The sequence below is a fragment of the Staurois parvus genome, unplaced genomic scaffold, assembly GCF_062004578.1.
Source record: "Staurois parvus isolate SC_StPar_1 unplaced genomic scaffold, SC_StPar_1.0 ptg000475l, whole genome shotgun sequence".
Classification (NCBI taxonomy): Eukaryota; Metazoa; Chordata; class Amphibia; order Anura; family Ranidae; genus Staurois; species Staurois parvus.
The window spans coordinates 5,762,075-5,834,163 of NW_028318271.1; the positions used below are offsets into that span (position 1 = coordinate 5,762,075).

The 72,089-nt window shown below is 44.2% G+C and overlaps 2 protein-coding genes and 1 non-coding gene across 4 annotated transcripts; 1 reads left to right on the forward strand and 2 right to left on the reverse strand.

Annotated features, from left to right (window-relative positions):
- Positions 1–24,783: 24,783 nt before the first annotated feature.
- On the reverse strand, positions 24,784–43,303 carry SUB1 (SUB1 regulator of transcription). Of its 2 annotated transcripts, none has more exons than XM_089689457.1 (5): positions 43,186–43,303; positions 33,829–33,904; positions 31,958–32,080; positions 28,348–28,456; positions 24,784–26,780 (listed from the first exon to the last, which is right to left on the reverse strand). In XM_089689457.1, exons 2-5 carry the CDS (start codon positions 33,898–33,900, stop codon positions 26,701–26,703), a joined length of 384 nt encoding a protein of 127 aa, XP_089545583.1. In that variant the 5' UTR covers positions 33,901–33,904; positions 43,186–43,303; the 3' UTR covers positions 24,784–26,700. The 2 variants fall into 2 exon arrangements, with proteins under 2 accessions (XP_089545583.1, XP_089545584.1); XM_089689458.1 differs by having other exon boundaries at positions 33,829–33,901; positions 43,186–43,295.
- On the reverse strand, positions 37,767–37,901 carry LOC149452401 (small nucleolar RNA SNORA66). The gene has a single exon (XR_016314882.1). It is a non-coding gene; the product is annotated as a small nucleolar RNA SNORA66 (small nucleolar RNA).
- A 7,926-nt stretch (positions 43,304–51,229) lies between the features above and the next one.
- Positions 51,230–52,581, forward strand: LOC149452402 (uncharacterized). The gene has a single exon (XM_089689420.1). It carries the CDS (start codon positions 51,230–51,232, stop codon positions 52,571–52,573), a length of 1,344 nt encoding a protein of 447 aa, XP_089545546.1. The 3' UTR covers positions 52,574–52,581.
- The last annotated feature ends 19,508 nt before the right edge of the window (positions 52,582–72,089 follow it).

Genomic DNA, 72,089 nt, shown 5'->3' on the forward strand with positions numbered 1-72,089 from the left:
CACAAGTCTTGCATCCATTGAACTTGTGAGTTTTTGGACAGTTTCAGCTTGAATTTGTTTGCAAGATGTCAGAATACCCTCCCAGAGCTGCTGTTTGGATGTAAACTGCCTCCCACCCTCATAGATCTTTTGCTTGAGGATGCTCCAAAGGTTCTCAATAGGATTGAGGTCAGGTGAGGATGGAGGCCACAACATGACTTTCTCTCTTTTTATCCCCATAGCACCCATTGATGCAGAGGTATTCTTTGCAGCATGAGATGATGCATTGTCATACATGAAGATGATTTTATTATGGAAAGCATAGTTCTTCCTTCTGTACCAGGAAAGAAAGTGGTCATTCATAAACTCCACAAACTTTGCAGAGGTCATCTTTACACCTTCGGGGACCCTAAAGGGGCCGACCAGCACTGTTCCCATGATTCCGGCCCAAAACATGACTCTACCACCGCCTTGCTGACGTCGCAGCCTTGTTGGAACAGGGTGGCCGTCCACCAACCATCCACTACTCCATCCATCTGGACCATCCAGGGTTGCACGGCACTCATCAGTGAACAGGACTGTTTGAAAATTAGTCTTCATGTATTTTTCTGCCCAATGCAGCCGTTTCTGCTTGTGAGCATTGGTTATTGGTGGCCGAATAGAAGGTTTATGCACAGTTGCAAGATTCTGGAGGACTCTACACCTTGATGTCTGTGGGACTCCAGAGGCACCAGCAGCTTCAAATATCTGTTTGCTGCTATGTAATGGTATTTTAGCAGCTGCTCTCTTGATCCGATGCATGGATCTGGCAGAAATCTTCCTCAATGTGCCTTTATCTGCACGAACCCATCTGTGCTCTGAATCTGCCACAAATCTCTTAATAGTGCGATGATCACGCTTAGGTTTTCGTGAAATATCTAATGTTTTCATACCTCGTCCAAGGCATTGAACTATTTCACTCTTTTCGGCATCAGAGAGATGCTTTTTCTTCACCATATTGCTTGAGAATGGTGCTCTGCTTAATAATGTGGAACACCCTCCTTTAGTAGTTTTTCCTTAAATTGGGCTCACCTGCCAATCTAATTATCACAGGTGTCCGAGATTGCTTTCAGTGATCAAAAGAGCCCTGACACACAATGCCATCCATGAGTTAAACTGAAAAAATAATATTTAATCTTTGTGACACTTAAATAGAATTTGCATAATAATTTGGAACAGGGTGTAAGTACCTATGAATTTATTGGCCAAAATGTCCAACAAAAGGTACACTAGTGAAGAAGCCTACAGGATTCTAAGTATGTCAGATGAAAGTGAAGGGGGAAACTCACTGACAAAATCAGGCTCAGAATACGAACCTGTAGTGAGCAGCGGCACCCTGACAGATAGCTCAGACGATGGATAAAAGGTCCCTGCTAAGGTCAGGCATACCCAACCCTGTTTCCCAGGTTGCTGAGGTGTTACAATTGCATGATGATTCTCATATGCAGCAGAGTGCCAGTACTAGTGCCGCGCTACCTTTTGGTTAACTGGAGAGCACCAGCAGCCTAGTACATCCTGGTCTTTTACATACTAGCACTGCAGTATCACTTGTTGACCTGGCGAGTCCCATAACTGCAGTACAAGCTGGTGTGGTGGCTAGCACAAGTGTCCCGCAGCCACCAAGAATTAAAACACAGGCCCGTAGAGCCCATAGTTTCCTTCTGGATGTGCTTTCAAATCCTGATTGGCAGCCCACAAATTCTGCAGCACCCGTACTTCCCTCATTCATTGCTCAACCCGGAATTCAGGTGGACACAGCAAACTCCCCTTGATTTTTTGGAGCTGCTTTGCACAGATCTGTATGGACTGATTGTGGATCAAATCAATTTATATGCACAACAATTTATCGCCAACAACCCAAATTCAAACTTTGACAAACCATTTCCATGGAAACCTATTACAGTTTCCGAATGTAACGCTTTACTAAAAAGGGGCATTCCTAAAAAGAATGAGTTGCAGTTGTATTGGTCCAGAGACCTGATTCATCATATACCCATATTCTGTGCTGCCATGGCCAGGCATAGATATGAGAATATAATGTGATTTATGCATTTCAATGACAATACACTCTGTTGTCCTCGGGTGACCTTGAATATGATTGGCTCCACAAAATTAGGCCCCTCATAAATCACCTTAACGAAAAATCTGCAGATGTCTATATTCCCCAGCAAAACATCTGCGTTGATGAGTCCCTCATTAATTTTTCTGGCCACCTTGAATTCAAACAATTTCTTCCCAGTAAGCGTGCCAGATATGGGGCCAAAATGTATAAGACCTGTGAGAGGGCAACAGCCTATACATGTCATTTTTGGATTTATGAGGGAAAAGATGTCCTGTCTTCCATTCACGCAGACACGACCATCCAAGCTTCCACGGCAGCTGGTGTTGCTGAGAAGCCCCTCTGTCGACGACTATAACCTGAACATAGGAGGGATGGACTTCACCAACTAGATGATGAAGCCATACAGCCAGATGCTGGTACAAAAAAGTGTCTGTTTATTTATTTCAATTGGCTATGTATAACGCTTTTGTGCTTTACAAAGCAACTGGACGAAATGGATCCTTCCTAAAATTCCAGGAAGAGATCATCACTGCCCTTTTGTATCCAGAAAGTGCTATGGCCCAAACCCCCAACCCAGATGCAGTAAGCCGGATGCATGAGGGGCATTTTCCTGATGCCATTCCTGGTACCCCAACCCAAAAGTCACTCCAAAAAAGAGAGTAACAGACACGGAATTAGGCGTGACAAGCACTTTTTTTGTCCCTCCTGTCCTGGCAAACCGGGTCTCTGCCTCAAGGACTGCTTCTGTCGCTACCACACACTAGTGTAGTATTAGTATAGGGTACAGCATGGCACAGTCTAGGGCACATATATACACAGGGTCTCGAAAGATGTTAGGTAGTCAGGAAACTGGCTATCGCATTTTGAAAGACCCTAACATCTGGAGTTTACAATTTACTGGGCACTTATACGCCCTTCCTGCCCAGGCCAATTTTCAGCTTTCAGCGCTGTCGCACTTTGAATGACAATTGCGCGGTCATGCAACATTGTACCCATGTGAAATTTTTATAATTATTTTTACACACATAGAGCTTTCTTTTGGTGGTATTTAATTACCGCTGGGTGTTTTATTTTTTTCACTATAAACAAAAAAATAGAAAAAAATTAGAAAAAAAAAAGGTTTTTCTTTTTTCTATTATAAAATTTTGCAAATAGGTAATTTTTCTACTTCACTTATGTGCGTTGTGCACTGAGAGGCAGCACTGATAGGCAGCACTGATGGGCACTGGTGATGTGGCACGGTTAGGCGGCACTGATAGACTGCACTGATGGGCACTGATAGGTGGAACTGATAAGCAGCACTGATGGGAGGCACTGACTGGTGGCACTGCTGGGCAGCACCGATGGGTGGCACTGCTGGACAGCACTGATGGGTGGCACTGCTGGGAAATGGAGGGTGGCACTGCTGGGCACAGGTGGGTGGCACTGCTGGGCACAGGTGGGTGGCACTGCTGGGTGGCACTGCTGGGCACTGATCATTCAGGGCACCGATCATCAGTGCTCTGATGATCAGTGCCGATCTGTTCTGTGACGATTGCCAGTTATCGGCAGTACTGTCCTCACGCTGTGATAGCGTGAGGAAAGTGCAGCCGATAACCAGCAACTGTATTTACCTGGTGATCTGCTGTGTCATTGGACACAGCTGATCACGTGGTAAAAGGCCATTGTGATTGGCCTTTTACTACATCACGTGATCAACTGTGTCCATAGGACACAGCAATCACAAAGATCGCCAGGTGCACGCTGCTGGGGGCGCGCGGGAGGATGCGTTCTGGGAGGATGTCATATGGCGCCCTCCCAGAACTGGACAACTGCGCTGTAGCTGTCATTCGGCTATAGCACGGTTGCCAAATGATTAAAAAAACAAAAATAGTTGTCGTTTGTGCTATTTTATTGTTGTTTTCTTTGACGGAACAAGGTGTGCTCTCAGAATATATGTCAGTGCGTGCAGCACTACTGGATGAGTATTTTCATCCGCACTTAAAAAAAAGAACATACAGTCAGGTCCATAAATATTGGGACATCGACACAATTCTAACATTTTTGGCTCTATACACCACCACAATGGATTTGAAATGAAACGAACAAGATGTGCTTTAACTGCAGACTGTCAGCTTTAATTTGAGGGTCTTTACATCCAAATCAGGTGAATGGTGTAGGAATTACAACAGTTTGCATATGTGCCTCCCACTTGTTAAGGGACCAAAAGTAATGGGACAGAATATTAATCATAAATCAAACTTTCACTTTGTATTACTTGGCTGCAAATCCTTTGCAGTCAATTACAGCCTGAAGTCTGGAATGCATAGACATCACCAGACGCTGGGTTTCATCCCTGGTGATGCTCTGCCAGGCCTCTACTGCAACTTTCTTCAGTTCCTGCTTGTTCTTGGGGCATTTTCCCTTCAGTTTTGTCTTCAGCAAGTGAAATGCATGCTCAATCGGATTCAGGTCAGGTGATTGACTTGGCCATTGCATAACATTCTACTTCTTTCCCTTAAAAAACTCTGTGGTTGCTTTTGCAGTATGCTTTGGGTCATTGTCCATCTGCACTGTGAAGCGGCGTCCAATGAGTTCTGAAGCATTTGGATGAATATGAGCAGATAATAATGCCCGAAACACTTCAGAATTCATCCTGCTGCTTTTGTCAGCAGTTACATCATCAATAAATACAAGAGAACCAGTTCCATTGGCAGCCATACATGCCCACGCCATGACACTACCACCACCACGCTTCACTGATGAGGTGGTATGCTTAGGATCATGAGCAGTTCCTTTCCTTCTCCATACTCTTCTCTTCCCATCACTCTGGTACAAGTTGATCTTGGTCTCATCTGTCCATAGGATGTTGTTCCAGAACTGTGAAGGCTTTTTTACATGTCGTTTGGCAAACTAATCTGGCCTTCCTGTTTTTGAGGCTCACCAATGGTTTACATCTTGTGGTGAACCCTCTGTATTCACTCTGGTGAAGTCTTCTCTTGATTGTTGACTTTGACACACATACACCTACCTCCCGGAGAGTGTTCTTGATCTGGCCAACTGTTGTGAAGGGTGTTTTCTTCACCAGGGAAAGAATTCTTTGGTCATCCACCACAGTTGTTTTCCGTGGTCTTCCGGGTCTTTTGGTGTTGCTGAGCTCACCAGTGCGTTCCTTCTTTTTAAGAATGTTCCAAACAGTTGTTTTGGCCACACCTAATGTTTTTGCTATCTCTCTGATGGGTTTGTTTTATTTTTTCAGCCTAATGATGGCTTGCTTCACTGATAGTGACAGCTCTTTGGATCTCATCTTGAGAGTTGACAGCAACAGATTCCAAATGCAAATAGCACACTTGAAATGAACTCTGGACCTTTTATCTGCTCATTGTAATTGGTATAATGAGGGAATAACACACACCTGACCATGGAACAGCTGAGAAGCTAATTGTCCCATTACTTTTGGTCCCTTAATTAGTGGGAGGCACATATGCAAACTGTTGTAATTCCTACACCGTTCACCTGATTTGGATGTAAATACCCTAAAATTAAAGCTGACAGTCTGCAGTTAAAGCACATCTTGTTCGTTTCATTTCAAATCCATTGTGGTGGTGTATAGAGCCAAAAATGTTAGAATTGTGTCGATGTCCCAATATTTATGGACCTGACTGTATATGCCCATGTATGGGGACCTAAGGTGGCCCAGTGGATGAATCTCTCCTGTGTTTTGGCATATATTTTTTTTTATATTTTTTGGCACAGGCTTCAATAAAAAAGTTTTATTGAGTTACTGTTTTACTGTTGTTGTTTTTTTCAGGAACGCCATTCAGCTGCAGCACCTTTCTGCTTATTCTGACAAAGGGTGTGCTCTCAGAATATACACCAGTGTGTGCAGCGCTGCTGTATGAGATTTATCATCCACAGTTTAAAAAAGAAGATATATGCCCAAGCATGGGGTCCTGGGGTTGTCAATGAGTGGATCCTATGCTTTGGCATATATTTAAAAAAAAAAAAATTGGCAGAGATTTCTTTATCACATCTACAATTGAGTACTGTCCGTGATACTTTTTTTATTTGCACTAACATACAATTTTGAGGACAAGCTTTCGGGGTATGTCCCCTTCTTCAAGGTCTAAGCAGTACTATTAAAAATCACAAAGTTTAAGCAGAATGTTAGAATGGATTGAGAGAAAAAAAAAAAAAAAAAAAAAAGGGTATCACATCTATGAATTTGAATAGAGGAATCTGTTAATGTACCAGCTACACTTACCGGTAATGGTGTTTCTGGGAAATCTTCTGGGACAGCACACCTGAGAGATGATTAGCTCCACCTGCAAGGAAACACAATCAACAATTGACAGAGTTTAAATTCCCCGCCCCTCCCTCTACTCCTCAGTTATATAAGAGTATTCCCGCACCCTGGTGCATGAAAGGTAATCTGTCTTGAAATAACCAACACAGATACAGGTGGGAAGTAGGCCTGCCGTCCTGGAAGATTTCCCAGAAATACCACTACCGGTAAGTGTAACTGGTACTTTTCTCTAGTCATCTTTGAGGACGGCACACCTGAGACAATAAGCAAGGAACTCAGGCCTATCTTAGGGCAGGACAACTGCCTGTAATACTTTCCTGCCAAATGCCAGGTCCTGAGGTGACAACAACTCTACCCTGTAGTGTCTAACGAAGGTGTCCTAGCTTGTCCATGTGACTGCTCGGCAGGTCTTCTCAATGGAAGCTCTGGCCCTCTCCGCCCAAGAGGTCGCTAGCGCTCTAGTAGAGTGAGCCCTTAGGTGTGAGGGAACTGAAACCCCTGATTGCTCATAAGCTAAGGGGATGGCTTGTCTGATCCATCTAGCTATTGTTGGCTTAGATGCCTGCTGTCCCTTCCTTGGGCCATTAAACAAAATCAGACGGTGACCCAACTTCCTGAAGTCACTTACACTATTCCAATATGTCAGTAAACACCGCCTGACATCTAACCCCCTGCTTGGAGAAAGTCTAGGATTACCAGAATCGTGGGAAGGGAAACCCCTTTTTTCTGACACCAACTAGAAAACACACTACACACCTTGGCGTATATTTTTTTTAGTGACCAGTTTCCTACTGAGGAGAAGAGTGTCCATCACTCTCTCAGAACACCCACTCTTTCTAAGGATCTCCCTTTCAAGAGCCAAGCCGTTAAACTAAAAATCTCCTGACTGGAAGACGCTGCAGGGAAGCCACGGCCCACCTCTTCAAGGTGGCGAACCAGGCTCTTCCTGGCCACCATGGGGCCAGCAAGATCAGTCTGCAGTCTGATCGACTTAGCACAGGAATGGAATATTGAGCTGGCATATGCATTTCCCCCTCTGCCATTGATCCCATAGATACTTCAGAAGCTAACGCATCCAGGCCTTCAGATCCCTGCTCCCGAGCTAGGGAGCAATACAGTCTCACCTTCCTGTTTATCCTGCATGCAAAAAGGTCTATCTCTGGGCTGCCACAGACCTGACTTACTTGAAAAAAGACCTCAGGATTGAGTTCCCACTCTCCCTGGTGAACTGTCGGCTGAGAAAATCTGTTTTCGTGTTGACTGACCCCTTCATGTGGACCGCCGACACCGAAAAAACTCTGCTCTCTGCCCATCCTAGAATCACCTGAGCTAGGTCCATGAGATTCTTTGATCTGGTGCCCCCGATGATTCAGGTATGCCACTGTCGACATATTGTCTAACAGAATTTGGACTTTTTTTCCTTCGATCCTGTCTGCAAAGGCCTTCAAAGCTTGACCTACTGCCAACAGCTCTCTGCAGTTGGAGGAAGTCCTCTTTTGGCATGGCTCTTACGGGTCTTGGGCTTGCTGGTCCTCTAGATGAGACCCCCAGCCCCATTCGCTTGCATACGTGGGGACCCCAACTGGGTCCCACTGTGCCCAAGGTCTCCCTTCCCCCAGATTCTGGGTGTGATGGGAATGTGGAAGTAGGCATCGCTGAGATCCTCAGTGGCCATAAAGACTCCCTTGAGTAGATGTTTCTGTACACTGTAGATACTTTCCATACCAAACGTCTTGTACCACTGGAAACCGTTCAACCTTCTTAGGTTTATGATCAAGTGGAATTTCCCTGAAGGCTTCGGGACCACAAAAACGTGAGAATAAAATCCCTGAAAAAGCTGGTCCGTTGGCATGGAAACAATTTCCTCCTGATCCGCTAAATCCCTGATCCCTCCCAAGAGACCCTCTGCCTTTGTCCTGTCTCTGGGGGATACGTCAGCACAAAGGTATGATGGAAGAGTGAGGAGAATTCCAACTAGCACTCCTCCCCTATCAACTGCAGGATGTTTGGGCTCTCCGGAATCTTTCCCCATTGCTGAAGCAATCTGGAAAGCCTTCCACCCACCCTAAGATCTATGTAATTTGGGGTCCTTACTGGTGGGTTTGGAGCCAGAAAAAAGGAAGCTTCCTTTCTGTTTCCCTTTGTTGGTACATTTCTTAGGGGAGTCCTTCCTAAACCTATGTTGACAATGATTAAGGGGGGCATGAAAAAATGTCTTCCTCTTAACCTTTTTGGCCTTGATAGGGAACTTATTCCCCTTTTTAGTGAACCTAGATAACACCTGGTCCAGCCCTGGGCAAAACAAAATGGAACCCTCAAAGGGTAAACCACAGAGACGAGCTATTGACGTCTGATAGCCCTCCCAGGTTTTAACCCATACTGCCTTCCGGGCTCAGTTAAGAAGAACCTGTGTCTTAGCCAATGTTCTGACTATGCTCACCGCAGTGTCTGCTAGGTAAGCAACTGCCTTACCAATTACCTCCAGGGTATCCAACACCTCTTCTGACTGTGAAAATGCTTGTGATAACGCTGCGTCTAATTTGGGAGTTTTGAGGAATTTCTCTTCCTCTTCTTCCCCAAAGGGGTACCACCTCTTCCAGGTCTTCAATTTTAGTACCTTTCACTCAGGATCCTTCCACTCTCTTAAAGCAATATCTTTGAGAGTTTGGTGAACAAGTAGCACCCTAGCTTGAGACCTCACCAACCCCCTACACATCTTGTCTTGGGCTGAGACCTGCGTTGGTAGCTCTGGAATGTCCTCTGAGTCAAAGATAGCCCTTAGGAACCCTTCCATATCTTCCACGGCAAAAAGGTGTCTACCCAGTCTAGATTTGGCACTAGTCAGACTAGCACCTTCCATATCTTCCCCCTCTTCCAGTGAGCTTTGGCCAGAAACCTCTTTTAAGTCTTCTTCCTCTGTGACCTGAGAGGATGCGGGACCCAAACCCCCCCACTGCTTCTGGGAAGACGACCCTTCACTAGAGGATCAGGCATCCAACGCCCTGGATGTCAGGGCTATCTAGAAGGATTGTATGGTGGCTAACATTTCTGTTTTCACCGACAAAAAAATCCTTCATAACAGCCGAGGTTGCTTCCCCTGACAACTTGTGGATACACTTGTAGCAAAAGGGTCTCTCATGGTCTTGCAGGACTTTATTGTTACAATAACCACACCATTTGCAGTGGGGGGGACGACTTTAGCTTTAGGCATCTTGTGGGCGCTCTCCTGGGGAGTTCCACATGGCTCTAAGGAGAGATAAACAAGGGCCCAGGTTAACATGTATTCCTTTCCCCCCCAAGTACACCTGTAGAGGAATGGAAAAGATCTCTACTCCTTTCCTCTCCCTCATCAGCTGAGTCAGACTCATCGCCCGTGGTCTTCTCATGGGCTGTAGCCACTGCCTTGCCTTCCATCTTAGCAGGGCCCTTCGGGACTGCATCACCTTCGCCGGGTTCCTGGGTCACCACTCCCAGGGGTAACTCCTGGGGGCTCCTCACCAGCCTCATTAGGGAGCAAATGCCAACCAGCACTGCCATCTTTAAGTGGAAGTCCCGCCCTCACCGGAAGTCCTATTGGGAGTGAGGCTTGGTCTGCAGTCTTGCTCCCACTTCTGATCCTGAACCCTGGCCTCTTTATTGGAGAAACCAGTAGCGGACTACACCGCGGCTGCCCCACTCACCCTACAGGGGCGCACTGTGGGATTCCATATGCCTCATACCCAAGAGAAGCATATCACGGCTCGGTCCTCTCTTGACATGCCTCCTCGCTGCTCTGGATGAAGGAGGGAAGGCACCTGTCTGTGGAACGCCAGGCACACCTCTCCTGTGCCTGGGAAGCTCCGCACAAGTGGGACCCCTGGAGTGGGTAAGTTAAAGCCTGCCATCCCAGGCTCAGCTGTTTACCCCCCAGGAGGGACCTCCAGCCCCAGGCCTTAGGTCCACAAAACAACAAATGTTTGCTGCCAGGAAAACACAATCAAAAACTGAGGAGTGGAAAAAGTGGAGTGGAATTTACACAGTAAAAGCTGTGTAAATTCCATTATCTATACCATAGTTTGTAGACGCTATGACTTTCGCACAAACCAATTAATATACACTTATTGGGATTTTGTTTCCCAAAGACATGTAGCAGAATACATTTTGGCCTAAATTTATGATGAAATTTGAGTTTATTGGATATTTTGTATAACAGAGATTAGGAAATACTGTTTTTTTTCAACATTTACTTTTTTTTGTTTATAGCGCAAAAAATGAAAAACCCAGAGGTGATCAAATACCACCAAAAGAAAGCTCTGTTTGTGGGGAAAAAAAGGACAAATTTCATTTATGTTCAGCATTGCATGACCGCACAATTGTCAGTTAAACTAGCGCAGTGCCGTATAGCAAAAAATGGCGTACATTCTAGTATCTATACCATAGTTTGTAGATGCTATAACTTTCACATAAACCAATTAATATACACTTATTGGGATTTTTTTTTTTACCAAAGACATGTAGCAAATAACATTTTGGCCTAAATTTATGATGAAATTTGAGTTTCTTGGATATAAAAGAAGCTGATACCCTCCTGCGCTTAAATGGGGACAATAAAATAAAAACTGATAGCTGCTATCACCTAACCTGATTCCAATATGTGCAATGTAATAGTGAAAAATGGTAAAACGCTAGCAATATGGCACAAATAACAGCAGATATAAAATGAGCATAAGCATAACAAATAAATAAAATTAATAAAGTGACAATACAAAGTGTTGATCCAATTAAATCAAATAAAGTGCTGCTGATAGTGAACAGGTGAAACCTGTACTGAAACAGGTGAACCCTTTCCCAATTTGGGAAAAAACAGCAAACCAGTCACCCCTAGTCCATTAAGGGACTGATGGTATAAATCATGTGACCCTTTTGGGGGTGAAGACACCGCAAAAGTGACCAATAAATAAATGAAAATATAATCACTCCTAATATTGTAAAATGCACATGTAACCATGAACGAAAGTCCAGAGCAAACTGTATATTAATCACACTAGTGCTGGGAATCAGTGTGAGTATCCAACATGCAGAGTAGCTGAAGATCAACAGCTGTGTGCTTGTGGTAAGTGATCTTCAAACAAGGTGAAGAAATCCTAAATGGCAGAAATGGCCCCTCACCTCCAAGCGGTGACCACAAGGGTCAACTCGCCTAATGAATATCAACACGAAGCCACGTCCAGACCAGGAAGTCGCATGGAATCCTCTGCCACTAGCAATCTCAGGTCACACTCCCCACATAGCGTCAAAGATATAAAAACAGAACATCCTCCATAGTGTAAAACCATTTATTAACATCAATAAGTGAATTAAAAATGCCCACTCACATGTAGGAAATGGTAAAATCGCATTGCCACCACTTAATATGGGTGTACTGCATGGATCAGATGATAGAGCCCAACCGTAAGTGGGTCACTCTCTCACGTGGCATTTAGGATTTCTTCCCACTGAAATCTGTCCGAACAAGAGTCTAGTAAACATCCCGGGTATGTTAAAATTTGAAACACGAAATCATAAATTATAATTTATTAAATAATCATAAATAATAATATAATAATAAATGTAATTCAATAATACAATCAAACCAAAAACACTGAAATTTGAAATAGAGCGCCAAGTTCGCACATCACTGAGCAAAGTCGCAGAATCGTTTTCAGTGTCTGATGACGAATTTCCTCACGAATCATTATCACTCAATTCTGCAAGTGGTTCTGATTTACTATCGCTGTTCTCTAGCCGGTCTAAAACCGCTTTTGACCTAAAGGGACGCTTTTTGGACGCCATGGACGTTTCTCAGTTTCCAGGCAGAAAGAACAGACAAATTGCAGGCAGGGCACAGGACAAAGCACTCGGGACAAAATGTATGTGAAATGGTTTGATACAGGAATGTTTTACTATGTGATTTTAGTGTATTTAGTGAATGTCACTTTTTCACATTTTTAAATTTCCCGCCAGTTCCGTCCCCCGTACGTCCTGACGTCGCAGGGAACGGAACTCAGAAGACAGATGCCAGCATCGGCCGGAGGACATTGCCGGGGACACTGCAGGGGGGACATCGCGGGAGCGAAGGATAAGGTAAGTGAAGAAGAGATCCCGGAGCAACGCTGCAGGGTATTCCCGAGTGTAGCTCAGAGTTACAGCTTGTGGTGCTGAAACTTTACCCTGAGCTACACTCGGGAATACCTCCAGGGAGGTTAAATAAATAAAAGCTGATCGCTGTAAGCACCCCGGTCAGTTGTAAATGGTTTGTCTCATCGCTCTAACGGTTACATCTGCAGGAGAACGTGTTCTGTTGAAAAACAACTCACTTACTGACTGGATCACAAGATGAAAATAAATTAAAGAAAGCCTAAAGGCCGGTTCACACCATGCCCAGAGCTGAATCGCACAGGAATGGGCTCAAATCGCACCACGCCAAAAGAAGTGCATGCACTACTTTTTAAAGCGCACTGTAACCAGTTCGCACAGTACAAAAGTGCCATTCGATCCAGTGTGGGTAGGTGTAGCCAAACGCACTGCATTTGTGACCTGCACTTGGGGTGTCGTTAAGATTTTATTGCCACCTGCTGCAGATCGCAAAAGCAGTGCTTTGTATGTGAGTTAAATCGCAAAGGAACGTACAGCGCATTCCTGTGCGATTCTAGTGCAGGCATGGTGTGAACAGGCACTCAAAAAACAAGTGTAGTCATCACACCTAAAGAATTGGTTAGCTGCAATAAATTAACTGTTTGCTTTTGGATTTAATACCACTTTAAATTCTTACAGTAAGTCTGATCCTACACCAACACCTGAGCTTCACACCTGAAAAACAGACTTCTTCAAAGGAATGCTCTTTTCCCCATGCATACAAATGTGAAACAGATGTATTAAATATTAACATTGATTCACAGACTAAACAACATGAGCTGCTCAGGCTAAACACACATTTAGACTCTCCTGGTAGAGCTTCAAAGACATTCTGCACATTGTTACCAAAAGTGGCAAGAGTTCAAAAGAAGCACAAAAATAAACTTTATCAAACTGTAAAAAATATCTACACCAAAACTAAAAATACCTAATGAAAAAAACAAATCCACCATTACAAAGCGGCTTGAGTTTACCATCTGAAAGCCCATCGCAGTCTTCACTGCTCAATAGTTCAGCTGTGCAGGAGTTAGTGATTTGACTGCATTCTCTGGAAAGTTCTAGAGGATTCCCAGTGATAGGGCTACAGTTTATTTTAGTTTCTACAGTATGTGTATATATAGTGAAGCACTGGTTGGTGGACAGTGTGTGCCACCTACGTTTCTCATCTACACATGGTGAAGAGCTCCAGCAGTGAAGTGGTCTTGGTTGGAACCCTGAGACTTTGTAGATACTGGGTGGGAATAGGCCACCATTCCAAAGCCTGCATCTTAGCTGGAAGTCAGACCTTGTTATTAGTTCTAGCTGATGCTCAGGGCTCTCCCTGCTGTAGGAGCTTGTTGCTCTGTGAAAAGGTTGAATGCTGAAAGAAGACTAAAAAGGTACATGTGCTGCCTGTTTGATTTGGGGACCCATTAGAGGGCACCCTATTAGTTAGGACTGACCTAAATTTAGTTGCACAGGCAAGCAGATGTTTTATGCTGTGGACTTGCTGTAGGAAAGCCCTCTTGGATTGAAATTATCTTTGTTTACTGCCTTGGACTGTTTCTGGGTGTCCCTGTCTTGCACATCATTTTCCACTGAAATTATCAGTTTGAGTCTGTCCCCTTTACAATTTATTACATGCCCGCTACTGATTAGTATCAGTATTCTTGACCTAATTTCCTATTGCACAGATGAGTTTTGGAAATTTCATGTTAACGTCCTGCAGACCTGTAGCTCCAAATCAGCTAAAAGATACATATACAGTATCTCACAGAAGTGAGTACAACCCTCACATTTTTGTAAATATTTTTTCTATTTTTTCTGTACACTCACTTTGCTACAATGTGACGTAGTGAGTGTACAGCTTGTATAACATGTAAATTTGCTTTCCCCCCCAAAATAACTCAACATACAGCCATTAATGTCTTTTCTGTACCGTGGCCTACTGGCTTGTCCCAGCTTCTGGGGATGAAATCCCCCCACCACCACCACGTTGAGCTTTTTCTTAAGGGGAAAGCCCTTTTTCTTTTCCTTTCAAGACCTGGGCCAAAAAGAAGATCCCTGTGAACAGGATGCCACAGAGTTTAACCTTGGAGGCAGTGTCCCCCTGCCATGTCTTAAGCCACAGGGCTCTGCGGGCAGAGTTAGTTAGGGCCGCTGACCTCTCCGTCATCCTTACTGACTCCACTGAGGCATCTGCAATATAGACCACCCCCTGTAGTAAGGTCTGGAAGGAGGATAATATTTTGTCCTTTGGGGATCCTGCCACAATATGGACCTGTAGCTGTGTGAGCCAAGATTCCATGTTCCGAGCCACCGCTGTAGTGACCGTGGCGGGAGTTAGGTTGGATAGTGTGGAATCCCAGCACTTTTTCAGAAGGGAATCCATCCTTCTGTCCATGGTGTCAGACAAGACCCCCTATGTCTTCAAAGGGCAAGATCCATTTTCCTGGCTGATAGAATGCAGCTTCCAGCTTGGGGCTTTTATTCCACACCGTGGACGAATCCTCTTCAAACGGGAACCTGCATTTGAGCAATTTAGCAAAAAAAAGCCTCTCATTCCTTTTATGAATTCTACCAGCACCTCGTGGATGAGGAAAACTCTATGCTTTTGTTCCTCTAGAACTTGATACATCTGATCATGCAATGTGAGGGGCTTTTTATGTTCCTTAATCTCCAAGGTAGCATAAATGGCTCCTATCAAGTCATCCACCTCCTCCAGGGACAACTTGTATCTAGAGGCGCCTCTGGACTCGCTAAAGGGAAGGAAGGGACCCTACCCTGGGAAACCGAGTCCAGGGATGGGTCCTCCTCCAACTTGGTTCTCAGACCCCCTGCCTCCCTACTGGTCGCCGGGGAAATCTCGATTTGTTGGGGGGGAGGGAGTGAGCTCTGTGTCTGAGGCAGAGATACAATTTCGACCAGAGACCTAAAGGAATCAGTTCCCTGACTTAACCAGATCCCCCTGGGAAGGAGCTTCCTCCCTGAGCAGGCCCTCAATACAAGACTCACACAGCACCTTCGTCCAGAAGTCTTTGAGGGTCATCTTGCATGAGCACTGCTTTTTAGCCCCGTGTTGTTGCTTGGGCTCCTCACCTGCAAACAGAGTACACAGAAACGGGGCTCCCATTAACCATAGAGAGGGCTGGCCTACCCCTACCCCCCCAGCAGGGTGTGGGAATCTCCTAAACTGAGACCCCGTGCTCTAGTCTCTCTGCCCACCAGGTGGGCCGAGGACATCCCCTGGAGCTAGGGGCCAATCGGGTAGGGGGAAAAAAAGCTTCTCTGAGTCACCTACCTGAAGCTGGCTGGTGCCGGAGTCACCGCTCCGGACATGGCCCAAGGTGGTGGTCTGCCCTGAGGTCCTGCGTCGCCCACCTCTGCAGAACGCAACCCTCCGCACCAACTGTACTCCTGTCCATGTTTCAAAGAACGCGGCCAGAAGCCTTGTCCCTGGAAAAAGTCCCATCCCTACACCAGAAGTGACGTCCTCCATCATCCGACCCGGCCTCCATTGTCCGGCACATCGTGGGGCAACACTACCTCTCCCTAGGTTCCTCTGGACAAAGAAAGGTGGACATCTGGCACCCCAAACCTCCTCTGGTGGGGGCCAGGCCAGAGAAAAAATGCAGGTGATACCCCGCCCATGCGCCAAGGAGCCCCAGTCCCTCCTTCTGCAAAGTGGAGGGGAACTCCCCCCTCCCCCCCATCTCCCAGGCACAGTGCGCTCCTCTGATCGCCCTGGAAGAGCTTCCAAGACAGTGTCTCCCCACCAGAGGAAACACCATTACTGAGGTCAGTGTGGGGAGGTGGCACTTTTATTCAGGGTGGAGGTGTTTTCTCAAGTGGGGAAAAGCCAAAAGCTCTCAAGGTGCTGTCCAGAAAGACAAAGAGGGGAAATAAAAAAAAAATCAAAATTCATTTTAAAAAAGTGCCAAAATGCATGCTAAGAAAAGTGCCAAAATGTGCATTATAACCCACACCAAAATGCATGTGCATTAAAGCACCTAAATGCATGTTTAGAAAAGAGCCAAAATGCACATTAACCACTTGTCCTCCAGAGGATTTACCCCCCTCCTGACCAGGCCATTTTTTTGCATTGTGGCGAAGCGTTACTTTAACTGGCAATTGCACGGTCATGCAACACTGCACCCAAATGAAATTTACTCCTGTTTTTCCCACGAATAGAGCTTTCTTTCAATGGTATTTGATTGCCTGTGTGATTTTTATTTTTTGCGCTATAAAAGGAAAAAAAAAAAAAAGACCGACAATTTTGAGAAAAAAAAATATTTATGACTTCTTGCTATTGAACATGTCCAGTGAAAAAATATAAAAAAATCTAATTTTCATAAATTTAAGTCAAAATGTATTCTTAAAACAAAAAAAAAAATCCCAAAACGTGTAAATTAATTGGTTTACATGAAAGTTAAAGCGTTTACAAATGGAAGTATAGATTCTGGAATTATTTTTTTTTCACTAGTAATGGAGTCACTCAGCGACTTATAGTGTGACAGACATTCTGACACTGTGAGGAACTGACTTGGTGTCACCGACATCCCCAGTGACACCAATACAGTGATCAGTGCTAAAAAAAAAAAACCCCACTGTACTGTAGCACTGGGCAGGAAGGGGTTAACATGAGGGGCAAACAAAGGGTTAACTGTGTGCAGGGAGTGTTTTACTGGGGGCGGTGTCTGTGTGCTTCACTGTAATCACACTGCTTTGGATGGCTGTGCTGTGCAGAGCAGTGTGCCCAAGCTGACAGGGAGGACTGTTAGTAAACAAAACAATTCTCCTCCCGGTCAGAGATGCTCAGTAATCACCAGCCAGGACCCAGTGATTGACAGCCATGGCCACACATGGCCTTGCGGCTCACAGGCCCCATACCCAGAAATGCAAAATCACACATATATATATATATATATATATATATATACACATACGTGATTTTGCGCACCCCTGCCGCCCTGTAGTAGTATATCTGCTATAGGGCGGTGGGAAAGCGGTTAAAAAAGAAATCACGCTGCAGCAAAATTGCAATTGTTAAGACATGGACATTCATCAGATGTGATTTCAATTCTCAAATTGCACCAGTATGACCGGGCACTAACTTACCTGGAAAAAGCAACAAAGGAAATTTCTTGGAGAGGTTCAAAAAGTGCATTAACAGACACGATTAAGGTGGAACAGTCCTTAGGACACCCTAAACAAAGGCTTTGCCCAAGGCATGAAACACAACAGTCTCTGAAAAATATACCTTCTGGTACTGTTCCAAGCTATAGGTAGAAGGAAAAGGATCACCCCACCAGCAAGTGAGAAGAGCGGAGAAGGTCTCTGAAAAAGAATGGCCAGGACCCATATCTGTTCCTTATGGTGGTTAAAGCCCAAGCCATCCCCACAGCAGACTTAACCTCTTCCATACCGGGCACTTTTACCCCCTTCCTGCCCAGGCCATTTTTCAGGTTTCAGCGCTCTCACACTTTGAATGACAATTGCGCGGTCATACAACATTGTACCCAAACTAAAATTTTATCATTTTCTTCACACAACTAGAGCTTTCTTTTGGTGGTATTTAATCACCGCCAGGGTTTTTCTTTTTTGCTAAATTAACCAAAAAAACAAAACTTTTGAAAAAAAAACACGTTTTTCTTTGTTTCTGTTATAAAGTTTGCAAATAAATAATTGTTCTTCATAAATTTAGGCCGAGATGTATTCTGCTACATGTCTTTGGTGAAAATAACCCAAATTAGGATGTATTATTTAGTTTGTAGGAAAGTTATAGAGTTCACAAACTATGGGATAGATCTGAATATTGATCAATCCTGAAGTACTGACGGCCAATCTAATTTCTTGAGGTCCAAGAATGTCAGAACAGTACAGATATCCCCCAAATGACCCCTTTTTGAGAGTAGACAGTCCAACTTACTTCATAAGAGGCATGGCGAGTTTTTTGAAGTTGTATTTTTTTTGTTATAATTTTTCGGAAAATGAAAAAAATTAAAAAATTATTTTCTCTATTTTTTTTTACATACTGTCACCAGTGCAGTACAGCGTCATCATATAACTGGCATGGCGGTGATCAAGGACACTGACTGGTGACAGTATGAAAAAAAAAAAAAAATTTATTTTTAATTTTTTATTACTTTTTTTTTCATATTTCACTATGACCAAAGTAGTACAATGTTACCATAGTAACATTGTACTACTTTGAGGAAGTGATCAATATTTTTTTTTACATAATTTGCCTATAGCAAAGAATTACTTTGCTATAAGCATGCATTTACCTGAATGACATCGATTCATTCAGGGCTTTTTTTTTGCTTTTTTTTGTGCTTAGCTGTGATTTGGCCACAGCTAATCACATGACACAGCTTGGCTGTGATTGGCCCAGCTTGTGCATGTGATCTCTGTGACCTTTCACAGCTAGACACACTCGTATACAATGGATGGCATGAATGAAGCCATCCATTGTATACAACTGTCATGTGACCTGCTGTGATTGGTCACAGCAGGTCACATGGTATCGGCAACGGGGCCGGTACTCAGATCTGTCATCGGCCGTGTCCGAGGTACATGGCCGGTGACAGATTACACCACTGCGCAGCTCTGCAGGTGTGCAAACTGTGCATGCCCAAAAGGAAGGCATATGGCGTCCACCCGGAAAGGTGAGGGTTTTTGCCAGCCGCCATTCAGCCATAGGCCGGGTGGGAGGAGGTTAATGGTCAAAATGCACCTTGCAATGTACTGACTTTTGGAAATAAAACTTAATAGCCTTACACCAGGTAAAGTAAGCCTTCCATGTACATAGGTACACCTTCCAGCCTTGCGGAGGGTAGGGATTAGAGTCAAAACTGGCATCCTCAGAACTTGGCCTTCAACAGCCACGCTATTAAAGCCAAGGACCATAATGCAGGATAGAACAGCAGACCTTATGACAGAAAATCTGCTCAATCTGGATCTTTTCTTGCCTTCCTCTGGATCAAATGTGGGTAGAAGATGGTATTCTAGTGATTGAACTAGATGGACTTGTATCTTTTTTTCAACTTGACTATGTACTAAGTGTATATAAAACCTTTTCTTAAAACTACCGTATTTGCCGGTGTATAAGATGACTTTTTACCCCTTAAAAATCTTCTCAAAAGTCGGGGGTCGTCTTATACGCCGGTATACGGCATACTGACACTTTTTAGGGGGGCGGCGCGGTGCCGCCGCCCCCCCCTTCCCCTAACAGAAGGGACACTAAGTACAGGGGTGGGCAGGGGCTATTTCTTACCTGGTTCTGGTCCCACGACGATCCGGTCCAGGAAGCGCGGCTGCGCCTTCAGTTCGGCCACTGGATGTTCGCGCTGCTGCTCGGCTCCGCCTCCTCACCAGCAATTGGCCGCCAGAACTGTAGCTCAGGAAAGGCACACAGGCGGCCAATCACCGGCGAGGGGGTGGAGCCGAGCGGCCCCGCGAAAATCGAGTGCAGGACCAGCAGGTAAGTGGTCAGTGTAGAGGTGCTGCTGCAACCACATATGCTGGCTGCAGCAGCACCATACGAGAACAGAGTCAGCAAGTGTCAGTGGGAAGAATAGTGCCCCATCATTGGTGTCACTGATACCAATGATGGGGCACTATTCCTCCCACTGATACCTATGATGGGGCACTATTCCTCCCCCCCACTGACACCAACGATGGGGCACTATTCCTCCCCCCACTGACATCAACGATGGGGCACTATCCCCCCCCCACTGACACCAATGATGGGGCACTATTCCACCCCCCACTGACACCAATGATGGGGCACTATTCCACCCCCACTGACACCAATGATGGGGCACTATTCCACCCCCCACTGACACCAATGATGGGGCACTATTCCACCGCCCACTGACACCAATGTTGGGACACTATTCCTCCCACTGACACCAATGATGGGGCACCATTCCCCCCACTGATACTAATGATGGGGCACTATTCCTCCCACTGATACCAATGATGGGGCACTATTCCCCCCACTGATACCAATGATGGGGCACTATTCCTCCCACTGGTGTTCATTGGAAGAGGGGTAGTCTTATACGGCGAGTATAGCCCAAACACTACATTTTAGCAGGAAAAGTAGGGGGGTCGTCTTATACGCCGGCAAATACGGTACTTGCGTCTGACGTCGCACGCTGATGCGTTTCATCACTTCCGACTTCGTCTCGAGGGATTTATTCTAAATAAAACATTTTTTTTTCTCTCTTTTTTCCGCACGAGTGTTTTCTTGCATGGTATCACAATATTTGATTGTTAAAAGTTAATGCACTATATATAATTTATTTTGAGGTTTCTTGGATTTGAAGTGATGAATGGGACAATTTTCAACGCTTGAAGACCTAATAATAGTGTGGACTTGTGGTGGACTATTTTGAATTGATTTCAGTTTTTTTGTATTTAAAAGAAGGGGACTAAGCAGTTTGAAGAAAAGGTTTTATATATTTGTACTTTCAAGGATGAAAGGTTTACTTTTGTTTGGGGATATTTAGAGAATTTGGTTTATGATTTATGTAATAAGTGGTACATATTGTGCATCCCCCAGCACATGCAAATCTAAAATACTTCTGAGAGAAGAGCCCATTCTCCCAGACTCCACTGATGGCCGAGTACAACCAGCTACAACTTTTCCCTGCCGTGAATGTGCACAAAGTTCTGTCTGAGCACAAGGTCTTGTCCTTCATACCTAGAATATTAGTCTCCAGAGCTCTAGAACGAAAACTGGAAAGAGGGGACCACATTGAAGGTGGCTACCATTTTTCCCAGCACCTATATGAAGGTCCAAATTCAGGGACTTGGAAACAACCTACAGGACTCTTGCCTTGGCTCAGAGAGACAGGCATCTCTACTGTGGAAGCAGTACTTTCAGCTATACGGTTCCTAACTTGCAGCACTTTGCTGCTTCTTATGCAACCCCCAAGCACCTGTTGAATTTTTCTCTGCCTGTGTGGTTGCTTAGACCTGTTCAAATATAGGGAGTGATATGTGACTGGGAACAACTCCTTTCCCTCTACAATGAGTCCTATAATGACATGGTTTCTCCCCCCACCCCCCAAAAAAAAAAAAAAAAAAAATACCAGTGCTCTTTATACCGTATGTTCACTACAAGAGCAGCCACTCAGTAGCAAGGCGCCTGCATTGCCAGGAAGCAAACATTTTAAAGCTGTGTCTGCTGGCTAAATAGTTTGGATTTTGCTCACTTTGAGGAACATCAAATGCAGCAATATTAAAGTGATATTAAAGTGATTGTAAATGGGTTTTTTTTTTTATCTTAATGCATTCGCTGCATTAAGGTAAAATAAAACCTTTTCAGGGCCATCCCCCACCCCCAAAGTCACCTGAGCCCAATGTTGGGCCAGCGCTGTGCACTCTGCAGCAACTCCTCTCCCGTGTCTCACAGGCTTGGCTGGGAGCAGTGAGAGCCATTGGCTCCTGCTGCCGTCAGTCAAAACAAGTGAGCAGAGTGAGCTTTCAGCAGCAGAGGTTCAGGCTTACACTAGCTGCTGCTTAAATCTGTCTTCGCTTTCTTTGCTCAGTCCCATTATTTCTGTCCTAGTTTTCCTATTGTTGGATGTCTCTCCCTGCCCTGGCTGTGTCCTATGAAGCCGCCTGCTCATGTGCTCTACAGTGATCCAGCTACTGTCCTAAAAGAGGATGCTGCTCTGTGCCGACCTGCTCAGGCAGCCTGAAAGGAAAAAGCCTTAACGCCTAAGGGTAAAACAAATCTAAATGCCTAAGCACAATTCTGCAACCTTGACATGTGATAGTAAAACCGTACATAACACAACTACTTTGTACATCCAGGTGGATTATACCTTGATTTTTTTCAGGACAAATTGGGCTTTCATTTCGTGGTAAATGGTAATGGATAGCTCCTATTTTTTTTTTTTATTATCAAAGGAAAACTGGCCCAAAATAGTAAAAAAAAAAAAAATCTTTTTTTTATTTAGCTGTGTGTTTGTTGTTACGACCATAACCTACCTCCATAGAACCCAAAATATATTCTCCAGCTCTTGACGATCGCAGCGATACCATATATGTGTATGTTATTTGTTGTTTGTTTCTGGGCTGTACTACGGGTACAATAGTGCGCATTTTGTTTTTGTCTTTTTTTTTTTTTTTACCTAAAACACACTGACACCAATTTTTTTTAAACCGTTGACCTTTGCAATTGACCTTTGACCTTGACCCAAACAATAACCTTGATCTAGGTATTTTTCTTTATTTTACAAACATTTTTTTTTTATCTCTCCATGTCAGGAGTTAGAGATACAATGTATCTCTCTTCTCCATCCATAGAAAGAAAAAACAAGGGGGCCGGGCTGCAGTGACTGATCACTGTGATAGCCAATCACATGACCCAGAATCGGGAGTCCCAGGTCTTGATCTTTAGAACGGGACCCGGGCTCTGTGACACTGTGGTCTCTGTGCTGGGAGCGCACCGAGCGGTGTGCTCCCAGCACAAAGACAGCTACACAAATATGCGGCCCCACAGAAAAAAGCCCAGTTCCGTGAGGCCGCATATTTGTGTGCCATCGGCGTCAACAGCTCGTTCACACTTGACTAAATTCTAAGGCTTGCCAAACGCCCCTAAAGCATTTGACAGGCGTTTGGGAAGCATTTTTTAACGCTCCTCAAACGTCCTATGAGCATTTTTGAGGTGTTTGCCAAGCATTAAAATTGCACCACAAACGCCTACAATGAAGTTTAATGGTATTAATGCACCGCAAACACCTACCACGCATTTGAGGAGCGTCACCATAGACTTGAATGGGAGGCTTCAACTCCTCCTGACTCGACATGAGGCGTCAATTTTGCAGCGACGCTAACGCTTCAGTGTGAACAGCAATGTGTGCTGCCATGTGTAGAATTTTCATAGGCGTTTGAGGACCGTTAAAAACGCTTCCCAAACGCCTGCTAACAAAACTAGTGTGAACATAGCCTAAACAAAATGCCTCTGTTCCTCCTCAACGGAGGTACAAAGCTATCTTTATTCTGTTTTTTCCTCTTAAGGAATAAGGGAAAACAGAAGTTAGCATCCTCAGAGTGGGCAATTTTTTGTGTTTTCCCATTATCGAGCATGCATGTACATTGACGCAATGATTCACGGGTGACGGTAGTGCCAAATTTTGTAATCCTATTATTTATGCGACTCCCTGATAAAAAGCAGATGTAAACTTCAGAAAGGAAAAGTATGAGTATTTCTCCACTTTTTGTGAATGCAGTTTTTACAAAAAGGTATAGCAATGTGTTTTGGCTTTAGTACCATAATCACTTCCTGCTCGCAGGACTTCATATGACATCCTGGACTTGACGTGGCGATGTTTGGATGATGCCTGCAGCTACAGGCATCATCCAAATAATCTTTTTCATCCAGTAATTCCCTATAATGTAGAAGTCATCATAGTGGCCGATTAGCTGCTGGCTTACTTTTACAGGCAACAGAAGGGGATGACCTCCCCCCAGGCTCTTTTTTCCCCTGGAAAGCAGAGATCGATGAACAAAGAAAGTTTAAAGTGCCCCTTCCCCTTGTGCATGCAGAAGCAAATGCATGCGTAGGTCACACCTGCATATGTAAATGGCATAATAATTCTAGTGCTATACCTCCTCTAACTCTAAACTGGTAACCTGTAAAAAATTTTTGAAGCATCACCTATGGAGGGTTTTTTTTTGTTTTTTTGTTTTTTTTTTTTTTAAGTACCGTAGTTTGGCGCCAATAAACAAGTGTGTGCAATTTTAAAGCATGTTACATGTTATGTATCCATTTACCCGGCATTACAATATTATATTTTACATAAAAAATTGGGTTTTATATTGTGTTTTTATTAAAATTCATTAAAGTGTAAAAAAGAAAAAAGTGGGTATCAGTGCATTCCTAATAGCCGGTATATTGATCAGGGAAAACCTAACAGGCTGGTTGCACAGAAGTGAATTGGTAGATAGACTTCCGTACAACCAGGATGCTCATACAGCTCAACAGAGGCTTAAATGTTACCATACCAGGGGCGGACTGACAACTCATGGGGCCCCCGGGCAATAGGGGATCATGGGGCCCCTGTGTCCTTGCCCAAACTCAAAAAAGCCTATGAAAAAGGTACCAGGGGCATCTCATGGGACCCCTACTGACCCCGGGCAGTGCCCAAGTTTCCAAATGGTCAGTCCGCCCCTGTACCATACTTACATGTTTATAAAATTCCAAGACATTGAATTACACAGGAAAACGGAACAATTCAGGACAAATAAAAATTCTGCTGCGCCAGTATTGCTTTGGAATGTATATTTACTGAGGGTACATCAAAGGAAGTCAATCTAGGTTCTAGAATTATGGCAGCAGCCAACCAGTTTGTTTACCCAAACAGCAATAGAGGATTTCATTTCACCTAAGCACACCGCTTACAACAAATGCAGCTTTTATACAAAAAAGGTACAAAACATGTCAAGAGATACTTTTAGTATGTGCATAACAGACAATGAGGAGCAACTGCTTAAAAAAAACAAAACATGCACAATATGCCAAATAAAATTCATTATTTGCAGTGGACAGTTTATTAATCCTGGGAATACTGAAGTCGTAAAGCTGATTGGGAAATGGCATGCCCCACTGTGCCACCAGCTATTGGTTGGCATGGTATACTAGAGCTTTTAGTTCCCCAACAGCTGGAGAACCATTCAGCACCCAAGATTTAGTCACATACTATGAACACAGAAGACAACAGTTCACCTATTGCTGGAAAAAAGTAAGGCCTTAAAAACAGCAGCATGGTGCAAAGAGCAACACAATTTTGCAATATATAGCATCATACTGGGAAAAAAAAAGTTAACAGTAGATGAACCAGACTAAGGAAAACCAATTATTTTTGATTGCTTTAAAGAATCTGTGGTATTACAGCACAGAACATTACTGAGGAAAAGTAAGAAGCAATAGACACTTGGCTTATTCACAAAAACTGGAAGGAAAAAAAAGAAAGAAGTTGGCTATACTAACCAACTGTAATCCACAGGTAAAGAAACCTGGCAGGTTTTGGTCATCCACTCCACTTAAGTTTTTTTTTTCCTTCCAATTTTCATAGGTCAGCCATATTGTTTTGGTTTTGAAATCTACGCTCAGATTGTTTGGACTCCTCCCCGATCTAGCATGCAAGTTACTAAAGCAGAGTTAGGCTAGAGATTTGCCGCTCCGAAGAAGTTGGTAGGAGGAGACACTGCACAGAAGAAAATTAAAAATATACGAGTCATTTACAGATTTTTTAAATGCTTTGTAGCCATCTTCTTAACATTTGTGTCACCTAATCTTCTACTGCTGCATTGGTACCACACACACACAGTAAATGCTTCACTTCAAATATACTGCAGAAAAACAAAGCAAAATCAGTGTAACTGTTTTTGTAGCCCTAAAATTTTAAAGCAAACCTCCAGCCAAGATTCTTATTGAAGCTTTGGACAGACTATAAATGGGTTTGATCCTCAGCTCTCTTGCTCCCCCCCCCCCCCCCCAAACCTTTGCACTGCATTCTGGTGACAGTGTCAAAGGCTCCCTAGCAAATTCTCTATAAGAATATATAGAGAATGCATTTCCATAGAGTGGAAGCAGCAGTAAAGAGAGCAATAAAAAAACCTAGCAGAAAAGCAAACATTCCCCCATTCCATCCAAAACTAAAAAACATTATTCTGGAGTTCTACTTTAACTAAATATGCTGTTTACACATACGAAATGCATTAAATGAAAACCTAAAAACGCAACAAAAAAGTACCCCATACTCTATGGATTTCTGAAAGAGAAGGCAGGAAATGTTAATTTAAAACAGATTTTGTGGTTTTAAATTTTACAGTATGACCTGGCTGTCAGTGAGTTTACAATCTAAACGGGTAACTTTCTCCAAATAGAATGTGACATATCAGATAGGTAACACTAGAAATTTAAACAAAAACCCAAAATATTCTATTTGCCCTGAAATAAGCCACAGCAGGGCCGAAGAATAGTCCTTGCACTGGGAAATTGAGGCTAAAATTGCATTTCAAATCAAACCAATTTTAATGCACATAAAAATGCGTCATCTTACAAATTGTTTTGCAATCCAAACTGTACAAGAGCTCATAAAACAAAAGTAGAAAACAAACAGCAAATGTAAAAAGAGTGCTTAAAACTAAAACATGAGGTTGTGGTGCCAGTGGATGGAGGTTACAGTTTTCTTATTGCATTGTCAATGTCAGACATCTGTTCCTTCAGCTGGTTCCACTGCTCAGGATTTAATGAGATGCCTACAACAAAAACACAAGAACATACATATTCACAATTGTTAGAAAGCAAATTGAGGTTCTATTCATATCTAAGCACCACAATGGGAAGTGTATGTACAGTGTATTGTAATCTGAGCACAAAGCAGCCGCTTTAAATTCACAGGTGTGAATGCCATGTGCATTGTGGTCACAAATAGTGCAGGCATGTTTTTTTGCGCATTGTTTTTTTAAAAGCCCATTGAAAGAGTATGGGCTGCATTAACCACCTCTGGACTAGCGACATACTCCTGGTAGTTTTTTTTTTTTTTTTAGGATCAGCTCTCTTGTACAAGCAATCAGAGCAGCTAACCACATATTCAGAAACGTCAACCCACCCACCGAAACTCATTAAGGGGCCTGAAGGCACCAGCAAAAAGAGGTTAAAGTGTTACTAAACGAACAGTAAAATCAGTCTGTATATGCAGTAAAGCATGCTTGTTATACTCACTGTGGAACCTGAGGGGTTAATCCTCTACATTGTGTAAAAAGTATGTTCCATCCTGTCTTCTCTGATCCTTCCCTTCTTACAGTGTCCCCCCCTTATCTCCTGAGGAGACATATCATGTGGAGTCACTCTGCACATGCTCAGTTTGCTAGAGAAGTTTTGTTTTTTTTCCCTTGGGGAGAGTGCATGTGATCAGCAATCAGCACTGTCCAGACAGAGGTCAGGGGTTCTGCATCCTCCTAAAGCAGAATGAAAAACTCCTCCTACAAACTTTAACCAGTACTCTGCTGGACAGATAGAAGTCACAAGACTGCTCTAATTGCTGATGAGAAAAAGGTATGTAGCAGTTTAGATTTACTAAAATAACTGCACTTCCATGTCCTATGTACTGTGGGGGACCAGATATAGTGAATGCAGGGTCAGGGGAGACCAGATATAGTGAATGCAGGGTCCAGGGGAGACCAGATATAGTGAATGCAGGGTCCAGGGGAGACCAGATATAGTGAATGCAGGGTCCAGGGGAGACCAGATATAGTGAATGCAGGGTCCAGGGGAGACCAGATATAGTGAATGCAGGGTCCAGGGGAGACCAGATATAGTGAATGCAGGGTCCAGGGGAGACCAGATATAGTGAATGCAGAGTCCGGGGAGACCAGATATAGTGAATGCAGGGTCCAGGGGAGACCAGATATAGTGAATGCAGGGTCCGGGGAGACCAGATATAGTGAATGCAGGGTCCGGGGAGACCAGATATAGTGAATGCAGGGTCCGGGGAGACCAGATATAGTGAATGCAGGGTCCGGGGAGACCAGATATAGTGAATGCAGGGTCCGGGGAGTCCAGATATAGTGAATGCAGGGTCCGGGGAGACCAGATATAGTGAATGCAGGGTCCGGGGAGACCAGATATAGTGAATGCAGGGTCCGGGGAGACCAGATATAGTGAATGCAGGGTCCGGGGAGACCAGATATAGTGAATGCAGAGTCCGGGGAGACCAGATATAGTGAATGCAGGGTCCAGGGTTTAGTAACACTTTAAACACACTCCATAACTCATGTACCATCTTCTGTACGAAGAATAGTGTAGTGCTATCACTGCCATTACCTTTTCTTCCAGGCTTCATTTCCCCTTGCTGATCCATGAAATATTCTCTAACGTCAATGAGAACTTTTCCTTTGAAGTCCCGAACGCTGACATACCTCATTTTACCAATCTGTTAAGAAACAGTTCATGAAAGTTTTGTGAGTGGCAGTAATGGTACAGCAATCAGGGCTCATTCACACCTTTGCATTTTAAAAACACATCAAAAGCCACAGGCATTGCTTTAAATGGTGCTATAAAAACACGTCCACGCAAAAAGTGTTGACATTTTATATTTTTTTTACAGTAAAGCGCCTCTAGATGACAAGGCAGTGCCTTAAAAATGTACAACTGTTGATAATGCACAATGATGTCTGAAAACACATGGAAAAAAAAAGGTGAGAATCCAGTCTTAAGCATTTAACCTTTGACTTCCATCTTTTTTTTGTCTGGGGAATAGGAATCCTCGTTGATGAATAGGGTGGATTGCCTTATTCCTCAAGCTTCCTCCTCTACACAAGACTGGTGCTCTTCATTGACCAACTGGTCACAGGTCTACATCAGAAACAACTGAGGACCAATGGTCCTGCTCTGTATGCTAGGAAGCAACATCCCAAAAGTCTCAGATGATTCAGCTCTCTTGGCTGTGCCACATCCCTACCGTTCATAGGTCTATATAGATTGTTATTTCTAACTACTTGAGCTCAGAAAGGTTTTACGCACTTTATGACCAGGTCATTTTTTGCTATTTAACATTGCGCTACTTTATCTGGTATATTGCAGTCATGCAACACTGTACCCAAATTACATTTATATCTTTTTTTCACACAAATAGAGCTTTCTTTTGGTGGTATTTGATAACTACTGGGTTTATATTATATAAAATTAAATATATATATATTTTTTTCCATTTCTGCTAAAAAAAACTTGTCGAAAAAAAAAAAACTAATTTCTTCATAAAATGTTGGACAAATATATTCTCCTACATCCCTCTAAGTGTATATTGACTGATTTGTGTGAAAATTATAGCGTCTACAAACTAAGGTATTACATATACTGGATTTTTTTTTTTTTAAATAATTGTAATGGCGGTGATCAGTGACTTATAGTGGGACTGTGCTAGTGCATGGGGCAATCTGACACTGACTATGGCTGGGCGTACCACTAACACAGTGATAATACTACACACCTGTCACTGTACGCGACACTGGACTGCGAAGGGGTTAACATCTAGGGGTGATCAAAGGGTTAACTATGTGCTGAACAAGTGTAATTTGTGCCGCTTTTTACTAAATATTTGTTTGTTCCTTCTCCCTGATCATTCCCTCAGCCCAGAGTCCTGTGATGACAAACACCACAAGGTTCTGTACAGTGACTGAACACAGCAAATCAGCAGGTCTCCGCCATGAATCATTGGCTGAAACCTGCATGAGGATGGGGTTACGTGTGCCCTGAACAGAGGATACTGCCGATGTACAGGTATGCGATTCTGCCTGGCCGGGCAGTCAGCAAGTGGTTGAGGTAGTACTTTTGGGGCATCACAAAATTACAATTTGTTTTCAATAAATCCAATCTAGCTTTAATACTACAAAATACATAACATAAAAGGATTCTAGAATAAAACAAGCAACATAGTTACAAAGACCCAAAATTTAATTTAGCTTTATCACCCACTTTACTGGAGCACATACTGGCTAATTATGGATAAACCACTATAATGAATCATTTCCTCCTACAGCGGTTGTGATAGATTGCTCAGCTCAATGCGTTTCCAGGATTTGTACCATTCTGTTTCTTTAGCAGCTAGAGGGTCACTTTGCTCTACAACAATCAGAATCAATATGTTATGGTCAAAATACATTTTCCTATATATATCTGGTGTAGGTTTGCTGCATGTTACCTGGGAAAATCCCTCACCTAAAATGGTAAAAAGTGTTAACCATCTAGATAGAAACATTGTGATGGTTGTAAACACTTTGATGATCGGAGACCCACTACTCAATGTGCCTAGTGCTGGGGTGATGGGTGTGCCCCCTTCCCTCTGTATTGGTCCCCACCACCTGCGCCTCCATGGGTGACTGATGCCCCTCGTCTCCTTCAGTTGTGAGGGATTTTTTTAAGCTACATGCACCAAAAATAATAATATATATTTTTTTTAATCACACATACACACAGTAATGCGTTTAGCTGAGCAAGATATCACAACCACTGAATGAGAAAATGATCATCATTATAGTGGTTTATCCATGATTGCCAATATGTGCTCCAGTAAAGTGGGTTACAGAGCTAATCTCAATTTTGATTCTTTTGAACTATATTGCTAGTATTATTTTATTCTAGAATCATTTGATGTTATTGCTTTTATATATTTTGTATTAATAAAAAGTTAAACTGGTTTTATGAAAAGAGAATTGTAATTTTGTAGTACCTCAAATGTCCTGCCTCTGTTTTTACACACACATCCCAAAAATTGTCAGAGTGCCCTCTGCTGGAAAAGTGAGGAATAAGAATTCCCCTTACTCGTCATCCTCTAGACCAGGGGTCTCCAAACTTTAAGGAAAGGGCCATTTTACTTTCCTTCTGAATTTAGGAAGGCCAAACCATGGCCATCGGGAGTAGGAAAGATCCCAGCATCCTGTATATGCTGCCCCCGTTGCCCCTCCTGTCCAACTGTAAAACAGGGAGGCTGCAGTGCACTTCCCTAGTTTGAAATCAAGGGCCACATCAGAGGGGTCTGAGGGCCTCTCCTTTTCTAAGCAAAGAGCCAGTTTACTGTCCTTTGGGCAGTGGAAGTAGAAAATTCCCCATCATTGGTTTAATGGGGGGGAATAGTGCCGCATTGTCAGTATGGATGGAAAGAGTAGTGCCCCATATTGTTGGTACAAATTGGAGGAACAGTGCCCCATTTATGGTGTATTAGGGGGAATGGTGTCACATCATTTACATCAGTTGGTGAAATAGTGCTTTGGAGTGCCAGATAAAGGCAGGCACAAGGCCACATCTGGCCCCCGGGCCGCAGTTTGGATACCACGGCTCTAGACAAAACAAAAACATTTAAAAGTAGATCAAAAGTCATCCTAATAGCAGCAGCATGAACTTGCTTTATCCTTTATCCCCTGAATCAAAGCACTGACAGATGTACCTAGGTAGACAGGGTTTTTGTGGCACTGTCCTGAGAAAAGTGTCACAGCTACCATAGCCTGGCTTTCCTTTGAAATAGCTAGCTTCCTGGTTGTGCCTAGCTTTAATATTTCAGAGGGATAAACCTGGAACAAGCATGCAGTAAATAAGTGTCACTTCTGCTGCATTTGTCCAGTTAAGCAAGTCCTAAATGAGCATTTCAGTCACAGAGGTAAAACATGTACCTTCCTTTTAAAAAGGTATAAAAATTGTTCCATCGGCCAAAGGACTGGTAGTTTGTCTTGTGACTCCCACAAAGCCTAACCAAGCGATACCAATATCTTAACGTAGTAGCTTCTCGTGTCACCCACCTGCTCATCAGACATGTATCCGTATTATGTTACTGTGGCAATTCAATCCTTTGCCAGGTAAAACAGTTCAACTATACAATTACCTTTTTGCCTGAAGTTAGGCTTCTGAAAGATATATATATATATAAAAAAAATATGTTTACCTGGAACATGTTGTCATCTGGATCATTGCTGCTTTGTTTGGCAGATGCCTTAGAACTTTCTCCTGTCTTCTGTTTCTTAGTTGGTTTCTCCTTCTCTGGTGGAGGTTGCTTTTTTCTCTTTGCCTGAAAACCAATAGAAGGATTAGGACAAACCAAAGGCAGCCACGACATTGCTAATTACTGCTGGTATCTGAACTGACCATACAACATAGCTCCATGTCATTTATCAAATGAAAAACTTTGAGAGAAAACGTAAAAGAAAAATAAGTAAAAACTATATATTTAAAAAAAAAACAAAAAAACAGTGTAAACAGGAAAATGCCATTCAACTGCCAACTTTCATCCTTGCAGTTCAAGTCTGAAAATGAGAACCTGAATGGTTGCTATGTGAAATGTTCTTATTGAACTAGCAGTCAATAGCAGAAATTGAATAAAGTGGATGTCTTTGCTGTGGAAGCCAGAAAAAAAAAAAAAAAAAAAAAATTTCCAATGCACGAATATATCAAATTGACCCCCACCAAGTATTTGACTATCAGATGTCAAGACACCCAAATACATATGCTTTACAGCTGCTGTCAAACCCGGCTGTCAGTGGCAGCTTCACTTAGGATAGGTAACCAAGTAGAGTAGTTCCCTATCATGCGATTACGGTTTCAGGCTAAAGGATTTGTATTAATGATTTCCACAGGCAGAGGACATTGCAGCCTGTAGATATTTTAATTTCCTAAAAAATTATATAGTATTTAATAAAAAAAAATCATGAACATGTAAAAAACTTTAAGAACCACTTGTCAGGCTATAAAGTGTGAAAAACTGACACACTGACTGGGTATCTCCGCCAAACTACAGCTTCCTCCACTCTGGAACAGAATATAGTGAATGACAGAACCAAGCATCAGACAGAACCAATGTTGGAAAACAAGAGATAATTTTATGAACAAACAGCACAGCATTTATACACAAAAACCTTTCCCCCTAGACAGGTATGGCACACAAAACAAGTCTCTGAAGAAAAGTTACATTACATAAATAATTAAACCACAAGAAAACAATGGATTCCTTCCTGGCACCTAGCAGTGTGAGCTTAACACCTAAACCCAATAACAGCAAACAATAGTTGATCCCCACAGTCCATCCCCCACAGCTATCTCCTCCTGTGCCACCATCCCCTCCCTCATAGATTGTAAGCTCGAAAGAACAGGGCCCTCGATCCCCTCATGTTTTGCATTGTATTGGTATTGTTCTGTCACATGTTCTGTCCCCCTTTGTAATGTACAGCGCTGAGCGAACTATTGGCACTTTATAAATACTGTATCATAATAATAATGTCAGGAAACCTTAACCCCCACATATGCTGGAATTCACCCCCTGCACATAGTTCCACTATGCTCTGTATTTATATGCGTGAGTGTAACTTTACCCCCCCCCCCCCCCCTTACCACATGGGGTGTTTGAAAGGAATTGGGCGGCTGCCCAGCCACCCGATCACTTCCATCTGACAGCCAGCTTGTCAGATATAAACACAGCCACCAGAAGTGTGTGTAAAATCCCAGCCATCAGGTCGGCACAATGTATGGACCTGGCAATAAACGGGTTAAAAGCAATGACCACTAAGCGTAATAGGGTAATGGACAAGAATATTTGTTTCAACTGACAAAAAAGTCAGTTTTACTTTATTTTTTAGATGTGCCCGATCAGGTTTGGAAGAACCAGACCTGGTTTTCATAAAACATTTTCACAAACAACATTTCTCAAATATGAGCAATAACATTCGCCAGTATGGAGCTGACCTCTACAAAGGATATAGAAAGGGATTCTTCTGATCATTCAATTTAAATAGATATTAGTACAAGGTGTAGTTGTTTACTTACCTTCTGATCAACCTCACTATCGGAATCACTTCCAGATGAGCTTGAGGAAACCAACTCCTTTGATTTAGGCATGCTGCTGAATAACAAAGGGAATGGTTATTACTACAAAATGCACGTTGTCTAAAGAACAGCTCATGATCAGCCCAATACAAAGGAACATTTCTACACGGCTTCATCCTCACTGCAGCTCTGACATTTATGAAATACATTTTGAACTGTCTTTCCTAAAAAGGCTAGTTTGTCATTTTCATACAGAGACTTTGTGTCACTGATTTAGAAAACAAATGCAAAGGTTCTGACTTTCCTCTGCCTTCACTAATTGCACACTTGAGTCCAAGAAAGAATTTGATATTGATGACCCCATGCCCCAAGGGTCACATTTTAGATCATACCCAGTGGTGACTGTTTATTTTTAAGATGTCTGTTTAAAAAAGATGATTTGCTATGTTATAGGAACATCTGTTCATTGTGTATAAGCAATACCATGAAAAATGTACATTTTGCCTGGAATTCCTCCTGAAAACTAGTATTCCCCAATACATGAGCGTGGCTAGGCAATCCTGTGTAGTCTTATAGCTGTATATCTGCAGTATGACATCTTAGTCATCGACTTTTTGTAACTGCTAGTGTCAGGAGATTTGGTGATGTCACTACAGCACTACCCACTGTCCTTCCTACATGATTCCAGCCCTCAGATGACGTTGTGACGTCATACAAGGCCCCCATCCGGACACGTTTCGTCACTACCCACGACTTCCTCAGGGGCATCACACTGAAGTCAAATGAGTAGTGAAGAAATGTGTTGGGGCAGGGCCTTGGATGATGTCTCGACATTCTACTGGGTAAACTGATGTGGTTACAGAATTAGCAGTAGAGGGAGCACTGCACAGGAACGCCAATCTCTCCGTAGAGACGCTGTGTACATTTAGTGCGATTGGACACCCAATACAAGTGAATGCAAACTTCATAGGTTGAGAACACAAAACATTTTAAAGGATAAAGCGCTAGGTCAAGTCTGTATGAGGTGGAGTGGTTGATGGAAGGAGACTACACAGAAGCTGTGGAGACTGGTCCAAGCCTGCATAGAAAATCCATATGGTCCACCGAGGGACAAAAAGGCGTATATTGACCAAACATTAAATTGTGAGGTCATATACTTTTCGTGAGCAGACATCTGGTGGTGGCGTTTTCCAGCAGAGTTGGATAAAGCACTAAGTGTCACAACATGCGATTTTCATCCACTGAAGTTTACAGACTTTTCCGTGTCTGTGGCTTTGTTTATAGCACCAATATTGATGTTTTACGTATCCTAACCACTGCACTAGTTGGTCGTTTATGGTTGACAGGCTTATTTTTAGGAGATCTGCATAAAGTGCGTAGCCGCTTGTAGAGGGAGACAGCATTGTTCACAGCTTTTATATAGGCTTTTGGATTATATTGAATTTTGATGATTAATTTAAAGTGTTACTAAACCTACAACAGTAAAAACAGTCTTTATATGCAGTGAAGCATACTTGCTATACTCACTGTGGTACCCAAGGGATTAATCCTCTGCACTGTGTATGCATTGTGTAAAATGGCCATTTGATCCTGACTTCTCTGATCCTCCCCTTCTTTCAGTCTCCACCTCTTATCGCCTGATAAGACATGTGTGAAGTCACTCTGCACATGCTCAGTTTGGTGTGCATTGCTCAAGTTTTTTTATTCTAGGAAGAGTACATGTGATCTGCACTGTCCAGACTGAGGTCAGGGGTTCTGCATCCTGCTAAAGCAAAATAAAAACTCCTCCTACATGCTTTAATGAGTGCTCTGCTGGACACTAATAAAGGTCACAAGACTGCTAACTGCTGAGTAGATAAGGTATTTAGCAGTTTTTTATTTACTAAAATAATTGCACTTCCATGTTGTGTGTACTGTGGGAGACCAGATATAGCGAATGCGGGGCCCGGGGAGACCAGATATAGCGAATGCGGGGCCCGGGGAGACCAGATATAGCGAATGCGGGGCCCGGGGAGACCAGATATAGGGAATGCGGGGCCCGGGGAGACCAGATATAGCGAATGCGGGGCCCGGGGAGACCAGATATAGCGAATGCGGGGCCCGGGGAGACCAGATATAGCGAATGCGGGGCCCGGGGAGACCAGATATAGCGAATGCGGGGCCCGGGGAGACCAGATATAGCGAATGCGGGGCCCGGGGAGACCAGATATAGCGAATGCGGGGTCCGGGGAGACCAGATATAGCGAATGCGGGGTCCGGGGAGACCAGATATAGCGAATGCGGGGTCCGGGGAGACCAGATATAGCGAATGCGGGGCCCGGGGAGACCAGATATAGCGAATGCAGGGCCCGGGGAGACCAGATATAGCGAATGCAGGGTAACACTAAGTTGTGTATATTTTTAGCAGCTTGCAAGGTTCAAACAGTTTCTTTGGTTTAACTTTGTTTTAAATTTCTGTTTGCTTCATCCCCTGCCCTCATTAAGTCGAAAAATTAAGTCCTGCTAGATCACTTCGGGCTAGCCCCTTTTGCAGGTATAACTATATAAAACATTAAAAATAAGTTGCTGTACTGTTTAAAAACCAGTAATACACTTTCTCCCTGCTCAGCACATGCTCAGTTGCTCTCCATTTTTAGGCACTGCCGAATTTGTAGGGGCCAATCTACTAAAAGCCATAATGCAGAGTTAAAACCCTCCTATCCCTTACATCCAAGGAAGCTGCTTCTGTTTGATCTGCAACAACCATGGAGCTGCAGGTGATCAGTTATGACAGCAGACATTTGATGGTTTGACAGTTTGGTTGAGGACACAAGCAAATGTGATAGTTAGCAATCCTGGCACTCTAGGAATGTAACTGTTTATTTAAATCATTATAATTGATGGGTTTAGTTCCACTTTATGATTTAGTCCTCATGCACACGGGACATTTTAATAACGCTGGTAACGTTAGCTGTGTAAAGTAATGTTAAAAACGTGAATCTTTTAGCGTTTAGCCACGATTTTGTGTTTGTTATTTTTTTTTTTTATTGATTTTTGGTCAAAAAAAGTCCAAAAACACCAGTTTGCAGCTTTTTACCGAGTTAAGAGTGTTTTTTCAGCTAAAAAAAAATCCTCTAGAAACCCACTAGTCCTGGGTTTTTTTCCAGCCAAAAAACATTGATTACAGTCTATGTGCAAGGACACATAAGATAACATGCTGGGGGGTTTACTGGCAGTAAAAAAAAAAAAAAAAAAAAAAAAAAAAAACTGTCAAAAGCCAAAAACAGCCACTGTAAAAACAGGAAGTGTGCATGAGGACTTACTGCTTTTCAGGGGCTCTGGGCTTCAGGAAAACTACGTCCTCCAGGAATACACAGGATCAATGCTGGAGGCAATTTTACAGCACACACTAGTTTTGGCAGCACAATTTATCACATGGAATGTATGTTCCTTGCTAAAGAACATTATTTTATCAAGTTATCATGGGTAAAGTTCTGCTTTATTACCTAGATGAGAAGATGTCTGTCCCTGCACCTTCCTGGGATACCGATGTCATATCTCAGGAGGCAATACTTTCCACTGCTTATAGAACAGCATGTAAACAGAGGTGGCGCTGGATATCTGTCTGCAAATGTGAGAGATCTGGTACTGGGGAGGGGGGCCTGCAAGAACCAGGATGAGGCAGTTCCCCACAATATAAGGAAGATGGTGGCATTGGACAGAACCTGTGTTACCACAACATATAAAGAAATCCCCAAAGGGAAAGTGACAAATTCTTATTACCATTTAGCCAAGTTGCAGAATGACCTTCTTGACAAGCAGAGGGTTGAGCCACATAGCTTGCTAAAATTAGATTTTCTAAGATAGAAAGAGCAGCAAATATGTAATCCGACTACATATTTTGTGGCGTCTTTCACAAAAAATAAATAAATAAATAATTGAAAGTTTGATAAAGCGCATGATGTGTTGTGTAGAAAAAAGAAAGCTGAAGAAACTGGACTCTAGGGCAACTCCATTTTCTACATCTGTTCATATAGCAAACGTGTTCCCCTTGCTTCTGCAACTGCATGCAGAGCTAGTGATCTAGTTTGCAAATAAAAATAGAAGGGAATATTCAAACAATGCCAACGTTCCTCCTCCTTGGTTCATGGCCCCTTCAATAAAACACCATCACCTACCCCAACAGATTGTAAACTTTAATAAGCAGGACCCCGTAGTTATTTATTGGAAAATACATCAACATCTCTACCCAATAAGCAAGGAAAGCAGAAATATTAAAGCGGAGTTCCACTCACCCTGTCAAAAATAAAAGTAAGCAGCTACAAAAACTGTAGCTGCTGACTTTTAAAAAATGGCCACTTACCTGTCCCTTGTGGTGTGTCCCCCTGCAGCCCATCTTCAGTGTGGGCACCCGGCTGTGATAGCTTGCGGCTTCACAGCCGGGTACCCACTGCACATGCGCAAGTAGAGCTGCGCTTCATGAATGGTCCTGTAGTCTTCTGGGACCTGTCACGTGTCCCAAAAGACTACAGGGAGGGAGGACACCTTCTGCTTCCGATTGCCTAGGCTATCAGGCCGGAAGTGGGAGTGGATACCTGTCAAATTTGGGTACCCGCCCCCCCCCCCCACCTTCAAAGGTGCCAATCCTTAATGGGGAGCGGGGGAGCAGTCCAGAAAAAAGAAACCTTTTCAACTACTGTATACAAGACTGAATACACAAATATAAATACTTTGTCAGGGAAACCAGTGAACTGATGTATATGAGCAGAACACTGACCAGTATTCCTGGAGATTCCCTTAAAAAGGAAAAAAGTAATTTGCTTCATGTGGTTGGCAGGCAACACCTAGGGGGGACTAGAGCGCTTACACTGCCCACTACAGCCAAATCATATTATTGTTTATCTTTGGCATACAATGCAGGATCATGTACCCTTGGGATCAAGATAAGAACTCACCTAGGCAATGCATGCCACCACATGAAATGACACTGTTGGAGCACAACGGGTTAAAACATACTTTCGGCAATGTGCATATGCACACCAGCAATGCCCACAATGCCTGTGATCACACTGTCATTGGACAGCACCATTCACATGCAAAAGAGCCAATCTGAGTGGCTATGCACCTTGTGATCACTGTGATGGCCAATCAGCATCCTTATGCACATACCATTTTGATAATGTATGCCGTATACAGGATCTTTTAGCTGACTATTTTGCATAGTAATGCAGGCCATAGATGGGTCGAAAATCGGCCGATTTTTCGGCCGAATATAAAATCGGCTGATTTTCGGATCGTTAGTGGGCTATTTGTTCGGCCGTTTTTCGGTATTTTGGCCGGTTTTTTTTCCGGTAAAGTTGGAAAAAAAAAACCGGCCGATTTTGCCGATCGGCCGATTTTCGCAGCAATAATGGGCAAATCGATAAAAAATCTGCGCATGAGCAGTGACCTGCAAGAGGAAGACAAAAAGAAGAAGAAAAAGAAGAAGAGGATGACGATGATGAAGAGGAAGAAGAAGTAGTAGAAGAAGAAGAGGATGACGATGATGAAGAGGAAGAAGAAGTAGTAGAAGAAGAAGAGGATGACGATGATGAAGAGGAAGAAGAAGTAGTAGAAGAAGAAGAGGATGACGATGAAGAAGAGGAAGAAGAGGATGAAGATGATGAAGTGGAAGAAGTAGAAGAAGAGGATGATGATGAAGTAGAAGAAGTAGAAGAAGAGGATGATGAAGTAGAAGAAGAAGTAGAAGAAGAGGATGATGAAGAGGAAGAAGAAGTAGAAGAAGAAGAAGTAGAAGAAGAGGATGATGAAGAGGAAGAAGAAGTAGAAGAAGAGGATGATGATGATGAAGAGGAAGAAGTAGAAGAAGAGGATGATGATGATGAAGAGGAAGAAGAAGTAGAAGAAGAGGATGATGATGATGAAGAGGAAGAAGTAGAAGAAGAAGAGGATGATGATGATGAAGAGGAAGAAGAAGTAGAAGAAGAGGATGATGATGATGAAGAGGAAGAAGTAGAAGAAGAAGAGGATGATGATGATGAAGAGGAAGAAGTAGAAGAAGAAGAGGATGATGATGATGAAGAGGAAGAAGAAGAAGAAGAAGAAGAAGAGGATGATGACGAAGAAGTAGAAGAAGAGGATGATGATGATGATGACGAAGAAGAAGAAGAGGATGAAGAAGAAGAGGATGATGATGATGAAGAAGAAGAAGAGGATGATGATGATGAAGAAGAGGATGATGATGATGAAGAAGAGGATGATGATGATGAAGAAGAGGATGATGATGATGAAGAAGAGGATGATGAAGAAGTAGAAGAAGAGGATGATGATGATGATGAAGAAGAAGGATGAAAAATTAGAGGAATTCCAGTACGGCAAAAAGTGTCCCTGCAGAGAGCTCCGCTATTTCTTTGACAGTTCTTTGACATTTACAGCGGTTGCAACATTGTATCTATTTGTTTCCGAATAAAAACATCTGTATCCTAAATGGATACAAATAGATATATTGTTGCAACCTCTGTAAATGTCAAGGAACTGTCAAAGAAATAGCGGAGCTCTCTGCAGGGACACTTTTTGCCAGCTGTAGACAGGATGAAAATCGGCCGATTTTTTTTACCATTGATGGTAACATCGGCCGCTTGAACGACCGATTTTTCGTTTTTTAAAAGAAAAATCTGCCGTTTTTCTCCCCGTCTATGGCCTGCATAAATGTACCGTCAGTTGAATGGGAGCATTCTTGTGCCTGGGGATAGAAAAGATGCAGATTTGTGGTTCCTGTCTGCTGTGGAGCACAATAGTAGTTCATTGATTCTTCCTGTCAGTATATCTGCTTTCCCGTACATCCTGTACAGACAAGATATACTGACAGATCCGCAGGAGACCTGCATGGCATTAATGATCTGCTGATCGCTGGTGCAATGCTTTACAGACTCCTGTAACAAACAAAAAATTCATATTTTTTTTTACCTGCAAAAAAACGTGCATTATTTATTGTATAAAGATGAACTTATCCTTGAGCCCGGGTTCACACTGATGCGGTGTGGAATTCACAGCGTTTTCAGTGCAAATTCCACACCGCATCAGAATCGCACCAAGTTCATGCGAACTGCTGCGTGTGTGTATGTTAAGTTAACAACACCCCAAAAGCGGTCCACAAAACGCGGTGCGATGTGCAGAATCGGATCCCATAGGTGTGGTGCAATTAGAGCCATACAAAATGTATGACTGATCGCAACACACACAAATCGCATGTTATTTGCACAGGAATGTGGTGCAGTTCCTTTGCAAATCACATGTGATATACCGCACCGCATATGTGTGAACCCAGACTTAAAGAGGAACTTCATCCCCACCTCGTGGTATCATCTTTTCACATTTTGCTGGGTTAGATGCAATTAACTTCAAATACACCCTATAGCAGTTTTACTGCTACAGAGAGACATTCCTGTGCAAAATCATATATATATTTTTAACATATACACGTGGTTTGCATTTGTCACACACGGGCGCACACGCACCACTGGAGGATCCCTTCCGCAGCACAAACTGATCTACAAGCCCCGGCGAGCAGTTGCTCACTGTCACCTGCAGATAGTCATGAACGTCCGCCTGGAAGTACTAGGGTCGCTGGTTCAAATCCCAACCTGGAGTTTGCACGTTCTCCTTGTGCCTGCGCAGCTTTCCTCCGGGTACTCCGGTTTCCTCCCACACTCCAAAGACATGCTGGTAAGTTAATTGGCTCCTGTCTAAATTGGCCCTAGTATGTGTATGTATGAATGTGAGTTAGGGACCTTAGATTGTATGGAGGGTCAGGGACTGATGTGTATATATATATATACACACACACATATATATAGTACATTCACATATATATCTCAGGGGTGGACTGACAACTTATGGGGCCCCCGGACAATAGGGGATCATGGGGCCCCCGTGTCCTTGCCCAAACTCAAAAAAGCCTATGAAAAAGGTACCAGGGGCATCTCATGGGGCCCCCTACTGACCCCAGGCCCCTGGGCAGTGCCCAAGTTTCCAAATGGTCAGTCCGCCCCTGATGTGTGTGTTACATATATATACACACACACACTGCATAGCTTGATGGCGCTAAGAGTACCTGTAATAAATAAGAACAGAGCTAATCTACAGGTAGGTTTCTATTTCTGGTGTGACGGGGGAGTCATGAATCCTGTGCCTCTGCAGAGCTGGGAACACAATCCATCACTTCCCATAGTAAAAGCACCACCTAGTGTATACCAAGCACATAGCTGGGCACACATTTAACCCCTTGATCACCCTAGACGTTAACCCCTACCAGTGTCATTAGTACAGTAATCAGTGTATATTCTTAGCCCTAATCACTGGATTAGCGTCACTGGTTCCTACAAAGTGTCCGTGTAAAAATGTCCGCCACAATATCGCAGTCCCATGTCAGTCGATCGCCATTACTATTACAAAAAAAAAAACCCAATGAATAAAATTCCAGTATATGTCCCATAGTTTGCAGACGCTATAACTTTTGCCCAAACTAATCAATATACAATTATTGAGATTTAATTACCAAAAATATATTTTGGTCTAAATTTATACAGAAGTTAGATTTTTACATTTTTTATTGGACATGTTTTATAGCAGATTTTTATTTTTTCTTCACAATGATCTTTTTTTTGTATATAGAGCAAATAGTAAAAGCCGCAGAGGCAATCAAAGACCAACAAAAGAAAGCGCTATTTGTGGGGAAAAATGGGGCATAAATTTCCTTTGGGTGCAGCCTTGCATGACCGCGCAATTGTCAGTTAAGTAACGCCACGCCATATCATAAAAAATGGCCTGGTCCGGAGGGGGGTAAATCTTCAGGAGGGAAGTGGTTCTCCTGCTCCTGTAGGATATCAGAGGACCTCATTCTCGGAGAAAGGGGGAAAATATTTTTTTTCCTCAGGCAGCGAGGGGAATGTCTGAGGTCTTTGTGTTGGAGGGTGATAATGAGGACACACACAGCTGCTGGCGGGCACACAGCGTACAACCACCTGCCAGGAATCTGAGCTTCCCTCACACGGCTCCCTGAGGAGCTGTGCTCGACAAGCGCCATTTTGCCCTCACTGAGAACATGGCCCCGCCGTCCTCACCACGCTGCGCGCCCCCGCCGGCGGGAAAGCGTGCCCACCCGCGCCACGAGCGCTCTTCGGGAACGGCACAGTGGGCGCGACATTATCGAGACTCCTTCCCGCCCGCACCTACCATGAGGCACGAGGCGCCCGTGTTCGCGATAGTGCGCGCCCTGTACCCCCCGGACAACCGGAGCCGAAGGGGGGGGGGCGCAACCCAACCCCCGTTCATACCGCCTACCCCTTCCCTTTCATTGTAAGACGAGCAGTTACCTACCTCCCTGATCACACACGCTGCTCACACTCTGCTACCGTCCTGGACAGGAAGTGACCTAACGGCGCCTCTCTGTGCGCTGCCTGTAAAGAGGCGGGATAGACGAAGGGACGTACATGTGGCGGCCATATTGTGGTTGGCGTAGAAACATTACTGTGAAGGAGGTTGCACAGAAGCCATATTGTGGTTGGCATAGAGACATTACAGTTATGTGCCATGTTGTGGTTGGTGTATAAATACAGTTATAGAAGCCATGTTGTGGTTGGTGTATAAATACTACAGTTATAGAAGCCATGTTGTGGTTGGTGTATAAATACTACTACAGTTATAGACGCCATGTTGTGGTTGGTGCATAAATTCTACAGTTATAGAAGCCATGTTGTGGTTGGTGTATAAATACTACTACAGTTATAGACGCCATGTTGTGCTTGGTGTAGAAATACTACAGTTATAGACGCTATGTTGTGGTTGGTGTATAATGACTACAGTTATAGAAGCCATGTTGTGGTTGGTGTAGAAATACTACAGTTATAGACGCTATGTTGTGGTTGGTGTATAATGACTACAGTTATAGAAGCCATGTTGTGGTTGGAGTAGCAATATTACTGTAGTTATAGAAGCCATGTTGTGGTTGGTGTATAAATACTACAGTTATAGAAGCCATGTTGTGGTTGGTGTATAATTACTACAGTTATAGACGCCATGTTGTGGTTGGTGCATAAATACTACAGTTATAGAAGCCATGTTGTGGTTGGTGTATAAATACTACAGTTATAGACGCCATGTTGTGGTTGGTGTATAAATACTACAGTTATAGACGCCATGTTGTGGTTGGTGCATAAATACTACAGTTATAGACGCCATGTTGTGGTTGGTGTATAAATACTACAGTTATAGACGCCATGTTGTGGTTGGTGTATAAATACTACAGTTATAGAAGCCATGTTGTGGTTGGTGTATAAATACTACAGTTATAGATGCCATGTTGTGGTTGGTGTATAAATACTACAGTTATAGAAGCCATGTTGTGGTTGGTGTATAAATACTACAGTTATAGTAGCCATGTTGTGGTTGGCGTAGCAATATTACTACAGTTATAGAAGCCATGTTGTGGTTGGTGCATAAATACTACAGTTATAGAAGCCATGTTGTGCTTGGCGTAGAAATACTACTACAGTTATAGAAGCCATGTTGTGGTTGGTGTATAAATACTACTACAGTTATCGAAGCCATGTTGTGGTTGGTGTATAAATACTACAGTTATAGACGCCATGTTGTGGTTGGTGTATAATTACTACAGTTATAGAAGCCATGTTGTGGTTGGTGTATAAATACTACTACAGTTATAGACGCCATGTTGTGGTTGGTGTATAATGACTACAGTTATAGAAGCCATGTTGTGGTTGGAGTAGCAATATTACTACAGTTATAGAAGCCATGTTGTGGTTGGTGTATAATGACTACAGTTATAGAAGCCATGTTGTGGTTGGAGTAGCAATATTACTACAGTTATAGAAGCCATGTTGTGGTTGGTGTATAAATACTACAGTTATAGAAGCCATGTTGTGGTTGGTGTATAATTACTACAGTTATAGACGCCATGTTGTGGTTGGTGTATAAATACTACAGTTATAGACGCCATGTTGTGGTTGGTGTATAAATACTACAGTTATAGAAGCCATGTTGAGGTTGGTGTATAATGACTACAGTTATAGAAGCCATGTTGAGGTTGGTGTATAATGACTACAGTTATAGAAGCCATGTTGTGGTTGGCGTAGCAATATTACTACAGTTATAGAAGCCATGTTGTGGTTGGTGTATAAATACTACAGTTATAGAAGCCATGTTGTGGTTGGTGTATAAATACTACAGTTATAGAAGCCATGTTGTGGTTGGTGTATAATTACTACAGTTATAGACGCCTTGTTGTGGTTGGTGTATAATTACTACAGTTATAGACGCCATGTTGTGGTTGCTGCATAAATACTACAGTTATAGAAGCCATGTTGTGGTTGGTGTATAAATACTACAGTTATAGAAGCCATGTTGTGGTTGGTGTATAAATACTACTACAGTTATAGACGCCATGTTGTGGTTGGTGCATAAATTCTACAGTTATAGAAGCCATGTTGTGGTTGGTGTATAAATACTACTACAGTTATAGACGCCATGTTGTGGTTGGTGTATAAATACTACTACAGTTATAGAAGCCATGTTGTGGTTGGAGTAGCAATATTACTGTAGTTATAGAAGCCATGTTGTGGTTGGTGTATAAATACTACAGTTATAGAAGCCATGTTGTGGTTGTTGCATAAATACTACAGTTATAGAAGCCATGTTGTGGTTGGTGTATAAATACTACAGTTATAGAAGCCATGTTGTGGTTGGTGTATAAATACTACTACAGTTATAGACGCCATGTTGTGGTTGGTGCATAAATTCTACAGTTATAGAAGCCATGTTGTGGTTGGTGTATAAATACTACTACAGTTATAGACGCCATGTTGTGGTTGGTGTATAATGACTACAGTTATAGAAGCCATGTTGTGGTTGGAGTAGCAATATTACTGTAGTTATAGAAGCCATGTTGTGGTTGGTGTATAAATACTACAGTTATAGAAGCCATGTTGTGGTTGGTGTATAATTACTACAGTTATAGACGCCATGTTGTGGTTGGTGCATAAATACTACAGTTATAGAAGCCATGTTGTGGTTGGTGTATAAATACTACAGTTATAGACGCCATGTTGTGGTTGGTGTATAAATACTACAGTTATAGAAGCCATGTTGTGGTTGGTGTATAAATACTACAGTTATAGACGCCATGTTGTGGTTGGTGTATAAATACTACAGTTATAGAAGCCATGTTGTGGTTGGTGTATAAATACTACAGTTATAGTAGCCATGTTGTGGTTGGCGTAGCAATATTACTACAGTTATAGAAGCCATGTTGTGGTTGGTGCATAAATACTACAGTTATAGAAGCCATGTTGTGCTTGGCGTAGAAATACTACTACAGTTATAGAAGCCATGTTGTGGTTGGTGTATAAATACTACTACAGTTATCGAAGCCATGTTGTGGTTGGTGTATAAATACTACTACAGTTATAGACGCCATGTTGTGGTTGGTGTATAATTACTACAGTTATAGAAGCCATGTTGTGGTTGGTGTATAAATACTACTACAGTTATAGACGCCATGTTGTGGTTGGTGTCTAATTACTACAGTTATAGACGCCATGTTGTGGTTGGTGTCTAATTACTACAGTTATAGACGCCATGTTGTGGTTGGTGTCTAATTACTACAATTATAGACGCCATGTTGTGGTTGGCATAGAAATACTACAGTTATATTATTATTATACAGGATTTATATAGCGCCAACAGTTTGCTCAGCGCTTTACAATATAACGGGAGACAATACAGCAACAATACAGTTCAATACAAGAGGAATAGGAGGGCCTGATCCTTGGAGCTGTGGTTGGTGTATAAATACTACAGTTATAGAAGCCATGTTGTGGTTGGTGTAAAAATACTATGTTATAGAAGCCATGTTGTGGTTGGTGTTAAAATACTACGGTTATAGACGCCATGTTGTAGTTGGAGTAAAAATACTACAGTTATAGACGCCATGTTGTGGTTGGTGTAAAAATACTATGGTTATAGATGCCATGTTGTGGTTGGTGTAAAAATACTACAGTTATAGACGCTATGTTGTGGTTGGCATAGAAATACTACGGTTATAGAACCATGTTGTGGTTGGTGTAAAAATACTACTACAGTTATAAAAGCCATGTTGTGGTTGGCATAGAAATATTACTACAGTTATAGAAGCCATGTTATGATTCGTGTAGAAATATTACTACAGTTATAGAAGCCATGTTGTGATTGGCGTAGAAATATTGCTACAGTTATAGACGCCATGTTGTGGTCAGTGTAAAAATACCACTACAGTTATAGAAGCCATGTTGTGGTTGTCATAGAAATATTACTACAGTTATAGAAGCCGTGTTGTGATTGGCATATAAATATTACTACAGTTATAGACACCATGTTGTGGTTGGCGTAGAAATACTACGGTTATAGAAGCCATGTTGTGGTTGGCGTAGAAATACTACAGTTATAGAAGCCATGTTGTGGTTGGCGTAGAAATACTACAGGTATAGAAGCCATGTTGTGGTTGGCGTAGAAATACTACAGTTATAGAAGCCATGTTGTGGTTGGCATAAAATAAATTATTATTTATGGGGTATATTGAAGCCATATTGTGTTCCACACTGTTTGTATGGAAATAAAATTTGTGGTTGGAGTAGAAAGTCTTGTAATTTGTATGAAATCCATGGTCTGGTTGGTGTAGAAACAATATTATAGTTGGTCTGAAGGCCACATTGTGGTTGGCATAGCAATAATTGAACAGTTGTTATGGAAGCCAGTTTGTGGTTGGCATAGAAACAATACTGTACTTTCTATGGAAGTGATATTTCGGTTGGAATAGACAGTGTTGTAATTTGTATGGAAGCCATATTGTGGTTGGTGGAGAGATAATAGAGCAGTTGTTATGGAAGCAAATTTGTGGTTGGCATAGAAACAAGACTGTAGTTTGTTTGGAAACCATGTTGTGTTTGGGATAGAAACACACCTCATCTGGAATATGCAGTTCAGTTTTGGGCACCAATCCACAAAAAAGATATCAGGAAACTGGAGAAAGTGCAGAGAAGGGCAACCAAACTGATAAGAGGCATGGAGGAGCTCAGCTATGAGGAAAGATTAGAGGAACTGAATTTATTCTCTCTTGAGGAGAGGAGATTAAGAGGGGATATGATCACCATGTATAATACATAAGGGGGGATATGATCTCCATGTATAATACATAAGGGGGAATATGATCTCCATGTATAATACATAAGGGGGATATGATCTCCATGTATAATACATAAGGGGGGATATGATCTCCATGTATAATACATAAGGGGGATATGATCTCCATGTATAATACATAAGGGGGATATGATCACCATGTATAATACATAAGGGGGAATATGATCTCCATGTATAATACATAAGGGGGGATATGATCTCCATGTATAATACATAAGGGGGGATATGATCTCCATGTATAATACATAAGGGGGGATATGATCTCCATGTATAATACATAAGGGGGGATATGATCTCCATGTATAATACATAAGGGGGGATATGATCTCTATGTATAATACATAAGGGGGGATATGATCACCATGTATAATACATAAGGGGGGATATGATCACCATGTATAATACATAAGGGGGGATATGATCACCATGTATAATACATAAGGGGGGATATGATCTCCATGTATAATACATAAGGGGGGATATGATCTCCATGTATAATACATAAGGGGGATATGATCTCCATGTATAATACATAAGGGGGGATATGATCTCCATGTATAATACATAAGTGGGGATATGATCTCCATGTATAATACATAAGGGGGGATATGATCTCCATGTATAATACATAAGGGGGGATATGATCTCCATGTATAATACATAAGGGGGGATATGATCTCCATGTATAATACATAAGGGGGGATATGATCTCTATGTATAATACATAAGGGGGGATATGATCACCATGTATAATACATAAGGGGGGATATGATCTCCATGTATAATACATAAGGGGGGATATGATCTCCATGTATAATACATAAGGGGGATATGATCTCCATGTATAATACATAAGGGGGGATATGATCTCCATGTATAATACATAAGTGGGGATATGATCTCCATGTATAATACATAAGGGGGGATATGATCTCCATGTATAATACATAAGGGGGGATATGATCACCATGTATAATACATAAGGGGGGATATGATCTCCATGTATAATACATAAGGGGGGATATGATCTCCATGTATAATACATAAGGGGGATATGATCTCCATGTATAATACATAAGGGGGGATATGATCTCCATGTATAATACATAAGGGGGGATATGATCTCCATGTATAATACATAAGGGGGATATGATCTCCATGTATAATACATAAGGGGGGATATGATCTCCATGTATAATACATAAGGGGGGATATGATCTCCATGTATAATACATAAGGGGGATATGATCTCCATGTATAATACATAAGGGGGATATGATCCCTATGTATAATACATAAGGGGGGATATGATCTCCATGTATAATACATAAGGGGGGATATGATCTCTATGTATAATACATAAGGGGGATATGATCACCATGTATAATACATAAGGGGGGATATGATCTCCATGTATAATACATAAGGGGGGATATGATCTCCATGTATAATACATAAGGGGGATATGATCTCCATGTATAATACATAAGGGGGGATATGATCTCCATGTATAATACATAAGTGGGGATATGATCTCCATGTATAATACATAAGGGGGGATATGATCTCCATGTATAATACATAAGGGGGGATATGATCACCATGTATAATACATAAGGGGGGATATGATCTCCATGTATAATACATAAGGGGGGATATGATCTCCATGTATAATACATAAGGGGGATATGATCTCCATGTATAATACATAAGGGGGGATATGATCTCCATGTATAATACATAAGGGGGGATATGATCTCCATGTATAATACATAAGGGGGGATATGATCTCCATGTATAATACATAAGGGGGGATATGATCTCCATGTATAATACATAAGGGGGGATATGATCTCATTGTATAATACATAAGGGGGGATATGATCTCCATGTATAATACATAAGGGGGGATATGATCTCCATGTATAATACATAAGGGAGATATGATCACCATGTATAATACATAAGGGGGGATATGATCTCAATGTATAATACATAAGGGGGGATATGATCTCAATGTACAGTGGGGCAAAAAAGTATTTAGTCAGCCACCAATTGTGCAAGTTCTCCCACTTAAAAAGATGAGAGAGGCCTGTAATTGGCATCATAGGTAGACCTAAACTATAAAAGACAAAATGAGAAAAAAAATCCAGACAATCACATTGGCTGATTTGGAAAGAATTTATTTGCAAATTATGGTGGAAAATAAGTATTTGGTCAATATCAAAAGTTCATCTCAATACTTTGTTATTTCCCTAGTCATCTTCTAGGACAGCTCACTTGAGAGATAGGGCTCCTCCCAGGAAACACCCGCTCCACCTTTTTTTCCCTTTATAGGCGTCCTCTCTCCCATTGGCCCCCAGTTTTAGTGTTTCCTCCGGCCAGGAAGGAGCTACGCCCGTTTTTTATTTTTAGTCTGGGCTCTCTGGCAGAGTACAGAGGGTCCCTGGCTGAGGCCCCCCCCTTCCTCCAAGCGAGGCAGGGGCCTTGTGAGGGGGGGACCTTTCAGCCAGCTTCATCCTGGAGTGCCCTTTGTAGGGTGGGGGCGTCGGCCCCAGATGGTCCCAGCGGGGCTCTCCAGGGGGGTAGAGCCCGCTCCGCCGACCGAGGCATTGGTGCCTTTCCCTGCGGGGGTTTCAGGTAAGTCTTACCTGCTCCTGGATCCCGGCAGCATGGCCAGGAGGCGCAGCTGCGGAAGGTCTGGACGCTGCGAACGCGTCACTTCCGGGCGCCGGGTGACGTCACTTCCGGCGCAGGAGCATGGAACGGCCGCCGCCATCTTGGAAATGGGCGGCGGACCGTGGAAGGAACCCATGCCACGGCCGCTTCTCCACCGGCGGCCGTGAGAGGGAGGTCGGCGAGGGGGGATCGCAGGGGGGGGGGGCGGAGCCCTCCCGCCCCTGAAAAACCGCCGCATCGAGGCAGAGTCTGCGGCAGCATGGAGGCAGATCTGTCAGGAGCGGGGGAGGCCTGCAGTAAGGTAAGGGCCTTTGTTTGGCCACTCTTCTTTATTTCCCCCCCCTCCCCCCCCCGGGATAATTGGGTACCCCCACGCACTCACAGCCCCCCTCTCCCCCCCCAGGCCCACGGCTGGAACTTTCACAGTGGCACGGGGGGGGGGGGCGTTACTTTCACAAACGCATGAACGCATGTATCTCCGTGTCCCCAGATGGGCCCACAGGAGGAGGATAGAGGGGAGAAAGAAGCTCCTTGTGAGCAGAAAAAGAAGTGTGCCACTTGTAGGAAGAAACTGGCGAGATCCTGGAGGAAGCAGCTCTGCCAGGGGTGTATAGACAAGCTCATCAAGAAGGAGTCTGGATCTCTTTTTAAAGACTTCCTACAGAATATGACGCAAGAGATGTCCAAGACATTTCAAAGCTTCAGGGAACAGAAGCCGGGGCCGGCCCAGGATGAGCCCCAACCGGGCACTTCAGGCAGCACCAAAGGGGGGAAAAAGAGGAAGCTGGACAAGGTAGCGACTGTAAGGGACTGGGAAGAGGCCGAACAGTCGGACACCTCAGATTCGGAGGAGGGTGAGATTGAGGCTCAGGGCCCAAAGGCAGACAGGTTCCTTTTTCAGGTGGAAGACACGGAGGACCTGTTAAAGGTGATCTACGAGACCCTGGATCTGGAGGAGGAACAGCAGGACCTTTCTCTCCACGACCAACTGTACGCAGGGCTACAGGCAAAAAGCAGCCGTACATTCCCAGTGCACCCTGCCCTATGGTCCACGATCAGGAGGGAATGGGAAGAGCCGGAGAAGAAGGCTTTCCTTCCCAAGAACCTCAAGAGACGTTTCCCCTTTAAGGAGGAAGATGCCTCGGTTTGGGAGACTTGCCCGAAGCCAGACGCCCCTCTCTCGAGGATCTCGAAGGAAACGGACCTGTCCTTTGAAGACGGTGGGTCCCTAAAGGACCCGATGGATCGGAAAGCGGATGCGTTCCTGAAGAGGGCATGGGAAGCGTCCGCAGTAAATTTCAAACCTGCAGTGGCGACGACCTGCATGTCCAGAACCCTGGATGTGTGGTTGGGGCAGCTCCGTTCGCATCTGGAACAAGGCACCCCGGGGGAAGAGATTCTGAAATCGCTGCCGGTGCTGGAGAAAGCGGTAGCCTTCATCGCGGACGCATCAGCAGAGACCATCAGACTCTCTGCTAGATCTACAGCGCTCATAAACACGGCAAGGAGGGCTATCTGGCTGAAATCTTGGCAGGGGGACCTGGCCTCCAAGTCTAAACTCTGTGGCCTGCCGTTTGAAGGAAAACTCCTTTTTGGCCCGGAGCTGAATTCAGTCCTGGAAAGGTCGGCCGACAGGAAAAAGAGCTTCCCGGTCCCCAGCAGGCAGGTTGGACGGAAGGGGTTTCGCCCATCCAGGCGATACACATCGAGGGAAGCTAGGTTCCAAACCCAGCGCCCAGGCTGGGGCGCGAGAAGAGGCAGGAACGAGCCGAGAGGCAGGGGAGGGTTCCTCTTCAACCCAAGCCAGAATAGACCCAAAACCCAGCCGAAGTGACTGGAGAGGCCAGGTGGGAGCGAGGCTGGGGCGCTTCCACGCACAATGGCTAAGGATAACCCAGAACACCTACATTCTGGAGGCCATTCACAGGGGGTACAGAATAGAGTTCACAAGGGCCCCCCCCTCAGAGATTCTTTGCAACACCCCTGCCAAAGGACAGGGCCATGGCAGATGCATTGGTGGACCTCCTACAGAATATGCTCAGTCAGAACGTAATCTGCCAGTTGAGAGAAGAGGAAAGGGGAAGTGGATTCTTCTCCCATTTCTTTCTAAGGAAAAAACCGTCAAGTACTTACAGGATGATATTGAATCTGCGGAAGGTGAACGAGTTCGTGAGGCCCAGCAAGTTCCGTATGGAATCCATATACACGGTGAAGGAACTCCTATCACCTGGGGTGTTTATGGCCTCGATAGATCTGCAAGACGCATACCTGCATGTCCCGATAAGAGAAGAATCCAGGAGATTCCTGAGGTTTGCGCTGGAAGGCGAAAAGGGTCCTGTGCTATTTCAGTTCAACACACTCCCCTTCGGCCTGTTGTCGGCCCCGAGGATATTTACCAAGATTCTAGCGGAGCCTTTAAGAGTCTTGAGACTGGAAGGGATAAACATCATCCCCTATTTGGACGACCTGCTTTTATTTGCGGACACAGAAGGAGCCCTGAGATCCCACATCGAACGTACGATATCTTTTCTGGAAAGTTTGGGGTGGCTTATCAACAAAAAGAAGTCACAGCTAACCCCCTCCAGGAGGATTACGTACTTGGGGTACGTCCTAGACTCCGCACATGCCCGCTCGTACCTGACATCAGAAAAAGCCCTCAACCTGCGGCAGGACACAAGGGCCCTCCGGAGGATGTCGACCTGCACGGTCAGGACCGCGATGAGGATAATCGGGAGGATGACAGCGGCAATACCAGGGGTGCAATGAGCGTAACTTCACTCCAGGGTTCTGCAAAATCACACCCTTTCCCACTGGGACGGCAGCCGAGCGGGTCTGAGTTCCAGGATCCGCATCACGCACGAAGTGAAGGAATCGCTAAGGTGGTGGGGAAGCATCCTCACCTTGGAACAAGGAAGAAGTTGGAGGCTGGCCAGCCCAGTGCGGATCACCACGGATGCAAGCATGACTGGTTGGGGCGCCCATATGGAAGACGGCCTGGCCCAGGGCACGTGGGGTGCAGTAGACTCCAGCAAGTCGTCAAATTACAGGGAGCTGTTGGCAGTTTTCAAGGCACTTACGACCTTTCAGGAAAAGATAAGGGGGAGAGGTGTCCAGATTCTCTCCGACAATACCACAGCAGTGGCATATTTGAACAGGCAGGGAGGCACAAGGTCCCCAAGGCTGATGGAGTTGGCCGGATCCCTCCTGAGCTGGGCGGAGGAAAACCTAGAGTTCATCACGGCAGTACATCTGAAAGGGGACCTGAACCAGTTGGCGGATCAGCTGAGCCGAAGAGAGGTCATCCAGACAGAATGGTGCCTCAGCCAGTCAGCGTTCGATCAGATATGCGCCAGGTGGGGCTCCCCCTCCATGGATCTCTTTGCCAACGGCCAGAACACAAAGCGGGAGAGGTACCTATGCCTGCAGAAGGACCCCAAAAGCGCGGGGATAGATGCGCTAGCCCAGCAGTGGGAAGGAGACCTCCTTTATGCCTTCCCTCCATTCAGACTACTGCCGAAGGTGGTACAGAAGATCCAGTTGTCTCAAGCCAAAGTTATTCTGATCGCGCCATTCTGGCCCAAGAGATCTTGTTTCTCCCGGTTGAAGGAGCTAAGTTTAGCAGACCCATGGATGATACCACCCACACGCGATTTACTCACCCAAGGGAGAGTGTTGCATCCTCATCCAGAAAGGCTGTCCTTAGCGGCGTGGCTTCTGAGCGGGACAGGCTAGCAGAAAAGGGGCTGTCGGCAAGAGTGGTCGCCACCCTCTTGGATGGCCGGAAGAGGTCAACGAACGCCTTGTACGACAAGGTCTGGAAGAAGTTTTCCGCCTGGAAGGTCAGAAACGAGGCACCGGGCGCCCCCATTTTGCATACAGTTCTTGAATTCCTTCAAGCCGGGGCGGATAAGAATCTGGCCGCCAATACCCTCAAAGTACAGGTAGCGGCTCTGTCGAACTTTCTGGAGCTGAGGTTGGCGGCAGACCCACTAGTAATCAGATTCCTGAAGGCTATCTCCAGGCGCCGTGCCCCGTCCATGCCAAAATACCCCACATGGGACCTGGGCACAGTCCTGAAGAGCTTTCAGCAAGGGCCTTTCGAACCGCTGGATGAGTGTTCGCTCAGATCTTTGACTCTTAAAACCATCCTCCTCACAGCACTAGTTTCTGCCCGCAGAGTCAGCGAGTTGCATGCCCTTTCAGTGATTGAGCCGTACTGCACCATCTTATTGGATAGAATCATCCTCCGCACGGACGCGGCCTTTCTACCTAAGGTCCCGTCACACTTCCATAGATCTCAGGAAATAGTAATACCTTCCCTGGAGGCCGATCGGGGCAGCACGGAGGACTATAGCAGGTTAGACGTTAGAAGATGTTTGATTACATACATCGAACGCACAAAGACATGGAGACACTCGTCCCAGCTTTTCGTCCTATTCCAGGGGCCAAGGAAGGGGGACGGTGCCTCCAAGGGCACCATCGCCAGATGGATCAGGGAGGCAGTTTCGGAAGGTTACAAGACGGCAGGCCTGTCACCACCGCCCGGCCTAAAAGCCCACTCCACGAGGGCCACCGCGGCCTCCTGGGCGGAAAAAGGGGGGGCCTCCCCCGGACAGATCTGCAGAGCCGCAACGTGGTCCAGTTTCGCCACCTTTACTAAGCATTACAGGCTGGATCTGATCAGCAGCAAGGACCAGGCATTTGGCAGGAAGGTCCTACAAGCAGGGTGCCCGCCCTAATGTACGTATTTCTATTCTACTCCTCTCAAGTGAGCTGTCCTAGAAGATGACTAGGGAAAACGCAGTTATTTACCTGTTAACTGTATTTCCAGGAATCTTCTAGGACAGCGTAACTCCCCCCCGATTACTGTTTGATCACACAATTATGTGCAGGTATGTTGCGAACCTATGAGGGGATATCTTTATTACCGGTTTTCTTCTTTGTTTTCTCCTAGGCCTTCGGTCATATTCTTATACTGGGGGCCAATGGGAGAGAGGACGCCTATAAAGGGAAAAAAAGGTGGAGCGGGTGTTTCCTGGGAGGAGCCCTATCTCTCAAGTGAGCTGTCCTAGAAGATTCCTGGAAATACAGTTAACAGGTAAATAACTGCGTTATATCCTTTCTTGGCAATGACAGAGGTCAAACGTTTCCTGTAAGTCTTCACAAGGTTGGCACACACTGTTGCTGGTATGTTGGCCCATTCCTCCATGCAGATCTCCTCTAGAGCAGTGATGTTTTGGGGCTGTCGCTGGGCAACACAAACTTTCAACTCCCTCCAAAGGTTTTCTATGGGGTTGAGATCTGGAGACTGGCTAGGCCACTCCAGGACCTTGAAATGCTTCTTACGGAGCCACTCCTTTGTTGCCCAGGTGGTATGTTTGGGATCATTGTCATGTTGGAAGACCCAGCCACGTTTCATCTTCAATGCCCTTCTGATGGAAGGAGGTTTGCACTCAAAATCTCACGATACATGGCCCCATTCATTCTGCCCTGTACATGGATCAGTCGTCCTGGTCCCTTTGCGGAGAAACAGCCCCAAAGCATGATGTTGCCACCCCCATGCTTCACAGTAGGTATGGTGTTCTTTGGATGCAACTCAACATTCTCTCTCCTCCAAACACGACGAGTTGTGTTTCTACCAAACAGTTCTTTTTTGGTTTCATCTGACCATATGACATTCTCCTAATCCTCTTCTGGATCATCCAAATGCTCTCTAGCAAACTTCAGATGGGCCCGGACATGTACTGGCTTAAGCAAGGGGACACGTCTGGCACTGCAGGATCTGAGTCCTTGGCGGCGTAGTGTGTTACTGATGGTAGCCTTTGTTACGTTGGTCCCAGCTCTCTGCAGGTCATTCACTAGGTCCCCCGTGTGGTCCTGGGATTTTTGCTCATCGTTCTTGTGATCATTTTGACCCCACGGGGTGAGATCTTGCGTGGAGCCCCAGATCGAGGGAGATTATCAGTGGTCTTGTATGTCTTCCATTTTCTAATTATTTCTCCCACAGTTGATTTGTTCACACCAAGCTGCTTCCCTATTGCAGATTCAGTCTTCCCAGCCTGGTGCAGGTCTACAATTTTGTTTCTGGTGTCCTTCGACAGCTCTTTGGTCTTCACCATAGTGGAGTTTGGAGTGTGACTGTTTGAGGTTGTGGACAGGTGTCTTTTATACTGATAACCAGTTCAAACAGATGGCATTGATACAGGTAATGAGTGCAGGACAGAGGAGACTCTTAAAGAAGAAGGTACAGCTCTGTGAGAGCCAGAAATCTTGCTTGTTTGTAGGTGACTAAATACTTATTTTCCACCATAATTTGCAAATAAATTCTTTCCAAATCAGCCAATATGTTTGTATGGATTTATTTTCTCATTTTGTCTCTCATAGTTGAGGTCTACCTATGATGCCAATTACAGGCCTCTCATCTTTTTAAGTGGGAGAACTTGCACAATTGGTGGCTGACTACATACTTTTTTGCCCCACTGTATAATACATAAAGGATTGTAAGCTCGAAAGAGCAGGGCCCTCAATCCCCTCATGTTTTGCATTGTATTGGTATTGTTCTGTCACATGTTCTGTCCCCCTCTGTAATGTACAACGCTGAGCGAACTATTGGCTCTTTATAAATACTGTATAATAATACTGTATAATAATAAGGGGGATATGATCTCCATGTATAATATATAAGGGAGGATATGATCTCCGTGTATAATACACAAGAGGGGATATGATCACCATGTATAATACATAAGGGGGGATATGATCACCATGTATAATACATAAGGGGGAATATGATCTCCATGTATAATACATAAGGGGGGATATGATCACCATGTATAATACATAAGGGGGGATATGATCTCCATGTATAATACATAAGGGGGGATATGATCTCCATGTATAATACATAAGGGGAGATATGATCTCCATGTATGATACATAAGGGGGATATGATCTCCATGTATGATACATAAGGGGGGATATGATCTCCATGTATAATACATAAGGGGGGATATGATCTCCATGAATAATACATAAGGGGGGAATATGATCTCCATGTATAATACATAAGGGGGGATATGATCTCTGAAGGGAAATGTATGTTCCTCGCCCTACATTCTGTTTTTTTTATATATACTCCATTTTGCTTCTCTATTTTATATTTTGTCTAGATAATCAAATGTATAGTTGTGTGTATGTCAGTTACGTGCTATAGAACTTCAGCCACTCATCCTTTAAATCTAGCTTTGCTCAAGGCATGAAAAGTAACCAATTATTTTTTTGGACTAACAGTACCTGCTTCTGCTATGATATAGTTAAAAGTTAACCACTTCTGCTTTAAGGGAAAATACCATTGGTTTCTTGTAATTGATTCAAGATCTGTGCGATATGAATTGTTACAGATGTCACGTACATAGCCTTAACAAATTACTCAGTGAAATTCCATTCTATGTTCTCCTGTTACAACTTAACATATATAAGGAGGAAATTGTGAATAAAGAATCAGATTGCTCCCTGGAAGACCTGGCGTGCATGTTTATTTTTCTTCCTCCCAGAGAGCAGCCTCTTGGATCCAACGGGGGCCTAAACCTGCCAGTGGTCATTAAAGAAAAATCCCTTTCAATCTCCATGTATGATACATAAGGGGGGATATGATCTCCATGTATGATACATAAGGGGGGATATGATCTCCATGTATGATACATAAGGGGGATATGATCTCCATGTATAATACATAAGGGGGGATATGATCTCCATGTATAATACATAAGGGGGGATATGATCTCCATGTATAATACATAAGGGGGATATGATCTCCATGTATGATACATAAGGGGGGATATGATCTCCATGTGTGATACATAACGGGGGATATGATCTCCATGTGTGATACATAACGGGGGATATGATCTCCATGTATAATATATCAGTGGTTCATATAGTGAATAAGAATAGTAAACTGATAAGAGGCATGGAGGAGCTCAGCTATGAGGAAAGATTAGAGGAACTGAATTTATTCTCTCTTGAGAAGAGGAGATTAAGGGGGGATATGATCAACATGTATAATACTTAAGGGGGGGATATGATCACCATGTATAATACACAAGGGGGATATGATCTCTTTAACCACACGCAACATCAGACCCTGACCGCTCCAGCCCTGGCAGACTGATCACACCAAAACCCTCAAACGACACAGTCGTGCCCTGGAGCGACTATGGCGCAAAACCATATCCCAACAAGCCTTCACCCGCTACAGATCTGCCTTCCACACCTATAGCTCCTCCCTCCACGCAGTCAAACAAGCCTACTTCCTGACCCTCATCAAGGCCCTCTCCTCCAATCCTCGCCGACTCTTCTCCACCTTCAACTCTCTACTCTCGCCACCCCCACCTCCACCCAGCACCTCACTCACTGCCCTTGAGATTGCCAATCACTTCAAAAACAAGATTGACACAATTCGCAAGGACATCGCCGCAACTCACACGCCACAACTCACACACAATTCAAAATCCTAACACTGACGTACAAAGCCGTCCACCATACTGCCCCGAACTACATCACTGACCTAATATCCAAGTACCACCCAGCATGCACACTCCGCTCCTCACAAGACCTCCTTCTCTCTAGTTCCCTGGTCTCCTCCTCCCATGCCCACCTCCAGGACTTCTCCAGGGTGTCACCCATCCTCTGGAACTCCCTGCCCCAACCCATCAGATTATCACCTACTCTCCTCTCCTTTAGGCGCACCCTGAAAACCCATCTCTTCAGGGAAGCCTACCCCACACCCTGCTAACTTGCCGACCTCATCCACTCTTCCTACCACTCCATCCTCCACAGCTATCTCCTCCTGTGCCACCATCCCCTCCCTCCTAGATTGTAAGCTCGAAAGAGCAGGACCCTCAATCCCCTCATGTTTTGCATTGTATTGTTATTGTTCTGTCACATGTTCTGTCCCCCTTTGTAATGTACAGCGCTGAGCGAACTATCGGCGCTTTATAAATACTGTATAATAATAATAATAAAGTATAATACATAAGGGGGATATGATCTCCATGTATAATACATAAGGGGGGATATGATCACCATGTATAATACATAAGGGGGGATATGATCTCCATGTATAATACATAAGGGGGGATATGATCTCCATGTATAATACATAAGGGGGGATATGATCTCCATGTATAATACATAAGGGGGGATATGATCTCCATGTATAATACATAAGGGGGGATATGATCTCCATGTAAATACATCAGTGGTTCATATAGTGAACTTGGTGTAGAGCTATTCACGTTGAGGTCATCACAGAGGACAAGGGGGCACTCTTTACGTCTGGAGGAAAAGAAATTTCATCTCCAAACACAGAAAGGTTTCTTCACAGTGAGAGCTGTGAAAATGTGGAATAGACTCCCTCAAGAGTTAGTTCTGGCCAGCTCAGTGGATTGCTTTAAAAAAGGCCTGGGTTCTTTCCTAGATACACAGAATATAACTAGAATATTTATAGGTAAACTTGATCCAGGGAATATCCGATTGCCTCTCGGGGGATCAGGAAATAATTTTTTCTCAGGGGAGCAATTTGCTTCATGCTTTATTGTGTTTTTTTGCCTTCCTCTGGATAAAATGTGGGTATAGGATTATGTATATGGAGGTTTTCTATTTGTGTGTGCTTTTGTTTTTTTTCTCTGTTGGTTGAACTAGATGGACTTTTGTTTTTTTAAACCAGATTAACTATGTAAGTACTGTATTTGGTGTGGAAGCCATATTATTGAACTAGGAGTAATGCCTTGATAGGTTGAGAGCGTTAGTGTTGGCTCTGTTTGGGACATGTGTACTCTTTGGACTAAAAGAGAAATTTTATTCATCCTCACCTGGTTGCCAACTCTTATCTGATGATGTTCGTCCATCGTGTTCGAAGAGAACCTTGACATCTAACAGGTAGTGGGCTGCCCACGGTGTGTCTGCAGGTGGCTGGTAAGGCTTATACGGGCACAAAATGTTCTGCCACATGTCTGGCAGACATATGTGGGCACCACTATTTGCAGCTCTGGCTTTGCGGAGTGCTACTTTACCTACATCATGTGTCAAACACAAGGCCCACAGACTAAATCCAGCCCACCAGGCCATGTCATGTGGTCCTCACACCTCATCTGCAGCTGTAGCACCCCCCTCGTATTTGCCCCCACATTGTCTTAGCATTCAGAAGCAGAGAGGACAAAACTCCTCCTACAGATCCTGCACCTTTCTGTGCAACTGCTGCACCTGTTCATCTCTGCTCCCACCTTGTCTCAGCAGCCAGCAGCAGAGAGGAACACAGAACTCCTCCTACAGATCCTGCACCTTTCTGTGCAGCTGCAGCACCCCTTCGTCTCTGCCCCCACCTTGTCTCAGCTGTCAGCAGCAGAGAGGAAGGCAGAACTCCTCCTACAGATCGTGCGTCTTTCTCTGCAGCTGCAGCACCCTTTCGTCTCTGCCTCACCTGGTTTCAGCATTCAGCAAACTCCAGCAGCTAACTCCAGCTTTCCTCTTCCTCAAGACCCTGCATATTCTGCTTCCCAGCTCTTCCCCCAACTCCTTTCCAGCAGCAGCACAAGGTAAGGGGAGTGTACTGTGATGTAAGGGATGGTGGGGGCTCCTAACTTCTGATGGTGGGTGGACTTTTGACATCTGATGTAAGGGGGAATAGGGTGTTCTGGACATCTAGTCTTACAGATACCTCCAGCCCCTTGAGGACAGCCATAATGCTGATGCGGCCCGCAACGAAATTAGGTTTGACACCCCTGATCTACACGGATGGAAGCCATATTATGGTTTGTGTGGGAGCTTGCTGGGTGCCAACCAGTGAATGCAGTTTCTAGAGTTGAGAACCCCATATGATGTAAAAAACCCCGTGAGTGTAAAGTGGTTCTACAGGCTGAAGGTTTTTTTTTTTAAATAGAACTATAGTCAAAACTTTTTTTGTTTTGGATACAGTAATCAAGGGTTATAACCCCTGTCAGTTTATTTTCACCATCTGTGGAGATTTCCCTTCACTTCCTTTCCAATGCCAAAACAGGAAATGGGAGGAAAACCTTGCTAATTAAGGGAATCCCTCTGGAATGCCCGCTCTGTCTGTAACAAACTCACCTCTGTCCATTTTTTATCACAAACTCCTTTAACTTGCAATTACAGAAACCTGGATTCACAAATCTGACTCCCCTCTCCTGCTGCCCTCTCCCATAGTGATCTCCTCTGGACTCATTCTCCCAGGCCTAGTGGACAAAAAGGAGGTTGAGCAGGAATCCTCCTATCCCCTCAAAGCACTTTTCAGGTCTTCCATTCACCTTCCTCTCTGACCCTCTCCTCTTTTGAAGTTCATTTTATTCGTCTGTTCTCTCAGTTTCTTTAAGAATTGCTGTGATCTATCGTCCTCCTGGACTGGTATCAAGCTTCCTTGATGACTTCTCTGCCTAGCTGCCTTACTTTCTCTCTTCTGAAATTCCCACTATCATTCTTGGTGACTTCAACATCCCTGTTAATCTTAACACTCCTGCTACCTCTAAAATTCTGAGCCTAACCACTTCTTTTGACCTAAAACAATGGACGCACGCTTCTACTTACTCCAATGGTAACTACCTCGACCTTGTATTCTCCTACCTATGCACTCCTTGCAACGTCACCAACTTTCCTCTTCCTCTCTCTGAGCACTCCCTTATTAGCTTCACTCTCTCCTTGGCTTCCTCCTCGTCTTCCAACTACCAAACAGTTACCCATAGAAACTTTTGCTATCTTAACCCTTCTCTTCTTTTTTCAGCAACAGATTGTCTCTATGACAAAATCTCAGCCCTGTCCTGCCCCAACCTGGTCACTTCTGTCTACAATAGTTCACTGTCATCCACCCTGGACACATTGGCCCCCCTCACTACACACAGAATTAGGCCTCGACTGCTACAGCCCTGGCAAACAGACAATACCAGATGCCTCAAAAAATGTAGCCGTGCTCTTGAGCGTTTATGGCGCAAAACTAAGACCCAGCAAGACTTCGACCAATATAAATCTGCCCTTCAAAAATATAATTCTCGTCTCCACACTGCCAAACAGACCTATTTTATCACTCTCATTAACACCCTCTCACACAATCCCCGTCAACTCTTTTCTACCTTTAACTCTCTACTTCGTCCTTCTCTACCTCCACCCACTAACTCACTTACGGCCCAGGGGATCGCTAATCACTTCAAAAATAAGATTGATACAATTCGTGATGAGATCTCCACTGTACAGATATCTCCCTCACCCTACACTCCTTGTCCACCTGCACAATCTATACTTCCCTTGTTTAACCCAGCTCCTATAGCGGAGATTGGTAAACTGTTTTCTAAAGCCCACCTAACCACCTGCCCCCAGGACCCTGTTCCCTCGCAAATACTACAGTCACCCTCTGGCTCTATCCTTCATTCTTTAACTCATATCTTCAATCTCTCCCTTTCTACTGGCATCTTCCCCAACACTCTAAAACATGCGCTAGTTACCCCCATACTTAAAAAAGCCTCAGTGGACCCCGCCAATCTTGGCAAACTAAGACCCATCTCTTTACTCCCTTTTGCCTCCAAACTCCTTGAACGTCTAGTCTACAATCAGCTGAGCTGCCACCTTATTGAAAATAACCTTTTCAATCCCCTTTAGTCTGGATTTCGCCCACAACACTCCACAGAAACTACTTTCCTAAAACTCACAAACGAATTACTAACCACTAAAACCAATGGTCACTTTTCCGTACTCTTGCTCTTGGACCTCTCTGCTGCCTTTGACACAGTTGACCACCTCCTCCTCAAAAAACTCTCTTTACTTGGTCTCCATGACTATACTCTCTGTTGGTTTGGATCTTACCTATCTCACCGCACCTTCAGTGTCACTTACAACTCTACTTCCTCCTCTCCTACTACTCTTACTGTCGGGGTCCCCCAAGGTTCTGTCCTTGGACCTCTCCTATTCTCTATCTACACTTCTTCCTTGGGTCAGCTGATAGCTTCCCATGGTTTTCAATACCATTTCTATGCTGATGACACACAAATTTATCTCTCTACTCCTCAGCTCACCCCATCAGTTTCCACACGTATCACCGATTTACTAAGAAATATCAGACTGGATGTCACTCCACTTCCTAAAACTCAATCTGTCCAAAATTGAGCTCATAATATTTCCTCCCCCACATGCCTCTTCCCCTGATTTCTCAGTCAGGATCAATAGCACCACTATCAACCCATCCCTGCATGCCCGGGTGCTAAGGGTAACCCTGGATTCTGAACTATCCTTTCAGGCCCACATCCAATCCCTGTCCAAATCATGCCACCTCAACCTCCGCAACATCTCCAGAATATGCCCCTTTCTAACCAATGATACCACAAAGCTCCTAATTCACTCCCTGGTTAGCTCTCGCCCCGACTACTGCAACTCCCTCCTCATTGGCTTACCTTTACATAGGCTATCCCCCCTCCAGTCCATCATGAATACTGCTGCCAGGCTCATCCACCTTACCAACCGTTCAGTGTCTGCTACCCCTCTCTGCCAATCCCTCCACTGGCTTCCACTTTCTCAATGAATAAAATTCAAAATACTAACAACTTACAAAGCCATCCACAACCCTGCCCCCAGCTACATCACCAACCTGGTCTCAAAATATCAACCAAACCACTCTCTTCGATCCTCCCAAGACCTTCTGCTCTCTAGTTCCTATGTCACCTCCTCCCATGCTCGCCTCCGGGACTTCTCCCGAGCTTCTCCCATCCTATGGAACTCCCTACCCCAATCTGTCTGGCTGTCTCCTAATCTATCCACCTTTAGACGATCCCTGAAAACCTTTCTCTTTAAAGAAGTCTATCCTGCTTCTACCTAGTAAAGTGCCATTTATTTATTCCATCAGCTCATTCCCCCACGGCTATTACCTTTTATATCACTCATCCCTTCCTCCTAGATTATAAACTCTAAGGAGCTGGGCCCTCTGTTTCCTTTTGTAACAAATTTTATTGTAACTGTAATGTCTACCTTCATTTTGTAAACTGTTGGCGCTATATAAATCCTGTATAATAATAATAATAATAATAATAATAACCAGTCTGTTTTTTTATACTAAACCTTAATTGTGTGCAGGGTATCTATGTTTGTGCTCTCAGTAGCAGTGCAATATCCATTTGCTTAACCTGTTGTGTCAGTGGGGCTGCGGTTGCTCTCAGAGTCAAGGCAGAAGAACAGAGAACATAATCTACCAAGTGGTACCTGCAGGGTAGCGCTACATATACTTTTTCAAGCTTCAGGTGACAGGTGACACAATACTCAACTGTAAACAAGCACATTGAAAATGGTGAGAGTCTTCATCTATTGCACTTCAGGAACTACTTGACAAAATACTCAGGTGACAATTCAAAATGTTTAATTTCCTATTGCTCTCGGTTGTGGCGAAAATGGTCACAAGGACAAAAAAAAGTGTTTTAAAGTTCCATTCTGTATTTAAAGTGATTGTAAAGACAGGTTTTTGTTTTTAATAATAAATATGTCACACTTACCTACTCTGTGCAGTGGTTTTGCACAGTGCAGCCCTGATCGTTCTCTTGTCTTCTTGGGTCCCCCAACGACGCTCCTGGCCCCTCCCTCTTGCCAAGTGCTCCCCACAGCAATCAGCTTTCTCTGGAGGCACCTGAGCTGGCTTGTTCCCGAGCTGCTGCTCTGTGTCCATTCACACACAGCCGCGGCTCGCCCCCTCACTCTCCTCATTGATAGATGGCTCTGATAGACAGTAGCGGGATCCAATGGCTCCCGCTGCTGTCTTAGTCAATGAGAAGGGGGACAGCCGGGGCTCTCGTGTACAACGTTGGTTCGAGATGGGGCTCAGGTGAGTATTAAGTTGGGCTGGGGGCACTGCTGCACACAGAGGAGATTTTACCTTCTTGGATAGAATGCATGAAGATAAAAAAAAACCTTGAACCTTTACAACCACTTTAAAGTCAAAAGGATCGGCTTTATATATATTTTGAACATCGCATTTCACCAGCACGTGACACCTGGAACTGCAGCTGAGACCACAATTAAAAGGGGAATTCTTCATGTTTGCATATTCAAGTCAGAGGATTATCCTGGAAATCCCCTTCAGATATCTATGTTTTAAATCAGTATTAAACACAAAAACAAAAATGTAAATTGCAGCTCACCAATTCTTAGATGTAATAGCAGCTTTAGTATAATTGTTTTAGTTTTTGTTTTTTTCTTGTCACCTGGGAATACAGTCTAAATCTATAAACCAAGCTGATCAGACAAAGTAGCAGTTAGAGGGTTGAGACACACCATTTACCACTGAGTGGGGTGCTTACAATGATTTGCTTTTATTTATTTATGTAAACCTTTATCACAAGGGGAAAAAAACTGTTTGCTGTAACTATAGTATTTGTTGGAGTTCAGCTTCAATTTGTTAGTCAAGTCCTAAATTTACTAGTCTAACAGTACCCTGGCCCCAGACTGGCTTTGCTACTTCATCCAGAATGTAGACACCCTAAGGCAGGACGTGTGTTACCAGCCAGATAACCAGGTGAAAAAAGGAAAAAATAGCCTGAAAAAGAAATCTAATGCATGCATTTATCTAAGGATTGGTAAGCTACACTCAAGAAATTGGACAAAATATACCCTTATGCACCCCTTATTTTCAGAGGGTGCATGTGATCAGCACAGAGCCAATCAGCACTGTCCAGACAGGTCAGGGGTTTTGCATCCTCCGAGAGCAGAAAGAAAACTCCTCCTACAAGCTATAACCAGTGCTCTGCTGAAGTCACAAGACTGCTCTAACTGCTGATGAGAAAAGGTATTTAGCAGTTTATATTTACTAAATTAATTGCATTTCCATGTTCTGTGTACTGTGGGCAGGGGCGGACTGACAATTCAAGCACTCGGCACTGCCCGAGGGCCCAGGGTCAGTAGGAGGCCCCATGAAATGCCCCTGGTACCTTTTATAGGCTTTTTTGGGTGTGCTTTGAGTGTGGTCAAGGACACAGGGGCCCCATGATCCCCTATTGCCAGGGGGCCCCATGAGTTGTCAGTCCTGACTGTGGGAGACCAGATATAGTGAATGCAGGGTCCTGGTAGACCAGATATAGCGAATGCAGGGTCCAGGTAGACCAGATATAGTGAATGCAGGGTCCTGGGAGACCAGATATAGTGAATGCAGGGTCCGGGGAGACCAGATATAGTGAATGCAGGGTCCTGGTAGACCAGATATAGCGAATGCAGGGTCCAGGTAGACCAGATATAGTGAATGCAGGGTCCTGGGAGACCAGATATAGTGAATGCAGGGTCCGGGGAGACCAGATATAGTGAATGCAGGGTCCTGGGTTTAGTAACACTTTAACAGAAAGCTGCAATCGTTTAGTGATGCCTGCTAAATTGTGTTCAAGTGCTGTCAGTTCTGCTTCTGACTTCCTCTGTATTAACCACTTGCCTACCAGGCACTTATACCCCCTTCTTTACCAGGCCAATTTTCAGCTTTCAGCGCTGCCGCACTTTGATTGACAATTGCGCGGTCATGCAACATTGTACCCATATGAAATTTTGATCATTTTTTTCTCACAAATAGAGCTTTCTTTTGGTGGTATTTAATCGCCACTGGGCGCTTTACTTTTTCCGCTATAAATAAAAAAAGTGCAAAAAATTTGAAAAAAAAAAAAGTTTATTTGTTTCTTTTATAAAATTTTTCAAACAGGTATTTTTTCTCCTTCACTGATGTGCGTTGATGAGGCAGCACTGATGGGCACTGATAGGCGGCACTGATGGGCACTGATAGGCAGCACTAAAGGGCACTGATAGGCAGTACTAATGAGGTGGCACGGATAGGTGGCACTGATAGACAGCACTAATTAGGGGTCACGGATAGGCGGCACTAATATGCAGCACTGATAGGCGGCACTGATAGGTGACACTGGTGGGTGGCACTGGTGGGTGGGCACAGGTGGGTGGCACTGGTGGGCACAGGTGGGTGGCACTGCTGGGCACATGTAGGTGGCACTTCTGGGCACAGGTAGGTGGCACTGCAGAGTGGCACAGGTGGGTGCACTGCTGGGCACAGGTGGGTGCACTGCTGGGCACGGGTGGGCGGAGCTAGTGGGCGCACTGCTGGGCGGAACTTGCGGGTGGCACTGCTGGGCACCGATCATCAGGGCACTGATCATCAGTGCCCTGATGATCGGTGCCGATCCCCGCTCTGACAACTGCCGGTTCTCGGCAGTACTTTCCTCACGATCTGACAGCGTGAGGAAAGTGCAGCCGAGAACCGGCACTTGCATTTCCCTGTGATCAGCGTGTCATTGGACACCGCTGATCACGTGGTAAAAGGCCGCTGTGATTGGCCTTTTACCACATCACGTGATCAGCTGTGTCCGTAGGACACAGCGATCACGGAGATCGCCGGGTGCGCGCCCCCTGGGGCGCGCAGGAGAGCACGTTCTGGGAGGACGTCATATGACGTCCACCCAGAACTGACCGGCCGCAGTGAAGCCGTCATTCGGCTATCTGCAGTCGGCAGCTGGTTAAAGTAACCTAGAAGGTTCTGGATGTATAAGTGTAACTCATGCAGAACATAGTATGAGTATTAATGCCATTCCAGCCAATCACAGGGAGTACTGATCTGAGGAATGCTGAGAGAGGGTATTTATTCTTTGGGCACACTGAGCCCTGCATCTTTCCTGGAAAGGACCAGCCTGGAGTAAGGCACACTACCTCCTCAGGCACCGGCTGCCATGCAGCCTCAGGTGGGCAACCTGAGGGCCTGAAGCAAGAGAGTGAGTGGCCCTGGTTTTTCAGAGAACTGGCTGAGGGGGTGTCTACTGGTGATCTGGTGTGGTATCACGGAGAAGAGGCTACCAGCTGTTCTTTTGGGCCTTGTGAGTACAGACATGCTAAGGATCCCATAGACTGTTGCTGTTAACTCCCTTTGATGTGTTAGAATCAGCTAAGGGCCCAGACAAGGGAACACTGGCTAGTGTTCTGAAGAGATTTGTCCAGCTAACACTGCTGCTAAGGGACTTTGCTTAACTTTGCTGCTGTTTTACTACTAGTTACAAGAAGTCTGCCATCTGCTTCCAGCAACGACATCACCTAGAGCAGAGGTGTCAAACTGGCTGCCCTCCAGCTGTTGCCAAACTACAAGTCCCATGAGGCATTGCAAGATTGACAGCTACAAGCATGACTCTGAAAGGTGGAGGCATGATGGTACTTGTAGTTTCGCAACAGCTGGAGGGCCACCAGTTTGACACCCCTAACCTAGAGCTCTATCAGAGATCAGATAGTGTCCTCATTGTAAATAGTTCTATTCTTGGAGTATCTTAAATCCCCTTCTCCCTATCCAAGTTCTCCAACAATACAACAACAAAAACAACAACCCCTACAATGATCATTGAAAACAACGAGCGGAAGTGTGTGTGCACCTGGCTGTGAAGCTACCTTGTGCATGGCTGTTAGACTAAAGCTGGAGGGCCACCAGTTTGACACCCCTAACCTAGAGCTCTATCAGAGATCAGATAGTGTCCTCATTGTAAATAGTTCTATTCTTGGAGTATCTTAAATCCCCTTCTCCCTATCCAAGTTCTCCAACAATACAACAACAAAAACAACAACCCCTACAATGATCATTGAAAACAACGAGCGGAAGTGTGTGTGCACCTGGCTGTGAAGCTACCTTGTGCATGGCTGTTAGACTAAAGTGGTAAATACCTGAGCAATATTCCAGCAGCTTCAGCGGTAGTACTACAAACCCTTGCAGTGAGGGGGCACTCACTGCAAGAGTGTCTAATTCCTGATGTTTAGCAGCCTCCTTTTGGCTTGGCTATTAACTGTCCCCTTTTTGAACCAATCCCTTTACTCCTTAATTCTCCTTCTTTAGGTCTTGTGACAGTGCGAGGTACTGCCACTGTAAAAATGGAAGTAGACGTGAAACAGGGCTTGCACCTATATAGAGTCCTGGTCTTTTAAACATTGATTTAGAGTGGAGAAAACTGAACTTCTGGTTTTCTCCAGTATTCTCAGATTGGGGAGACTTTGAAGAGTTATGGGAGAGAAGAAATACCCAACCTAGTGTTCAGGTCTTGCAGAAGACCAGCAGGCTGAGTGTGAAGGTGTGCACACCTATTATAATGACAGACTTGGCCATAGTGCAGGGATTCCAACAGGAGACAGTACTCTGTGCTGGAGACAGATTTCTTGTCCAAAGAGCTGACATAATAAAGACGGCTAAGGACTGAGACAGTCAAGATGAGGTGAGCCCTGCGGACTAAGGGAATGTAGAGTTCTCAGAGGACTGAAAGAGCCCAGGGCAGGGCCTTGGATAAGGGGGTACCACCAGTACTCCTGTACAGGGCCCAGACCAGCAGGGGGGCCCAGACAACTAGGTGAATGGGATGTGGGTAGGGATTGTGATCAGCACAGCATGGGGGGCTATTACTGGAACCGATCCCCTGTGTGGCTCTTTCTGCAGCAGCTTAAATCTGGCTTCTTCTGCTCTCCCTCCTCCTGGCTTTCAGCTGCTGTAGAGAGAGCCATACAGGGGATCGGCTCCAGTAATTGCCCCTCTGCCACATCCATCTCCCTCCCTGTGCACCATATGTTTCTCCCTACTGCCCAAGCCCTCCTGTGTGTCCCCACTCCCACAGTGCTGCCGGCTTCCCTCCTCTCTTTCCCGCTACCAGCTGAAACCACACAATAGGTTCCTTCAAGATGGAGAGTTGGGGAAGGGTCCGGTAAATATGTCACATTTACTAGCCCTTCCTTTCCTGAATGAACACAATGAGTGATCGGTACTGATCACATCCTGTAAACAAAGGGTTTTTTTTGGGGGGAGGGGCCCTGTCAGGTTGGCTGTATGGGGCCCTGTGGTTTCTAACAACAGCCCTGGCCCAGTCAGAAAATCCTCTACTGGGTGTCAGGAAATCCCCTACTGGGAGGCCAGGACATGTGACTGAAAAGGCTGAGAAAGCCAAGTGAACTGAGTGAGCCAGGAAAGCTGGAAGAGCTTAGAGATGTATGCAGGTACATAGCGGTACTGCGTGAGATGTTCTGAGGGATCAGCCAAACTCCAAGGTGGGGCGTAAGCAGCAACGCTGCGGAAGAGAGTGCAAAGTGGCTTAGTATTATTTTTACTATCACATACAAAAAACATGCAGCGCTAGAGTATAAAGATCTGTCTTACGATAAAGTGTGACCACCTAATTAGGTATAAACGCAGCTAGCATAAAGGTAATGGTCTAAGCAACCAATACTACAACATTCTCATGGTTAAGAAGGTGTAAATGGTGATATAGGTGTCAAAGTCAATATATCATTGGAGTGACGTAAAGAAATCTGTGACATCTGTGGTAGGAAGTGTGGCTATAGAATGCACTACCCAGATAGCGCAGATAGTAGCGCATGGGAGTAAAATGACCTACTCCTGGTCAATGGATCAGGGAACCTGCCGGAGTGGTGGTCGTCTCTGCTGTGGTCACCAGAATCATCTGCGTCCTCTCCAATTATGGAATTACCAGGTGTCCAGTGGAATAAACGCTCATCCGGTATGTAGTGGAATCCTTATGTCAGCGACCTCCAGGGGTGCGGTGTGCGCTCAAGGAACAGGAATCGCCTTCAGGGCTCAGAAAATCGACCCAAAAGAGAAGCTTCCGATAGTGTGATAACTTTTATTAAGGAGTAATAGACAAATAAAGCTCTTACATGGTGCAATACACAATTCCAAAGATGGCCGCCCGTATCAAGGTGTGAACCATGTGGGTAGTAGTGGTAGGTAAAGTAGCATCTCACTAACGCGTTTCGTGGCAATTGCACGTTGTCAACATGTCAACCTATATTATGCCAATAAACTGACCATCATAAAATGTTTTAGGGATAATATGTGGTAATAATCCAAGAGTTATGTCTTACATAATATAGTAATTAGGCTCAAATTACTCATCTAAAACCACTGTTATTTGCCATGATAATAATTATGATTGTTATTTTTAGGTCTCCGTAATTAAAATAACAATTGCTATGGCAAGTAAGAATCATTATGGCTTTGTGAATTAAAGTGGTATTCAATCCATAACCAAAAATGTAACGTTTGCTTTTGGGTTTAATTTGGCTTTGAGACAGTTGTGAGCACTATGTATGTAGACTGGAAGCTACATACATAGTAGCTCCCTCCTCATTGGCCGACCTCATCGCAGGCTATCCCCTCTTCAGTCTATTATGAATGCTGCTGCCAGACTCATCCACTTTACTAACCGTTCTATATCTGCCACCCCTCTCTGCCAGTCCCTCCACTGGCTTCCCGTTGCCCAATGTATAAAATTCAAAACATTAACAATAAC

What these genes read in the sequence shown, in the direction of transcription:
- SUB1 (XM_089689457.1), bottom strand. Translation starts at nt 33,900, where the DNA reads ATGCCTAAATCAAAGGAGTTGGTTTCCTCAAGCTCATCTGGAAGTGAT. An exon ending in ATAGTGAGGTTGATCAGAAG is followed by an intron (nt 32,081 to 33,828) that starts GTAAGTAAACAA and finishes ATTGGTTTTCAG; the next exon opens with GCAAAGAGAAAAAAGCAACC. An exon ending in CAGATGACAACATGTTCCAG is followed by an intron (nt 28,457 to 31,957) that starts GTAAACATATTT and finishes GTTTCTTAACAG; the next exon opens with ATTGGTAAAATGAGGTATGT.
- LOC149452402 (XM_089689420.1), top strand. Translation starts at nt 51,230, where the DNA reads ATGGGCCCACAGGAGGAGGATAGAGGGGAGAAAGAAGCTCCTTGTGAG.